This window comes from Schistocerca nitens, chromosome 5 (assembly GCF_023898315.1).
Source record: "Schistocerca nitens isolate TAMUIC-IGC-003100 chromosome 5, iqSchNite1.1, whole genome shotgun sequence".
NCBI classification, from domain to species: Eukaryota; Metazoa; Arthropoda; class Insecta; order Orthoptera; family Acrididae; genus Schistocerca; species Schistocerca nitens.
In genome coordinates this window covers 474,295,276-474,367,364 of record NC_064618.1, presented here as the reverse complement: position 1 = coordinate 474,367,364, position 72,089 = coordinate 474,295,276, and positions in this window count along the sequence as shown.

Sequence of the window (72,089 nt, the reverse complement as noted above, 5' to 3'; positions counted from 1 at the left end):
AAGATAAAAGAATTGAACTATAGTGTGTGAGGGATCGCGCTGAGAAGTCCGAGTGCGCCAGTTTTTCTTAACCCAGAACGTTACAAGCTATACTGTTAAGGTAACCTAAACCAGGACGGGCAGTCTAGGAACTAAAGCCACCTAAGTTTCCAATGGGCCATCATACCCGTTAATTCAAGGAAGGCGTGTAGTGCGGCCTCCTTTCCTCAGTCTGACACTTCCGTATGTGTAATGTTTTCGTAAGTGGTCTGCTACTGAACTATTTTAACTGTGGTGTACTGGAACAAAGATCCACGAGTGTGCTGGACTAGTGGTGGATAAGATCCTTGGTTCTTTGTTCAGTGTTATCTGTGACGCAGTCGGTCGGTAGTCAGTTGTGCAACGCTAGGTATTCTTATTAGTGGCAACAGTAGAAGGAGCTATGATATTTGTGAATCTGCGAGAACTTACCTGGAATACTTTACAATGGAGATGAAAACTTGTTTTTAAGGTTTTTTCTTGACTCTGTGGATGGAGGACATGAAGAAATATGTCAGGGTAACCAATGCACGCACAGGAAAGAAATGTTTGATTGTCAGAACTGTTAATTGAAGGAAGTCTTTGTCCCTTGCATAAATAATAATAGTCACGATTAGTTTTAACTTTGTTTTCATTATGCCACGAATAACGCAATTGGTTTAAATGTCTATAATTTTTGTAATGAGTGAATTTCGTAATTGTCAGACTCTTCTTATACTGTACAGTCTCTTTTGGCAATAATCCGTGTTAAATTTTTCAAGAATGCTTTTCTTTAAAATAAAATTCTTCTCCATCACTCTTAGTAAAGTTTTAAATATTTTGTCGTGTGTACATTTCGCCTTACGCCAAACAGAGCCACAGAAGTTTTCTGATAAGTAAAGAAGAATTTAATAGTTAGTATATTATTTTTCGTTAGCTGCTGCGTTTGCTAATTTCAATTTGCTTTCGGGAACGTCAATACACCATACACAAAAAGGTATTCTGGGCAAGAGTTAAGTTATTTTTATTAAAGAGCAAATTTCACTTTGCGTTCTTGTGGCAAACAGTACGTAGTCAGAACTTTTAGATGTTCAGCTAAGTAAGCAGATTAATTCACAGTAAACGGTGAAGGTACTTTTACGGAGTTATTTTCTTCCTAGTTGAGCGGTATTTTATTTTGTGGATGTTTTAAGTTAGACATTGCTCTTCATGTTACGTAACTTTCATAACATACTTCGGTATTGAGCTTCAGTTAAACAATTTTCACTGAGTACATAATAAATGTGTTTCGGGATTTAATTAGGTTCATTTTCGTTATTTCAAACTGAGCATTTAACTAAGATAAAAGTTTTGTTTCACGACACTGTTACAAGCGGAATACAAGGCTAACTAACAGTCAGTATTGCTCAGCAGATGAATACGATATCTTAAGGGCTCGTTACAAAAGAGAAAGTTTCTGAAAAAAAATCACTATTTCATGTATAGATGAATTATACAGAAATCTAACATATTTTTTGCTCATCTGACGGGTTCGCAACACGTATGGAACTTGAAGAAACCGTAGCACTTGACGGTGTGAAGGAGTAACTGTCTACGAGCTTCTCGTCGAGATATTGAAGGCCCAAGAAATTTCAACTGGCCGTAGCGTTATCCTCTGCCATGCTGCGTCATGCAGATGCAAGTATGGAGAAGCATGTGGTCAGCACACCGCTCTTCCAGCAGTTTTGCCGGCTTTCCAGACGGTGGAGGCCATACATCTCATTCAGGTGGCTTCTCAGTCGGCGTCACGAGGAGGAGTGCACCCTGTACAAGTTTTACCCCCAAGGAAAAACCCTTGGCAGCATCGGAAATCGAACCCGGGTCCTCCGCACCTAACCTGAGGCAGACAATAACGCTTCGGAGAAGAAAAAAATGTTCTAAGGAGAGGATAAGCTATTATTTTACGGGTGGTACACATAAAAGTTCAACTGCCACCTCAAAAAATAAATAAATAAATAAAATCAAACCGTGACCACGAAACTTCGTGAGTTTGTTAGTCCTTCTCTACACATTCAGCCTGCAATGCGGCACGTTTTTCTCATAGATGTAAATCTGCATTTGGGCTTTTTAGGACACTTTAGAACCTGAAAACCACGTCGTCATTGTGCCACACAATGGCTTATTTCAAGAAGCGAGGAAAAAGTGGAAGTGTTCCATGCCGTGAAAACACTGGAAAACGCGTTGGGGGGGGGGGGGGGGTGAGGAGAGGAGAATAAGCTTTCGCGAGGTCAAAAAAGCATTTCCCGCGGCGCTTCGTCTTGGCAGTTTCATAAACCAGTCAGCGTCACCTTGCCCCAAAGGTGACCGTGTCGCCCTTATTTCCAGTGGTTGTGAATGCACAAGCTTCCACAGCTTGCTGTGCACTTTTCTCTCGGTGTCATAATGATACAACCAGTATTTGTCAGTAGTGATTAGGCAGTAAACCCTTTCCTGAACAAATTAATTAAAATTGCATATTACTGTAAAAACTGGGTTTCTGCTTTTGGAGTGGCTGCTGAGTGAGGCCATTTTCCTAAATTTTAGTTTTTGTTTATAGTTTTAGAATTAGTTTAAGTGGGACATATACATCTCATTGGACTCCGGGAGGGATAAATGGTTCGCTAAATTTATTCCTCCTCGCGTCCAGCGACATATATGTCCCATTTAAAATAATTTATTAACTAGACAGGGATCTATGGAAAGAAGAAAGTAAATACCACAATTATGTCAAACAAATTAAAAGCCAATATGCCAGTTACAATATTACTCACCATTCGAGCATATAAGATTCGACACAAGAAGTAGAGATGGTACAATCTGAGCTATCCTGCCCTGCATGCGCAGCAGAGTCCAGGTCTGTAATGGGGCGCTGTAGACTGGTTCGATCAGCAGAGAGAAAAGATATGCTACTGGAAGTAGGTCACTCAAAAGGTAGCATCGTCTTTCTTATTTTCTTTTGGACGTTGCAATAGTAAAGAGTTTTATCACGTGGAGCTGTAATAATGAAGGGAAATGTGCAATTCCATTTTCGCCTTGCCATATAAGGCAAGTTTCACCTGGGATAAATAAAAAGATAGGTGAAGGCAAGCGTTCCTCACAAGAAACAAACAACGAGTTTGTGGAGTTTTCCGGTTGATATCAAATCAAGGGAAGTGAAATAAGATTACACCATCGAATAAAATACATAAATTAAAAAATTTACCAACAAATATGAAGAAAAGGCACAATCAGAAGTTTCGTTGCAAACACTGGCCATAAGGCAAACCACCATATTTCTAACAAACGGTGTGTAAAAAAAACAATAAACACTGTTACTGAGCTTATCGGTTGCAGACAGGAAAAGAAATTACATAAACCCACCAAAACATAGGGCACATAATGTACAACTGAAACACTTAAGCGATATCTCGCACATCAGGTCCCAAACCATCAGCTTGTTGCCTCCATTTTGATGCAATAAACGCTACATCACAACACCACAGAAGGGAAATTCAAGCCTTCATCACCAGAAAACAAACGAGTTTCTGGAGTTTCCGTTCAATATCAATTCAAGGTTCAAATGGCTCTGAGCACTATGGGACTCAACTGCTAAGGTCATTAGTCCCCTAGAACTTAGAACTAGTGAAACCTAACTAACCTAAGGGCGTCACACACATCCATGCCCGAGGCAGGATTCGAACCTGCGACCGTAGCGGTCTCGCGGTTCCAGACTGCAGCGCCAGAACCGCGCGGCCACTTCGGTCGGCCTATGAATTCAAGGGAAATACGAATACCCAACTGGTCACGTAAGGGCTAAGGAAGTCAACTCGACTGACCGAATGTTACTGCTGTCTCAGTTCAGCGGGGAAACAAAAAAGAGTGTGAACAGTCTCAAAACACAGCTACGTCAACCTTTACCGTGTCCAAATGTCGTGCAAGAACTAGGAAACTGAACCATGAGCAATTTACACTTTTTCCGCTATGGCCTCGATTGTGATCGGCGGTCTTCGAGCACAAGGGCCTCCAGTTTTGCTGCGATTCCCCGTCCTTCACACAACGATGTTCTGTCATTTCGTTCTTCGCGTTCAGAATTGTTTTGACCTTACAGGAAGGATCCTTGTTAGAGCCACAGCAGCTGTTAAATACTCCATTATTTAGTATAGCCAGTTTCGCAACCTCAAGATCCATCATCAGGCACAGAGAAACGTAGAGATTACTGGACGCCCCCATCACTCTCAATAAAGCTGTATTAAAATTTCGAAAAAACAAACGGTAGACAATATATGAGTGGGGGAATGAAGGAGACGGACATGGTGAACGTCTCAAGTTTTTATGCGCCCGACATATCACGGCGAGAATTATCGCAGGCTGGTAGTAGCTGAATGAAGGATTAATCAGCAGATTCTACGATTTCGTTTAACAAGAATGCATTCTTAAACCTGTGGCTGCCCACAATGCAAGGTGAGTCAGTTGCGCCTACCGATGTCGTTTTATGCAACCCGAAATTCTATATCTGGCCTTCAAAAACGACGTGCTACGCAGAAATTATTAGTTACAGAAAAAAATGTACCGGATCTTATTATAGAAAATTTAATGTAGTTAATTTTTTTACTGGTCTACGTTTTTGCTAGAGGCCGTAGTTTTCGACTCAGTCAAGAGAAAAATACATAAGTGACTTTCAAATGCACCCCCACCACCACGCTCATTCCTCACCGGTCAGCATTTGGTATGATGCCCGTGGCACTCCATTCCACGCTTACAAGAATACGAGACTGCAAGAATTATTTTTTACATTTGACTTTTCTTGGTCTTTATTGACTGGCCGTATAACACCACCGGCTTATTCGAGACTGACATTTGTTTGAATTTTAACCAACAATTTGTGAATTTCATTAGCATATTGTAAACAACTAATCATTGAATTCTGACTGCGAAATTATTGTGCTTGTAAGGATCAAATCTGGATCGAATTGTAAACGTAATTAGTTTTCACAAAAAGTTCACAAAAGTCGTACTTCTTACATCACCCTCATTCGCACATTTAAAGTAGTAATGTTAACGAAATAGTCGAGGAGCGGGTGTCATGAACAACGCTAGAAATCCAGCCTAGTGAGGGGAAAGTGTGCGAGTGGTGGTACGTTTGAAGATCACTCTGCCGGCCGAAGTGGCCGTGCGGTTAAAGGCGCTGCAGTCTGGAACCGCAAGACCGCTACGGTCGCAGGTTCGAATCCTGCCTCGGGCATGGATGTTTGTGATGTCCTTAGGTTAGTTAGGTTTAACTAGTTCTAAGTTCTAGGGGACTAATGACCTCAGCAGTTGAGTCCCATAGTGCTCAGAGCCATTTGAACCATTTGAAGATCACTCTTTCTTTTTAATAACTCGAAAATCGTGGCCTCCAGAGAAAACGTATCCCAGCATAAAATTTAACTACATGAAATTATCTACAAGAAGGTCTTGTTAATTTATCTGTGGAACTAATGCACTATCCTGACACAATTCATAGGATAACGATATGCGCATATACAGTTGGCAGTAGCACCGAGTACACAAGGTGTAAAAGAGGTCTGTCATTTGTAATCAGGTTATTCATGTGAAAAGGTTTCCGACGTCATTATGGCCGAACGATGGCAGTAAACAGACTTCTAAAGTCGAGTGATAGTAGGGTGTCAACAGTGTGCCGAGAATATTAAATATCAGGCCTTACCTCTAACCACTGACAACGCAATGGCTGACGGCCTTCACTTCGCGACAGAGCAGTGGCGTTTGCGTAAAGTTGTCAGTTTTAACAGATAAGCAACACTGTCTGAAATAACAGCAGAAATCAGTGTGGTACGTACGACAGTCGTATCAACAAGGGCAGTGCGGCGAAATTTGGCGTTAATGGTCTATGGTAGCAGACGATAGAAGGGAGGGCCTTTGCTAACAGCGTGATATTGCCTGCAGCGCCTCTCGTGCTCTCGTGACCATAACGGTTCGACCCTAGAAGACTGGAAAAACTGATTGTAGGGTTAGAATGTGGCTCATACCCTACGAAGCCATGAACCATATTTGTCAACAAAGCACTGTGCAAGCTGGTGGTGATGACTCTATAATGACGTGGGCTGTGTTGATATGGAGTGGACTGGGGTCTCTGGTCCAACTGAACCGATCATTGACTGGAAATGCTTATGTTCTGCACTTGGAGACCATTTGCAGCCGTTGGTGTACCTCATCTCCCAAAGGACGATGCGCTGTTTCAGTGAGCCACAGACGTTCACCATTGGTTGAAGAGCATTCTGGACTATTCGAGCGAATGTTTTGGGCCACTCAGATCTCCCGACATGAAATCCCAACGAACATTTCTGGGAACCCAGTTTGTCATCAAAGCACTGTGCAAGCTGGTGGTGATAGCTCCGTAATAGCGTGGGCTGTGTTTATATGGAGTGGACTGGGGTCTCTGGTCCAACTGAACCGATCATTGACTGGAAATGCTTATGTTCTGCACTTGGAGACCATTTTAAGCCGCTGGTGCACCTCATGTTCCGAAAAGATGATGCGCCGTTTCAGTGAGACACAACAGTTCGCGTTTGGTTGAAGAACATTCTGGACTATTTGAGCGAATGTTGGACCACTCAGATCTCCCGACATGAAATCCCAACGAACATTTCTGGGATATAATTGAGAGGTCAGTTTGTGCAGAAAATCCTGAATCGCAACTCTTCCGCAGGTATGGACGGCTATAGAGGCACCATCGTTCAATATTTCTGCAGAGAGCTTCCAAAGACTCCCAACGACTTGTTGAGTCTATGCCACGTGGAATTGCAGCACTACAACGGACAAAATGAGATCGGGCATGATGTTAGGAGGTATACTGCGACTTTTGTCACGTCAGTGTAGTTTGCGCGTGGTGAGCGAGAGAACACGAAAATCTCGCGCTTGGGTTTTTAACGCCAGCTATAGAATTGCGGGTTGCATAAAACGACATCGGTAGGGGCAGCTGAATCACACTGTGTGAAGTGTATTGCTTATAGGAAGAGTGTAGGCCACCTAACAACTATGTCAAATGATGGTGCCTTGTCTCAATCCCCTTCCACCAACTTTCTGTGCATTGTGGCGGCGTTGTTTGCTTCAGATGCGATGAAGAATTACCACATCACACTCGACCGCGTCATTTTGTTTTGACTTCTCTTGCGTCGTGCTACGGTGTTGTGGTACGGAAATATCAATGTGTACCACGGCAGCAGACGCGTAACTGCCAACAAAGGATTAATTACGTAAATTTATGTCTTTGAGGTGATAATTATAGCCATACGACTACACCTTGTTAAAGCAATCTCCGGGATCGTGGGAAAAACAGACGTAGCAAGCGCATGTTTACAAGAGGTCGGCAGGTTGCGCAGCTTCCAACTGCGCCGCGCTGCTTTCCATTACTGCTCGGCCGGTGCATACGTTAGGGCTGTCGTTTCGGTATTTATGGACGTCTCGGGACGGCAGAGGCGAGGCGAGGCGGGCCGATTCCGCGAAAGCGCCGCCGCCTCCTCCGCTCCTGTAAACGAATTTCAGCAGCGTCCACCCCCACCACGCCGGGCTCGGCAGATTTACCGCTCCCACCAGCCGCGTGACGTATGCCTCGCCCAACTCGCACTTGTCTTGTAGCTCTAGTTTCGGTGTTTACATAAGCACAAAACGCTGTGCCAATGCCTGCATCATGTATTCTCACGTCACGCAGGTTTATTCCCAGACCCTCAGCATATTCGCAGTACACAGTTGCATTTTCACTTCTAGTTTAGCTCCACTATCCATATACAACATTTCTTTACTGTTGCCAATTACTGTAAGATGCGGATTCGAGCTTTGAGTTAGTAACACAAGTTCAACAAAACAAATTAATTCACTAATTTTTGAATTTTTACAAATGTACACTGCTCTGCAAAACTTAAGGAAAAGATAGGTAAAGTAACATAACATCTTAACTATTCGCTGAAAATGAATGGAAGTGTGAGAGCATGTTGCCAGGGATCAACCAATCCTGTTGGATGCTACATGGCGCAAGGTTAGTAATGACTATAGCGCTAAATGGGACTGGCTCCGGAACATGAGGCAGTTGAGCGAATGGGAAAAGACAGTGTCCATTAATAAGCGGGGCGTTACGTTGTGCTGTGTTGGTGTTCCTCGTCTCAACATGGACCAAGACAATGTTTGAATGATTTCAGAGGGAAGAATCATCAGGAAACTGGAAGAACGAAGTGTGACGAATGTAGCCAATGAGTTTGGTATTTCTGACAGTGTTGTTTCACATGCACAGGAATCGTTCCGAATTATAGGCGTTTCTGCCTGAAGGAGATGAGGTGGTGGACCATTGACAACTTCACCAGCAGATGACCGCTACAATGTGCAAAATGGATGAACGGCCGATGTCAAACAGCAGGTGCAGTTCCAACTACATTTAACAGGGCTTCAGGGCACGCCATGTCACTTTCCACAGTGGCACGGCGTCCCCATGGAGGTGGTCTCTTTCCCTGAAGACCAGTACGTTTCGTTTTGTTGGTACCCACGCATCGACGGCACCGTTTACCACGGCGCTTAGAGCATAAGAAGAGGATCGACGAGTGGGGTCTGGAGCTGTGTCAGATGAGAGCAGGTTCAGACTGAGCTGTGACTGAGGACTTGCCCTCATATAGCGAGAGGTGCGAACACGTAATGAACCAATAAACGTTGTGGAACGACTTGTTTGGCTGGTCGATGTGTGATAGTATGGGGAGTCATAACACTTCATGGGCTTACTGACCACCAAATCTTTCAAAATAGTATACTCACCGGTCAACGCTATTGTGACACTCCACTCTTTCCTCATATGCGTCTTTTCAAGGGTGCATTCAGCCCCGCCTTCATTTTAATGAATGACAATACGCCACCGCATTGAACAAGGCGGGTGGAGAATCTGTTGCAATTAGAGCAGTGGTTGCTAACCTTTCTTAGACCATTACCCCTGAGTGCAGTCAGACATTAGGACATTAGCTAGTACCACAGCCCCCCCCCCCTTGCCATTTGTCCCCCCCCCCCCTGCTCCTGTGATCAACATCAGTAGCACAATGAAAGGCTTTGCTTGAACAACTTTATTTTTAAAATCATGAAAGATGAATGATATTTATTTTGTGTGTGTGTGTGTTAGGATGAATAACGAAGGAATTCGTGGTGAATCGCAAATGCTGCCCGGAACGCCTTCTCAGAAAAGAAAACTAACTACCCACAATAAGGGCACACACTTGTTACAAACACTTGGTTCCCATCCAATACGCCTCTCCCTTGCGGCGCTTGGTTGACCTGCAAACTGCAACCCCATTTAAAATGAAACAAGTTCAGATGTGAGAACTATATTTACTGTATATAGATCATTTCATTGCTGTACTCCTGGCAGAAACTGTGCGTTCCTGGCTGTTAATGCTTTGTTCTAATCACTGTAATAACAATAACAATAATAGTAAGTTTTTTTTTGGGTCATCAGTTTTCTGACTGGTTTGATGCGTCCCGCCACGAATTCCTCTCCCGTCTCTTCATTTCAGAGTAGCACTTGCAACCTACGTCCTCAATTATTTGCTGGATGTATTCCAAACTCTGTCTTTCTGCACAGTTTTTACTCTCTACAGCTTCCTCTGGTACCATGGAAGCCATTTCCTGATGTCTTAACAGATGTCCTATCATCCTGTCTCTTCTCATTATCAGCGTTTTCCACATATTTCTTTCCTCTCCAATTCTGCACAGAACCTCCTCATTCCTTACCTTATCAGTCCACCTAATTTTCAACATATCAAATGATTCGATTCTCTTCTTTTCCGGTTTTCCCACAGTCAATATTTCACTACCATACAGTAATAACAATAGTGATAATAAAACTGTGTACAGAGCTATAGTAACCTACATGTTGTTACCGCTGTGCCGTGCTGTCATTAATTCATTTACCTGTTTCGAAGCGAGTAATGAAGCAACTTCTGGACTCCTGCAGGTACTATCTACAAATTACACGTTTATTATCAGCTACGTACGGGCAAAGCACAACATGTGTGTGCCGTGGGTGGACTTTGTGAGGAACCTGTAACCTCCACCGCATTAATGTTACTAGCTGAGAAAAAATAATTATTGATAACTTATATAATCAATGTTAGAGTCTTACAATATTGTGATAATAGTAATGACATTTCGAAAATAATTTAGTTTCGTGGATGAAACACAATCAATCGATTGTTTAGTTTTTACCTTTCCACCCGCCCCCCTCCCCACCATAAAATTTAATTTTGCCCTTTAGGTGGTAATTACCTCCAGGCTGGGAACCACTGAGGATATTCGGTGCGGGCTTATCCGTTGCCACGATATAAATCCCATGGAGCCCTTGTGATGGGGACGCCCAGGGGAGACATGTTTCAACACGCCCACAAGCAGTAAAGACCACCCAGCAGCAGCCAACAGCGCATTTGGAGGAATAGAAGGCCTACCATAAGAACTCCCCTGCAACTTCGTGGCCAACATGGCAGCGCGTTGCAGAGCAGTCATCGCTATCCGTGGTACTCAGACACTCTTTTGGGAAAAAGTCCCACCTTTTGGAATGTGTATGGGACCATCTTAGATCGTGGTTAAGTCATAGATCGTGGTTGAAGTGCTTCCTCCCTCTGCTTTCTCTGAAACAGTAAAAGTTTTCAAAGAGGCGATTCAATTGAATTAATTAAATGAAATAACAGATATGTATAACACATGTGGACAACAAGCGTCGCGAAAAGACAGCACTTCATTTAATGATGGTAAGTAATTCTATTATCGCATCGGGTTTATGCTTCGAAAAGAAAGAAGTAATGTTCAGTATGTAGTGCTGAATGTGAATATTACACATTTTTTTCTGATGCCACCTTTTAAAATAGAACAGTGAGGCTGTGTTGGGCTGTTACTGAAGATCGACAATGTCATTGACTGGAGACAAATGAACGAATCATTCTCATCATAGATCGCACGATAAATTACTGCAAGATGTATTAAATGACTGGTGATGCATCCCAGGGTCGCTCTGTATTTTGTTCAAAGCCAAAGTAATTACTGAAGAAGGTGCATGTTCGGTCACTTCGTCTCCCAACAATTCGTTGCCGACGTCTCTGTTCCAGTCGTTGAATCTTCTGAAAAATAGCGAATAAATACACAGATATATCAAAGTTCGACGAAAGGAAATTACGCTGTAAATGTCAAGTTGACTACGTAGTTTCCTCTATTGTTAACATTTATAGCGTAATTTCCTTTTGTCTATATTTTCGAAACTGTTTCACGTAAAAATATTGTTGAGGCGTAAATGGAGGACTAAACTCACCAAGTTTCGATTTCTCACACTAAAAATATTCTGTGAATGACCCTCCGGTCACAAGACATACGTCCAAGCAGTAGTCAGTTTCGTTGCATTGATAAAGTAACGTATTCAAAATGGCTCTGAGCACTATGGGACTCAACTGCTGATGTCATTAGTCCCCTAGAACTTAGAACTAGTTAAACCTAACTAATCTAGGGACATCACAAACATCCATGCCCGAGGCAGGATTCGAACCTGCGACCGTAGCGGTCTTGCGGTTCCAGACTGCAGCGCCTTTAACCGCACGGCCAGTTCGGCCGGCAAAGTAACGTATTAACTGTGAAAAAATAAACTATTCTTTGAAGGCCACCAAGTCGGGCCTGAGTACCACTAGTTAGCCGGACTAGTGGAATAGGCTACAGCCCGTTAGCTTCCGGCTGCAAAATCCCATTGACGCAAGTGGTAGTCATTTTCGTTCCACAACTTATGCAACAACATCCTGTCAAAGCTCATCATACCAATACTAATGCATTCTCCGAACTGTCCCAGCATTTTTGGCAGTGTGGTACGTAAGCGCAGTCCTGAATGTATCCCCAAAGGCGGAAGTCCCAAGGCGTTAGGTCAAGCGACCTGTGGGGCAAAGGGAACAAAGTCACATCATCTTCACTGCTACACCCAATACAACCATGCGGGAGCTCGTCGTTTATGTAGCACAGAACATCGATGCTCCATTGAGGGGGTACCCTAACTTGCTGGAAGATGGAATTCTCCGAATCAGCGGTCAGTTTGTAACGGATTATTTCCAGACTGCGACGACCGACGAGTTCCGGTTGCTATTTTGAGTGACAATGACAGTTTTCCAATGTCCGCGGGAGTGCTGCTATTCTCCACCCGGAAGCTTAAGGACTGTGTTAGGTTCGCCGGCTAAAGTGTGTTGGCGTGGCCCAAATGAGTGATCTTCAAAGGTTAGTGTTTTTTCCACAGAATGGCTGGCGTTTACTGGTACCGCCTGGGGAACAAACATCTGAAAGTGTCAGTAGGCAGCAGGACCTTACAGGCGTACTCCGAGCTTTAGCCGGAAATGGCCAGTCGCAATGACTCCATTCTGCTCTGGAGGCTGATTGGTCGAAACCAATGTCGTGGTGCTGTGGGAGCTCACGAAATCGAGGAATCGCTCGATGACAGTGCAGAAGACGAGTTGAGCCCTCGGGGGCGAAGGTGGCATGGAGCCGTATTTAGAAAGTTCGTAGTATGGGAGCAGAAAGGGTCCGCACCTCGTGGTCGTGCGGTAGCGTTCTCGCTTCCCGCGCCCGGGTTCCCGGGTTCGATTCCCGGCGGGGTCAGGGATTTTCTCTGCCTCGTGATGACTAGGTGTTGTGTGCTGTCCTTAGGTTAGTTAGGTTTAAGTAGTTCTAAGTTCTAGGGGACTGATGATCATAGCTGTTTGAGTCCCATAGTGCTCAGAGCCATTTGAACCGTTAGTGCAGTAAGGTTGTTTCTCTAGATGTGGAAAGTTCAAGAGTGTTCGGAAGTACGTTCCCTTTCGCACGTGGCATTCGTTTTAATCTACTGCTGGTTTTAGAGGTGGGGGTTTGATGTTATGCAGCACGCACAGACCATTAACTAATAGGCGGCCTAGCAGTGTGTGGAGATGCGGGCTAGCTGGAGACATTGTCTGACGGATGAAGCGGACTTGACAAGGGATATCAGAAGAGTATAACTGTGTTTTGCTTTAGTGTCTTGCTTCAGTAGAAATTTTTGAATCCTGGTGCTTTCGTGTATGCCCCTACCCTCTTTAACTGAAGAGTTTCTTCCTGTGTTGTTTACAGATATGGTAGAAACTGGTTGGTGACGGTGACGGTGTAAGGAATCGTATCCCGCACGCAGAAGTGTTCCATGTTTTAAGAAGATTCGTGGTAAGGACAACGTAGCCGTCAGGGACCGGGGACAAGTGGCACGCCACGTCAAAAATTCAGTTTCAAACCAAACAGAACTTCTTATTGTTATTGTATGCAAGTCGACCTAAACCAGTTTTTGAGTGAACATCCCAATGGGAATTGCGACTTATCTTGTAATTGGTGACCTATCTTATATGTCTTCATGGTGAGGATGCTGTGGACACTCCCGTCTTCCAAGATGAGAACAGCCGTGTTCACTGGTCTGGTTTGATGAAAATTCAGGCTCTCCATCGCAACTCAGCAATCCCATCAAATCATCCGAACTTAAACACATATCAATTTTGTATAGTTTGTCCTTTGCTGTTCATTTATTAATTACAGGCCATAATCGTAAAAAAGTTCATGACACAGAAAATAAAGGTTTCAAACTTGATGTCGTTGAAGAATTAGATATTTTTAAACATCTTTATATCTTGATTATGTTTTCATTCTGAATGAACCATTGCAGCTGCGTAATAAAATTGTCTTTTACGGCATAAAGCACTTACTTTAAAACGCCTAAAATTTACTCCTAACATCCTCAGAGCAGAGTCTAAAATATCGTCTTCCCCTCTCATTTGCACTTAAACATTGTAATTCGTTTTCGCACAAAATGCATAGAATTTTGGCTATTGCATTGTCCTGTATAAATTCATATTTTGATTAATTGTAGCTGCTGATTTGCGAGATGAACACTTACACGCTATTTAAAATATGTTTGGTAGTGCATGCATTGTCAATAGATGGTGTGATCTGTTTCGTGACCACGTAGTGGCAGCTTCGGGCTTAGAACCGCTTAGTCTGATGCCACTTCCAGTGCCTCTTTTCTCATACAGGCCTTAGCGGCGCACGAAAATGGTTCAAATGGCTCTGAGCACTGAGGTCATCATGTCCCCTACAACTTAGAACTACTTAAACCTAAGTAACCTAAGGACATCACACACATCCATGCCCGAGGCAGGATTCGAACATGCAACCGTAGCGGTCTCACGGTTCCAGACTGATGCCCCTAGAACCGCTCGGCCACACCGGCCGGTTTTACTTCCTTCAGTATTTTTATTTCCTACCTTAATATTTGTCCTTACTTGTCAGTTCGATTCGTCTATCACCATTATTTTAGTCTTTTTTCTGTTTATTTTTAGTTTGTGGTTATCCAAGTCGTCAGAGTGATGTAAGGACTGGAATATATTCAGCAACAAATTTTACTACGAAAATAAAAGCTCGATGTTGTTAAAATATATTTTTATATGATTATATACACATAAGAGCTCTCATAATCACCAGCTTGTCTCTTAAGAAATCATGCATAAATATAAATATTAAATATAACGTTAATTACCTACATTACTGCTACTCCAGAGGTGCAACTTGGAATGGAATTGTAAACTGGTGTCTATTTTTATTTTGACGGGAAAATGTAGTTTATGATAAATTTCTGATGTATAATACTGCATCATACGAGTCTCAGGACTGAAGACCACAACAACAACAACAATTTCCATGGACATTATATGTCTGCAATTTTAGAGTGCTACATCACACTTTATTTACATATTCCATTTCACTTATGTTGTTTATTTACGTACAGATTATTCATCTGGCACCAAAATTATACGGAAATATGGTTTGAACTTGAATAATTTAATACTAATTTATCTGTGCCCAATAATTTCGTGTTACACCGATTATGTACTACATGCATCTAGTACATGCAAAAGAAAGCATGGATATATGAATGGACATAAAATGAATTGAAGTGTAAAAAACATATAGCTGTAAATAGTGATATAATTAAGTAAGTTACCGAGAAGCATTATAAATTTCTTATCAAATTTTGTATAATCAAATAATTTTCTTGAATATTGTAGATTACTAAAGAAGCATAGCATTAATAGGAGAAATATGTTTGGTTTACACAAATAAAACGTTCATTTCCAAAACATGGATTTTTTTTTCTTATCTGCATAATAAAACATAATTTGGCATGTGTACAAAAAAAATTACATAAACAAAATCGTTGTAAAACTGCTTTCATACTAAAATCATTTGAAAGTGATTGTGTAAATTTACGATTATGCATAATAATATGAAAGAATATTTATTGCTATAAAGAAATTGTACTTAGAACGAAAACTGCAAGACACTAGAACATTAGAGTCACCTTCAACCGATGAGTTAGTTGGTTCGTAGACTCAGTATGAGAAAGGTTTGTTCGTATGTACAGCATCTGATGTACAAATCTTATATCTGCACTGCCGCAGATGGCACCACTGAGCTGGGGCTAAGTACATTTTTATTTTTTAACTGGACTCTTTTATTTGATTCTGAACGATTTTACGATGATTTTCAGGGTAATACAAAAATCAAAACTAACTGCTGTGTAAATGAACTTAAAAGCAGTAGACTTCCAAAACTAATCCTCAGTTTTATACTGAAGATAATTATTGGATGTAAGGTCTGCCTGTGATGCAAAACATTACTTTTTCATATGATCCAAATATGTTTTAGCAACATATCACCCAAATATGTTTTAGCAACTTTGCACCATTTTCTTACTAAAATCTATGAATTGTGAACATATTTTAATTGATAATTTTAAGTGATAAATAATCTACGAAAATTAGGCATAAGAACTGGTGAAAGTCCAGATGTGCTGGATCATGTTTGTGTCATATGAAAAAACAGCCTTTTGCATAACAAGCTGACCCTGTAACAATTAATTTTAACTGCAAACAAGGCAAATGCAAGAGAAACGAATCCAAATGATGAATACTACTGACAATGTTTTCAGAGAGAGAAAGAATCAAGAAAATTGTTAGAAACTATATAGATCACCATCAGCGGTCTGCTTACCTATCTGATTCATATTTTTGCTTAAACTTACTGTTGCAAAGCAGTAATTCAAAGTAACATGTCATTCTTATTATTTAGGAGATACGTGTAGCTCGTGCAAAGCAGTTATCTGTATTTACCATCAGTTTGTTCGCCCTATTTTCGGGATGACACGAAGTCATACCGGCCACATTAGCTATAACATTTCCATCACCTTAACCGGTACTGCAGTCTCCTAATATTGTAACTCCTTCGCTCTAGAGCGAGCTCACAGTCTACTCAATTTACTCGAGTTTCTGCGATAGTCCTCGTAAATGTCGAGCGGGAAGTGCTCAGTTTCATACAAGAGAGGCGTGGTGCAACCTGAAGTTTGCCTAGGGCATCGTAACCGTCGTCTATAAAGTCTATACGTAGCAGTCCATGTAGCAAATGCTGTCTGAAATACACTGAGCCCCGGTTACTGCAAAAAACGCCACTCATATCTATGGGAGTGTGTTGTGGAATACCTTTCCACATAAGTTGTGAAATATTCTGAAGCGTCGATCATTCGCTCAAGAAGGAACACTGTGAAAAGTTAACCTGCAGAGCAAGTAGATATTGCAGGGGCGATATTTTCAAATGTGAGACGAATTACCCTCATAATTTTGGAAACAAAACGATAAATAACGATTTCAGTTTATTTCCATTTTGTCAACTTAATGTTTTCTCATGTGTCACAAAGCTGTAATTCAGAAATCATCTCAGGACAAAAAAATGAGAACTGAGAAAAATATCTTAGGTCTGATGTTAATCTGGATAGAAAAGAACGTAATAGTATCAGCATTTAATTCTTTGTACTTCTTTCATGACATATACACTGTTTGAAAAACTCGTGACATCAAAAAATAATGAATGTACATAATGAAATTTCGGGAATGCGTTTGTCTAGGTAATATATTTAAGTGATTAACATTGAAAGATCACCAGTAAGTGTGAGATACGTCATTTCAAATATGAAATGCTGGTACATTAATAACAGGTGTAAATGCCAGAATACTGAGCGCTAGCCTGCAAAAGAGCATGCACTGTGTTGCACATGTGCCGGATGTCAGTTTGTAGGGTGAAGTTCCATGCCTGTTTCACTTCGTCGGTCAATAAAGGGACGACTGATGCTGGTTGTGGATGATGCTGGCTTTCTCGTCCGATGATGTCCCATATATGCTCGATTGAAGGCAGATCTGGTGATCAAACAGAGAAAGGCAACATGTCTCTAGGGCGTTTTGGGTTACAACAGCTGTATGTGGGCGAGCGTTATCCAGTTGTAAAACACCTCCAGGCTGCTGTTCAAAAACGTTCAAACGTGTGTGAATTCCTAAGGGACCAAACTGCTGAGGTCATCGATCTAGACTTACACACTACTTAAACTAACTTAAACTAACTTATGCTAAGAACAACACACACACACACCCATGCCCCAGGGAGGCCTCGAACCTGCACCAGGGGGGGCAGCGCAATCCGTGACATGGCAACTCAAAATACGCAGCTACTCCGCGCTGCTGGAATGCTGTTCATGAATGCCGTTGCAACAGGTAGAATCGTCAGACTAACGTACAGATTTGCAGTCAGAGTGCGTGGAATAACCACGAGAGTGCTCCCGCTGTCATAAGAAATCGCATCCCATACCATAACTCCAGATGAAGCTTCGGTATGTCTGACACGCAAACAGGTTGGCTGCAGGCTCTCGAGTGTCCTCTTTCTAACCAACACACAGCCGTCATTGGCACCGAGACAGAACCAGCATACATAATAAAACATAACAGATCTCCACCCTGCTCTCAATGAACTCTCGTTTTACACCACTGAAGTGGCCAATGGGGGTTATTTCTGTTCAGTGTGATACACGCTCCATGGCGTCTGACTCGGAGCCATCCTTGAAGTAACTGATTTGTAAAACTACGTTTCGTGATTGTGCAGCCAGCTTCTGCTAGAATTGCTGCTGCAGATGCAGTACGATGCCCCAGACCTATACGCCGAACACGATGGTCTTCTCTCTCGGTAGAGCCACGTGTCCGTCCGCAGGCCAGTCTTCTTGAAACCGTATATTCTGGTGACCACCGCTGCCAGCAATCATGCACAGTGGTTACATTCCTGCGAATGCTTTCTGCAATATTGCAGATGGAACACCCAGCTTCCTGTACTCGTATTACACGACCTAGTTCAAACTCAGCAAGGTGTTGATAATGGCGTCTTTGTCACTTCAAAGGAATTCTTGACTAACATCAACTCACCACGTCCACTGTCAAAGGTAACTAACGCTCACGACCGTTACAGCTTACATTTAAAGCAAACCTAATTCTCATCAACAGAGTGACGCTACTAACACCACTCTCATGCGACTGGCGCGAAATTTTAGTAGACATCATCTTTCAGATGCACAAACACGCCTACCAATGTCCGTTTATGTTGCACAACTCCATCTTGCTGTTGTGATATTTTCCATCAGTGTATGTAATATTGTGTTTCTGTCCTGTGTTTCGTCTTAGTAGTGAGGCTAAAAGAACATGATCTATGTGTTGCATTGATGGACCGTACTCCCCGACTTTACAGGCTTCAAAGGAGCAAAAAGATCTCATTGACGGTCTATTTTATGCGTTTTTCGGAGCAGTGCGAAATGTACTTGTATCTTGTATCCCGACAGCGCGCAGAGATCACGAAAAATTTCGCGAGTGTACAGTGGAGGAGTGTGTGTGTGTGTGTGTGTGTGTGTGTGTGTGACAGAGAGAGAACACAGTGTGTCTGTGTGTGTGTGTGTGTGTTGTAGGGAAGCAGCCTACTCATGCCGTAGTAAATTCACATCAGTCTTTCCATTGTGTGCCAGCCAGTCCGCTGTTACTAGCTCTGACGTCATAAATGTTGCGCAATACTTTAAAAATCAAATAAATAACCTAAAATGTTTCTAGCATGTCAGGAGTAATACTAAATTAATATGTGTTGAATATCAATTTGATAACTTTAGCCATTTTCGAAATTTGGACGTTTTTCTGTAAAAATCATTGGCGCAACAGAAAAGAGCTAGAGACTTCAAAATTTATAATTAGATTCCTTTTTCATAAATATTTAATAGAAACAGTCTTCTGGATCTCACAATTTAAGATTTTAGTTGAAATTCAATATTTTCTGGTTTTTGTCTTAAAAATTAAGGAAGCAAGATAGATTAAGTAGGCTAATAAATAAGGCTAGGATGTTTATATTTAAGTAGAATGGAGATCCACTATAACCATAAGGATGTGAGAAGTTTCATTTGAATACCTATAAAACTATAGTGATAGCGTATCTCCAAATGGCCAGTTCAGAGCTCGTCTACTGCTTGCAGTGTAATTAAATTAATTCTCTCGCTCAAAATATTTAACTTAGCCACATCAAACTTTTATTATGATTACTTACCTGTGTGTTGAATGCACATTTAAATTGAGAGCTTCATCGGCCATCAGCAAAAGAAGCTATGATCTATTCAATAACTTAATGTGGTGCATTACTAGCCCAGCGGCTAGTCGGCAGAGCCGATTTGATCAGGCGTTCCCTTAGCCGTCCGCACCGCGGCTTTATATATAAGAACGCTGCGCGAGGAAGGAAGGCCCTAGTTCTCTCCAGACACTGAATAGCACGTCATCTGTGTCGGGAGTCGCATCGCGTCGGTATCATTGCTACAAACAGCCTCGGATGCCGTATTAAGTTACTCGGGATACGTGTAACCATGAATCATTTTCGAGTGAAGTGTTAATTCTGGGTTAAGTTTAATTATCGATCTTCAGTTTGCGTATTGTCGTATTTTCACGTGCCGCCGCGGGACAAACATTCTACCATTATTTAGTGTGGCGTTTGATGAACCTAATCATCAAATTATGGCGAGCATTCATTTAAACATTTAATTTGGACATTTATAGTTGCATCAGCGCATTAGACTCTGAACTGCTCTGTTAGTTAGATTGTGTGGATTCTTTTGTTTTCATCTGTGACTTTCAGAATACAGAACGTTTTTTTTTTTTCACGACCGTTTTTAATTAGAAATCCCAGACAATCTCCTAATTCCTCAGAGCTATAAGCTGTAACTATAAGTGTATTCTCAGATGAAGTGGGCACTAGGAATTCTAATTACAGGCTTCACGTTTTGCTAATCACTTTCTGGTTGCCAATATTGTAGTTAGAGAGCCAGTGTTGAGAACGGCGAAAGACAGCATAAATAACATTCTAAATAATAGGAACTGGTTTAATATTCTACAAACCTAACTTTTATATAAACGACATAAAATTGATAAAATTCTATCCACCGCCCCACATATGGTGCATCGGCCGGGAAATAAACTGAGTAAAAGTGAAAGTGATTTTTAACTATTCGGATTCGCGAGTGAAATGCGACAAGCAACTGAGCATAGAACAGTGAATGTGTTACGTGTGTATGTGGACGACACAATTGGATTAACAATGCCTCTGGATTGACGGAGCTGGCACTGAGTCTAGCGGCGCTGCCGGCATCGAGAGAAGCCAGTTTCGCCTCACCGCAGTCGTCTGCCGGAGCAGCCGGAGCCGCGCCTGCAGTTGCGGGCCACGCAAACACACAACAGCCGTCGGAGTGCCGTCTGCAATTCAGCAAGCTGCGTCGCATCAGTAATCCTGGTACGCCACGCCGGCAACGCCATACGTCGTGCAGAAGGAACTAAGTTAAGTGAAAAGCTGTTAAAAATTTTAGTAACCTGCACTAAAAGACTGTCGGCGATGGAACCGCCAAAAGAAACTGAGGTTAAACTTATATCAGAACCTATGTCTGTTGAGGGAACTGTAAACCTAGACAATGGTTCAAGTGTAAATATGCATGAAAGTAGTAATGTTAAAGTGAAATATGAAGTATCGTCTCCTGGCAGTAGTGTGCGAAGGGGCAATGATTCAATAATAGAGACCCCTGTAGTAAAGCAGAAATTAGAAATTGTAAATTTATTGGATGATAGTTTATCCGATGAGTTAAAAACGAAACAGTCATCAGAGGTAGTAGAGTTAGAAAGGATAAGTTAGATATGACTGATCAATCAGAAGTTTCATTTAGTTTTGATGATTCTGGTGTTGGAGCTAGTTTTTCGTCACCTGAGTGTGAAAAGAAACCAGCTAGTGAGCAACCCAGAGATACTGGGGCTGTTGATTTAAATGTTATATTACAAGCAATAGCTGCCAGTAATGCAAAAATGACAGCTGAATTAAAGTCTGAAATAAGTGAACAGGTCAAAAGTAGTAATGCTGAATTAAAGTCTGAAATAAGTGAACAGGTCAAAAGCAGTAATGCTGAATTAAAATCTGAAATAAGTGAACAGGTCAAAAGCAGTAATGCTGAATTAAAGTCTGAAATTGTGGCCAGCCAAACAAATTTTAATAAACGATTGGAGGTAATGGACGATACCTTCAAGGCTGGTTGCAATAAGTTGAAAGAGGATCTAGACAGTTTGAATTATAAAATTGATTACAATCATGAGGATATTAAGAAAAAGGTTGCTCAACAATTTTCTGAAATGTATAAAACAGTAAAATCCGAAGTTGCTGAGGTTCGCAAAGACTTCCAAATGGAAGATGCGAAGCTGGAGCACAAGTTAACAGAAAAGATCGAGGCGGAATCTGAACTGTGCTCAGATAGATTTAAAGATGTTAATATAAAAGTAAACATATGTCAAGCAGAAGTAGACGCAATCAAAACTGATACTACTCATATTGTGCAAAGAGTAGATAATGTTGAAATGAAAGTAGAAAATATTAGTACTAACATTGCTAACATTGAGAGTAAAGTAGCTTCAGTAACTTCTGGTAATGGTAGTATACAACAAGTTGTAGCTGCAAACGCCGCTTTTATCGGGTGTCGGCAGTTCTTGCGGTTCGATCCAGATAAAAATATCCACCCGCTAGATTTCTGGAACGATTTTGAAGATGTGATTCCCCCAACTTGGTCTGAACGAGAGAAAATTTCATTTATTAGAAGCCATTTAGCAGGTGACGCCATGCGTTGGTCAGCTGATGTTATGTTGAAGTGTAAAACATTAGCGGAATTTAAAACAGCTTTTATTAATGAGTATTGGTCTAGCAATAAGCAAAATGAAGTGTTGAGAGAATTTTGGAGTGGAAAACGCTTCAATGCAGGCAAGGAATCTATTAAAGAGTTTGCTAGGTCATGGATCTCACGTTTGTCACATTTGGGCGAAAAGCTAAAACCGGAAATGATTATACTAGGTCTTGAAGCCAAACTGCCATGGTATTGGCAAACTAGAATTATATCTGCCCCTAGAGACAATCTGTATCGTTTCATTGAGTATCTGGAACGTGTAGAACGTGTTGCTGCCAATGAGGAGCAAGCACGTAATAACAAAAATGCTAATAACAATAGTAGTAATTTTAAGAACGAGCAGAATGGCAATGTAAACATCAGAACAGTAGGTGTTCGCCATCCTAAGAGAGGTAGGAATTGGGGAATTAATTATCAGAACCAACAATGGCATCCAAATGACAGTAATGTTGTTCCAAACAAAATTATGCAGGTAAACAACAGTGCGGAAGGCAATGCTGTGCCAGTTAATTATAATGGAAATAAAGCAAACAGTAGTAGGCCGAGGCAGGAAAACTAGTTCCCGTCTATGAGGACACTGGCGCTCACCAGGCGGTTACTTTTCCTAAGCCCGTAGTTACGGGAATTGGTAAGAGAGATCAGAATACTCAAACTGAACAGATGGATGAAGTGACGGTAGCATCTAAGGATAAAACAGAAATATTAGATCACTCACAGTATCTGATAGATACCGTGTTAGAGACGCTTTCTAAGTGGGAAGAGAAAGAGAAGACGCAGCAATGTAACAGTAGGGAGGAGCTACAAAATACTGAATTGTCAGGTGAAGAAGCAGAAGAAATTCATGCTTATATTTACGATGAGGATGATGTGCTCTTATCTAAAGTGCCTGTGCAGGATGTTGATAATATACTAATAGATTTAGGACAGGAGATAAGTGAGAATGTAGAGGGTAGCCTGTTGGGGGTCGATGAACCCAGTAGCTGTGACCAGTTGTCACTTGAGAAGGAAACCGACGATAATAGTAAAAGTGGTTTAGCTGTAACTAGTGTTATGCCCGGTCTGGAGGCGCAGAATCGACCAGACTACAGTAATTTGGGTTATGTTCAGCAAACTAAATGTAATGAAGTCGTGCGGTGTTTCGATTTGAAATTAATAGCCCGACTGGAAGAGGCAGCTGAAAATGTAATTCAGGAAACCCCTACACACTGTGACCTAAATGTAATGAAGACAGATGTCGATCACTTTAGTTGGAGACAAATCAAAAAGGAGATATTGGATGAGTTTGAGGAATCACCTGTACAACCTAGAATAAGCCACCCTATAATAATAGTGAATATGTTGGGTATCAATGTACGTTGTATCTTAGACAGTGGAAGTGAAGTGAGTGCGATATCTCAGTCCTTCTTTGATGCATTACCTGGTAAAGACAAGCTTACAGTAATGAGGGTATCAGGACTAAGAATAATTGGTGCTACTGGAAAGGTGTCAAAAACGGTAAAGCAAGAAGCTTTGCTGCCCTTTAACATTAATGGTAATTTAATTGATCACCCTTGTTTAATTGTAAACAATCTCAGTATTGAGGTTTTAATTGACATAGATTTCTTGTCAAAATATCAGAGTGTTGTTGACTTAGAAAAAAGCCAGTTAAAAATGGTCTTGCCAATAACCGGAGTAATTACGGTACCTTTTATTGATAAACATGTAGTAACTAATGATGACAATTGGGAGCTGCCTATACGAGTTCTGAAAAATAGGAGGTATTGGGACGAAGGTGTTAATTTTAGTAAAAGTAAGCTAAACACAGAAGAAGAAGAAGCAATTATTTTGGACAAAATAAAAGCTAAATTGCAGGAAATCTATAAAATTTCAGCTAATCTGAAGGAAGAACTGAGACAGGTTTTTAAAAGGCATCATAAGGTATTTTCAGATCGACGTGTCGTGGTCAAAGGTTATGAATGAATGCTGTAGGGAGGAGGTTGTTCTATAACCTCTACACAGTGTGGCAGCTGTGCAGTCCCAGCTGTGTGAGATCTTCTTTCCCATTTCAGGTCTCACTCAATCTTCATCTTTCCTGTCCCCAAAAATTTCGACCTCTTCTTTCCAACAAATTAAATTTTCTGGTACGACTATCAAACGAATAATAAACTAATGAATGCTGTAAGGAGGAGGTTGTTCTGTAACCTCTACACAGTGTGGCAGCTGTGCAGTCCCAGCTGTGTGAGATCTTTCATCTTCAGATCTCACTCATTCTTCATCTTTCCTATCTGCAAAATTTTCGACCCCTTCTTTCCAATACAAAAATTTTCCGTCATGGCTATCAAGCCATGAGTTCTGGAACCATTCTATCCACCGATTAGTGAAGAAAAATACCTAATGTGACAAACATAACAGTGACATAAACAATAAAGAAGTATGACACAATTAAGATACACGTGTATTTGAGTAACAATTATGTATAGAACCCTGGTAATATTATAAGTACAAAGTTGTTGTTTTATTTGGAAATGGTCCACCAACAATATTTAAAAATTATAAATTGATAAAATTCTATCTGCCGCCCCACAGTGTGTGTGTGTGTGTGTGTGTGTGTGTGTGTGTGTGTGTGTGTGTGTGTGTGTGTATGGGACTAAGGTTAAAAACTGCCATCCTAATACCTAATACTGTACAACAGTAAAACAAAACTTACTGATACGAACAGTTCTACTGAATCTACCGTGCAGCTATAGGACACACTGTCAGTCGGAAAAGTATTATCTGAACTCCAGACCTTTTAGCTCGAAACTTCCGGTTTTCCATTTGATTTCAAATAAGATGCGTAATATCTGAGATGTCAACCGATAGGATGTATTATGGTCTGACTTTTTCATTTACCTCCAGCGCAGGGTGCTGAATACTAGGAGAGATGTTGAATTCAGAATGTCTTCACGTTACTATGAAATGTATTAGCACCAATTTTACGGCTCAGGCAAATATACAGCTGTTTTAATGGATCCTGAGATCACATTCGAAGTGTAAGGTAAGGTTTGTACAACAACTGCGGGTAATCACGTTTATCCGCCTCCCTGTTCAAAAATTCCTGCATCTCCGAATATTACAGACCAACACTCCGCCCCCCCCCCACCCCCCCACCCACACCTGATGCAAAAAATGGTTCAAATGGCTCTGAACACTATGGGACTCAACTGCTGTGGTCATCAGTCCCCTAGAACTTAGAACTACTTAAACCTAACTAACCTAAAGACATCACACACATCCATGCCCGAGGCAGGATTCGAACCTGCGACCGTAGCAGTCGCACTGTTCCGGACTGCGCGCCTAGAACCGCGAGACCACCGCGGCCGGCCACCTGATGCGTCTTTAAATTTTTTAAAATTGCTTCATGACCGTGAAGAGAAACTAAAGGATCTTCCCTGGTGCATAGAATATCCGGATTGGAACATTACTGATTCATTATAGTATCGATAATAGGGATGGAGGTTATCGCTGAAACAATCGATTTTCCATTATGCCGGATTTTTAATCTCCAGTTTTACCTAACCGCTAAAACCGCTCAAAATAAAACATTTCTGAAACAACCGACTTTCACTTTTTTATTGATATTATTTCCGGCGATAAACGTAGTCTTCGAACAAAGATTGAAACGTTCTACGATTCTCTCAGAATTTTCCACTACATGTTCCAAGGTACATAGAATCGAAGTACAAAAAACACAGGGGAATGAAAGAAAAATCCGTCCATCCACCGTCCATCCACCGTTCGCTTCCTTTCCCAAAAAGCAGTGATAAGTTTACCACTGATCCTACTTTTTTTATCTCTGCTCAAAAAGCGTACTGTAATCGATGATCATACCACTTTACGGGCTTTACGAATTGTCAATGCTGAAGAGCGAAAACTGATGTTGGAGGACTCTATTTATCGTGTTAAGTTTGCCGTCACCAAGTGTTACAAGCAGATAAAGGTATATTACGTATGTGGACATAGGCAGCTGATCAACTATTTTCTGTTTTTATAGTAAACTATGAACGAATTTCTAAGTTTTTAATTTATTTCAGTTGCCACGACTTGCTTTCTCTGTTATTATTTCATAGAGATGACAGGCAGATAAAAAGCTATTGTGTAAAACTTGTAGCGTTCTTTTTCTTTAATTATTTGGAATGAAAACTTAATTTTAGTTTGTCATTAATGTTTAAAGGGAATTTGATTACAATTGATTTTCTATTGACACAACCAAAAACGTTCTATCGAAAAATTCAGATGAACAATTTACATAGTAGATAAGATATAGCATTTACCAGGAACAATTTCATGATAATTGATAAAATTTCAATAATAAATTAATCCGTTGGCCTATATTTACGGTCCAATCTGTTCGTAAATAGTCGTTCTATAAAGTGTTGATCTGTATGTTGATTCCTTTGATTCTAAAAGACTAAAATTATTCAAAAACTAAAAATTTTAACACAACTGGTATGGCAAATAAATTTATATACATCGGTTTATATCCGGTTATTAGTAAAAAATAAAAGTAGCAGTTATGGTCGAGAGAAACAAATACCGAGAAATCCCTGTTATTGATAACTAAAATACCGGTTCTTAACATCTGAGGTCATCAGTCCCCTAGAACTTAGAACTACTTAAACCTACCTAATCAAAGGACATGACACACATCCTTGCCCGAAGCAGGATTCGAGCCTGTGACCGTAGCGGTCGCGCGGTTCCAGACTGAAGCGCCTGGAACCGCTCGGCCACACCGGCCGGCTCATATTAAGGTCTTGCGCACAAAATTCGAAAAACGTGAACCCAACGGAACACTTCTGGGACGCTGTTGGACGCCAGCTCAGTGCCCAAAGTCCACTGGCCCGTAATTTACGTAAACTGCTTGATCTGTGCGTATACACCTGGTACCACTTTCCTCTGTAAACACACTGGACTCGCATTCGGGAGGACGACGGTTCAATCCCGCGTCCGGCCATCCTGATTTAGGTTTTCCGTGATTTCCCTAACTCGCTCCAGGCAAATGCCGGGATGGTTCCTTTGAAAGGGCACGGCCGACTTCCTTCCTCGTCCTTCCCTAATCCGATGAGACCGATGACCCCGCTGTCTGGTCTCCTTCCCCAAACAACCCAACCCAACCCCTCTGTAAACCTACCAATGACTTGCCTAATCCGTGCCACGCAGAACCGCTGCTATATTGCGTTCCAGAAGTGGACCAACGCGCTTCTAAACTGATGGTCATAATATTTTGGCTCATCAATGTATGTTTAATATGCTTAAATATCCACTGTGTTCCCTGGCTCCAAATGGCTGCTCGACGATCCGCAGTGAGTTGCTCGCGGAAGCGGAGCTGCGTGTCCGGCAGCATCTCCTCTCTAATGACGTAACGAGTGGACGGTTTTTGGCACCAGTCGGGTAACAAATGGTTCAAATGGCTCTGAGCACTATGAGACTCAACTGCTGTGGTCATCAGTACCCTAGAACTTAGAACTACTTAAACCTAACTAACCTAAGGACATCACACACAGCCATGCCCGAGGCAGGATTCGAACCTGCGACCGTAGCAGTCGCACGGTTCCGGACTGCGCGCCTAGAACCGCGAGACCACCGCGGTCGGCCAGTCGGGTAACATACACTCCTGGAAATGGAAAAAAGAACACATTGACACCGGTGTTTCAGACCCACCATACTTGCTCCGGACACTGCGAGAGGGCTGTACAAGCAATGATCACACGCACGGCACAGCAGACACACCAGGAACCGCGGTGTTGGCCGTCGAATGGCGCTAGCTGCGCAGCATTTGTGCACCGCCGCCGTCAGTGTCAGCCAGTTTGCCGTGGCATACGGAGCTCCATCGCAGTCTTTAACACTGGTAGCATGCCGCGACAGCGTGGACGTGAACCGTATGTGCAGTTGACGGACTTTGAGCGAGGGCGTATAGTGGGCATGCGGGAGGCCGGGTGAACGTACCGCCGAATTGCTCAACACGTGGGGCGTGAGGTCTCCACAGTACATCGATGTTGTCGCCAGTGGTCGGCGGAAGGTGCACGTGCCCGTCGACCTGGGACCGGACCGTAGCGACGCACGGATGCACGCCAAGACCGTAGGATCCTACGCAGTGCCGTAGGGGACCGCACCGCCACTTCCCAGCAAATTAGGGACACTGTTGCTCCTGGGGTATCGGCGAGGACCATTTGCAACCGTCTCCATGAAGCTGGGCTACGGTCCCGCACACCGTTAAACCGTCTTCCGCTCACGCCCCAACATCGTGCAGCCCGCCTCCAGTGGTGTCGCGACAGGCGTGAATGGAGGGACGAATGGAGACGTGTCGTCTTCAGCGATGAGAGTCGCTTCTGCCTTGGTGCCAATGATGGTCGTATGCGTGTTTGGCGCCGTGCAGGTGAGCGCCACAATCAGGACTGCATACGACCGAGGCACACAGGGCCAACACCCGGCATCATGGTGTGGGGAGCGATCTCCTACACTGGCCGTACACCACTGGTGATCGTCGGAGGGACACTGAATAGTGCACGGTACATCCAAACCGTCATCGAACCCATCGTTCTACCATTCCTAGACCGGCAAGGGAACTTGCTGTTCCAACAGGACAATGCACGTCCGCATGTATCCCGTGCCACCCAACGTGCTCTAGAAGGTGTAAGTCAACTACCCTGGCCAGCAAGATCTCCGGATCTGTCCCCCATTGAGCATGTTTGGGACTGGATGAAGCGTCGTCTCACGCGGTCTGCACGTCCAGCACGAACGCTGGTCCAACTGAGGCGCCAGGTGGAAATGGCATGGCAAGCCGTTCCACAGGACTACATCCAGCATCTCTACGATCGTCTCCATGGGAGAATAGCAGCCTGCATTGCTGCGAAAGGTGGATATACACTGTACTAGTGCCGACATTGTGCATGCTCTGTTGCCTGTGTCTATGTGCCTGTGGTTCTGTCAGTGTGATCATGTGATGTATCTGACCCCAGGAATGTGTCAATAAAGTTTCCCCTTCCTGGGACAATGAATTCACGGTGTTCTTATTTCAATTTCCAGGAGTGTATATTGGATAAGTTCTTAGCGTTTTTCCGTAAGTATAATATAACAGATACATGTAACAGACACTTCGGTCGTGAATGATATGTTCTCCTTCACTATTTACAACAGCCGCCAATTCTGGGGTAACTTTCCATATCCACAGTTGTAGTAATCACATGCTTTTGAGGCGAAGATCTCATCGAGGCATATTGGGAGAGAATTTTCATCCGGGAAGAACACTGTTAGACAGAGAGCAGGGAGGGTGAAAATCTGAGAGCGTAGTATCAGCTGAGTAAAGTAGGTGTGGAATGACTGCCCAACCCAACCCCAGTATTGCGCTTTTTGTCAGTCTAGCTGAATAAGGGGGACATTATGGTGGAGTAGCATAACTTCACGCATTCTTCCTAGTCGTTGCTCTTGAACTGCGTCTGCAAGGTTTCTCAGGTGTTGAAAACAAATGTCAGCTGTGATGGTTACACCTCGAAAAAGCAGTTCGTAGTACATCACACCGTCGCTGTTCCACCGGATGGATAACATTTTCTGCTGTGGATGCGCGCAAGTCTTTGGATGGGGAGTTGCTGTTTTGTTTGGGCTAAACAACTCCCTTCTTGTTCAAACAAATTTCGGGCTTGCAGCCGGTCGTCGTTCAATACTTCGCACGATATTTCATCTGAGCACCTGCCAGTCATCTTCAGGTGACACGTCGCAGACTGGCGAAAACGTCCTCCGTTCCGCAATATATAGCGTACTGTAACTATTCTGCGCATGCGTCGAAAACTTGGTAGATGAACTACACTGCACGCCGGCAGCACCCTCGCTGGTGGAATAGCAGATCTCAGTCACCCTCTGCGTTGCTATTTGCCACGGCCGTCGACGCACTCTGTCGTCTTCGATTTGAGCAAATCGTGGAGATGATGTGATTCCATGCACTGGCCAGCTGGTAGCCACTGTCACGGTTTAACAGATTTTCCGCCAGTCATATTTCTACGGATTCTTGAATAATGGAGTCCCAGAAAGTCGTTGCTGTGGACAAAATCATTGTTTCCTCATACTCCATTGAATGTCCAGTAGAAATACAATGTTCAGTGCAGCGTTCTTTCCTCATCCGTCCTATCCTCTGTTATGCCAGCATTGCCTGGATCTCTGCCCCCACCCGCTTTTACAAGGCCCTCCAAATCCTTGAATGCCATGCGCTCTGCCTTGCCTTCCGTATCCGCCTTCCTTCCCCCACATGGCTCCTGTATGAACTGATCCCCTTCCCCCACCTCCTCCTGTTCCTCCAACATCTCCGCATCCTTTACATTGTCCTCCGGCTTGATCCCCCCCACCCTCTGGTTTCCTCCTTCCTCTCCACCCCCGCCTGTTGCCGCGCCTCTATCGCTGTATCCCTCCCTCTATCCACCTCCACACCCTCCTTCATCAGGGCAATTTCCAACGCCGCCCCCTCCCGGACGACGAACTTCGCCGTGACATCTACCCTTTCTTCCAACTAGAACCTGGCCTTGTTCCCCCCCCCCTGCCCAGGGCCCCCTTTTTCCTCTTCCCTCCTTCCCCCAGAGCGGATTTTCCTCCTTCCCCCACTCCCCTGAGACCCTGCGCCCCATACTTGCCTCTTTCCTTCCCACATCCCTCCCTACCTGGCCCTCTTCAGCGCGACCCCCGCTCATTTCCCCTATCCCTTCCCCTCCCTCCCTTCTTCCAGTCTCCCTCATCTCCTTGCGCCTGGCAGATCCTCTGTTTTGATCACCGTCAGTGTGCCACATCAGTGTTGTGTTTAGTGCTGTTTCTCTGTGCGACAAGAGGTGTGATTTTAATTGTGTAGTGCCTTGAGGTTCGCCATCAGTGTTTGTTATGTGCTATGCCATCCGTCGATACCTTTTATGCTCCAGTTATACTGTGGCTTGTGTTCTTTTAATTGTCGCAGTGTGTGGCTTTTTGTGTGTCCTACTTTTAAACAGTTTTTTATCTCCATTTTACAGTCACCCCGTTTTTTTTGTCTGTTGCCTTCCATGATGCTCCCCTTTTTTTATATCTATGTTCACCATATTCTCTCCTTTGTTATTTTTAAATGTCTTCTATTGTTTGTTCTATGTCTTTTCGCTGAAGAGCACCTCATATGCTACTGCCAGCCCGCCCCGATGGGGAATTGAAATACAATAAAGAAGAAAAAAAAAACGTTTTCGTCAGTCTGCGACGTCTCACTTGAAGGTGACTGGCAGGTGCCCAGTTGAAATATCGTGCGAAGTATTGAACGACGACCGGCTGCAAGCCCGAAATTTGTTTCAACAGTCAATTCGCCGGGAAAATTTTAAAATTCACATCTCGCTTCTTTTGCTTATGTTAGCGTAAAGACTCCGTTTCTCGTCACTAGTAACAATTCAGGTTAGGAAATTATCGGTGCTGTTTACGAGCCAATTGGTGATGAGCAAACAAAGATGTATACATGGCTATGGGTAATTTTTGTGATTTTGTCTTAGAGCATGCGGTACGCATGCACTTGATTTTTGAAACTTTCGTATTGCTTGCACCTCGAAGGTCTCTCTGAACGTGAGAGTCACTAACGCAAAACGATCCTTCTTAAAACGAGAAAACTATTTTCTTTCCATGTTCTGTACAATGGCATTATCCTCATACACGGCGCAAATGTTTCTGGCTGCCTCCGCTGCTGTCACCCCTCTACTAAACTTAAAAATAAAAATTTGTTGGACATGTTCCGATTTCTCCTCTTGGTACTCAATTTTCTAGCGCCCATACCCGCAAATGACAAAATGACAGCTTTAGACTCAGATAGAAACAGTGAATGACAATCGATATATAAACGAACAGCGTTTGATAACAGCACGACATCGCCTGCAGTGTCTCTCATTAGTTCGTGACCATACCGCTTGGACCTTAAACTGCTGGAACACGGTGGCCTGGTCAGTTGAATCCCGACTTCATTTGGTAAGAGCCGATGGTAAAGCTACGAACAGCCTAACAGAATCACGATCGGCAGGTTCTGGCCATGTCGCATTGCACCGCGGTTGGCGTAAACACGATATCACGTGGGTCTCCGTGACCTTTGTTGCGGCTTCGTCCCTTTGACCGCTTGACTCTGGTACTAGCTCCACGGTGGGGTCATCTTTTGCAGCGTTATAGCTTCTGGTGTCTCACAGCTACGATACAAATTCCACGTTGATATAAGTTTGTTAACAAGTTTTCATTTTTAATCAGTGATATAACCATCCTTTTTATGAACAACATTATGCGATCTAGTGTTCTAATTCTCAGTGCCGGGCCGATAAAAAGCAATTGGTTTTGGCCAAACTATCTGGAGATGGCTTTTCGGGCAACATCTACGTTTTCTACTTTTTCGCCACTTAGAAAATGTTTTAGCGAAGGGAATAAACGGAAATCCGAAGGGGTAATATCGTGCGGTATGGCGGGTGAAGCAATACCTCCCACCCAAATTCAACACTTTTTTCGGGGGTTGTGCGTTATCGTATTACAGAATAAAGCCTTTTCTGTTGACAGTCGCTGGGCGCTTTCAACGGAAGATTGATTTATTCGATCTAGTTGTTCACATTAAAGATCCACGATCCAGTTTGTCCTGCTTCCAGCTCTTCAAAATCAACGACACCGCGAATGCTCCACAAGACACAAAAAAGCGTCTTTTTGGGGTGTAAACCTGGCTTAGCTTAACTTCGTGATGATTCATACGGAGAGAGAGCCCTGCCTTTTGCGTGTCAGATTATCATTGAGGATCCGTTTGCCGCCTTCAGTGATCAACCGACGAAAAAAAGCTATACTGCGCCGCTGAAGCAATAAGCAGCACGTGGTGAATCAGTTAGCTTTGTTTGTTCTTAGCGATCTTCTGGAAATGTTCTTGAGTAGTCACCTTGGTTAGTTAGAAGTGTTTGATAGTTATTCGAACCTCTGACACGTATTTGCTTCCACTTCCGTCCTTAACATGTCACTGTACAATGTTGTTGGTCTTCCTGTTCGATACTCATCAGACGGGTTAACATTACCAAATTTGAATATAGTAAACCACCTTTGGCATTTACGAACGTTAAATGCACTTGGATAAACATCGTAAACGCTTCATTGGCTCACGGGTGTCACGTTGGATAATGTGGTGGAAGCTGCACAGTATTTCGACCAGACAGCTGCACGCTATCTTCAGGTGCGTACTGACGTGTTGCTGGAATTGGTCGCCAATATACAGGGTGATTCAAAAAGAATACCACAACTTTAAAAATGTGTATTTAATGAAAGAAACATAATATAACCTTCTGTTATACATCATTACAAAGAGTATTTAAAAAGGTTTTTTTTTCACTCAAAAACAAGTTCAGAGATGTTCAATATGGCCCCCTCCAGACACACGAGCAATATCAACCCGATACTCCAACTCGTTCCACACTCTCTGTAGCATATCAGGCGCAACAGTTTGGATAGCTGCTGTCATTTCTCGTTTCAAATCATCAATGGTGGCTGGGAGAGGTGGCCGAAACATCATATCCTTAACATACCCCCATAAGAAAAAATCGCAGGGGGTAAGATCAGGGCTTCTTGGAGGCCAGTGATGAAGTGCTCTGTCACGGGCTGCCTGGCGGCCGATCCATGGCCTCGGGTAGTTGACGTTCAGGTAGTTACGGACAGATAAGTGCCAATGTGGTGGCGCTCCATCCTGCTGAAATATGAATTGTTGTGCTTCTTGTTCGAGCTGAGGGAACAGCCAATTCTCTAACATCTCCAGATACTGTAGTCCAGTTACAGTAGCACCTTCGAAGAAAAAGGGACCAAAAACTTTATTGGCTGAAATGGCACAGAAAACGTTCACCTTAGGCGAGTCACGTTCATACTGAGTTGTTTCCCGCGGATTCTCAGTGCCCCATATACAGACATTGTGACGGTTGACTTTCCCATTAGTGTGGAAAGTTGCTTCATCACTAAACACAATCTTTGAAACGAAAGATTCATCTGTTTCCATTTGAGCAAGGATAAAATCACAGAAATCGATTCTTTTAATCTTATCAGCTGCAGACAGTGCTTGAACCAATTTCAGACGATAAGGTTTCATAACTAACCTTTTTCGTAGGACTCTCCATACAGTTGATTGTGGAATTTGCAGCTCTCTGCTAGCTCTGCGAGTCGATTTTCCTGGGCTGCGAACAAATGCTTGCTGGATGCGTGCTACATTTTCATCACTCGTTCTCGGCCGTCCAGAACTTTTCCCTTTGCACAAACACCCATTCTCTGTAAACTGTTTATACCAACGTTTAATACACCACCTATCAGGAGGTTTAACACCATACTTCGTTCGAAATGCACGCTGAACAACTGTCGTCGATTCACTTCTGCCGTACTCAATAACACAAAAAGCTTTCTGTTGAGCGGTCGCCATCTTAGCATCAACTGACGCTGACGCCTAGTCAACAGCGCCTCAAGCGAACAAATGTACAACTAAATGAAACTTTATAGCTCCCTTAATTCGCCGACAGATAGTGCTTAGCTCTGCCTTTTGTCGTTGCAGAGTTTTAAATTCCTAAAGTTGTGGTATTCTTTTTGAATCACCCTGTATACTCTGACTCGCAAGAGAAGTGCAGGCGCCAAAGGGTGGGGTTGTAACGTCATCGTAGACGAATCATAGTGCACGGCGTCATCCAGTGTCCCCTGACGGAGAAATGGGCACGCTATTCTCACGACGCGGGAAAAGCGCTGCCGTAAATAGCGGACCAGCGTGCGTTTGGGCAGAGTGGTGGCGCCCAGTTCAAGTGTGCGGACTTTTGATTCTCCGTCTATGGTGACTCGGATTCGCTCGTCTGAGACCGACGATGCCTTAGTACCGCCAATGCTGGTTCCCAAGCTTTGCTGAGTTGAAATCCCCTGTCTCTATTGATCAGGTCGTTGCTTATACGTATTTCGACTGCTTCTTTAATGATGGAGCTGCAGTTCGTGGAAGCGGATGAAAGGATCTTTCTCTCTCCGATTCGTCTTAACGTCAGTAAGCACCTGAATATGACGAGCAGGTGTCTCGTCGAAGTATTGTGCAGCTTCCACAACGCTATCCGACGCGACACCCATGAACCAATGAAGCATTTAATACGTTGGAAAAGTGTCAAACAGCACAACACCGTAAATCTTTTTCTCAGCACCTTTTACGTTAATACCTCAATGAAACTCAAAAAGCATACGATGGCGAATGTGTAACTACACTCATGGAAATGGAAAAAAGAACACATTGACACCGGTGTGCCAGACCCACCATACTTGCTCCGGACACTGCGAGAGGGCTGTACAAGCAATGATCACACGCACGGCACAGCGGACACACCAGGAACCGCGGTGTTGGCCGTCGAATGGTGCTAGCTGCGCAGCATTTGTGCACCGCCGCCGTCAGTGTCAGCCAGTTTGCCGTGGCATACGGAGCTCCATCGCAGTCTTTAACACTGGTAGCATGCTGCGACAGCGTGGACGTGAACCGTATGTGCAGTTGACGGACTTTGAGCGAGGGCTTATAGTGGGCATGCGGGAGGCCGGGTGGACGTACCGCTGAATTGCTCAACACGTGGGGCGTGAGGTCTCCACAGTACATCGATGTTGTCGCCAGTGGTCGGCGGAAGGTGCACGTGCCCGTCGACCTGGGACCGGACCGCAGCGACGCACGGATGCACGCCAAGACCGTAGGATCCTACGCAGTGCCGTAGGGGACCGCACCGCCACTTCCCAGCAAATTAGGGACACTGTTGCTCCTGGGGTATCGGCGAGGACCATTCGCAACCGTCTCCATGAAGCTGGGCTACGGTCCCGCACACCGTTAAACCGTCTTCCGCTCACGCCCCAACATCGTGCAGCCCGCCTCCAGTGGTGTCGCGACAGGCGTGAATGGAGGGACGAATGGAGACGTGTCGTCTTCAGCGATGAGAGTCGCTTCTGCCTTGGTGCCAATGATGGTCGTATGCGTGTTTGGCGCCGTGCAGGTGAGCGCCACAATCAGGACTGCATACGACCGAGGCACACAGGGCCAACACCCGGCATCATGGTGTGGGGAGCGATCTCCTACACTGGCCGTACACCACTGGTGATCGTCGGAGGGACACTGAATAGTGCACGGTACATCCAAACCGTCATCGAACCCATCGTTCTACCATTCCTAGACCGGCAAGGGAACTTGCTGTTCCAACAGGACAATGCACGTCCGCATGTATCCCGTGCCACCCAACGTGCTCTAGAAGGTGTAAGTCAACTACCCTGGCCAGCAAGATCTCCGGATCTGTCCCCCATTGAGCATGTTTGGGACTGGATGAAGCGTCGTCTCACGCGGTCTGCACGTCCAGCACGAACGCTGGTCCAACTGAGGCGCCAGGTGGAAATGGCATGGCAAGCCGTTCCACAGGACTACATCCAGCATCTCTACGATCGTCTCCATGGGAGAATAGCAGCCTGCATTGCTGCGAAAGGTGGATATACACTGTACTAGTGCCGACATTGTGCATGTTCTGTTGCCTGTGTCTATGTGCCTGTGGTTCTGTCAGTGTGATCATGTGATGTATCTGACCCCAGGAATGTGTCAATAAAGTTTCCCCTTCCTGGGACAATGAATTCACGGTGTTCTTATTTCAATTTCCAGGAGTGTATTATTGTGCTCGGTCGGCCACTTCACCAAATACACACAAATAATGAAAAATAAACGAATAAAATAAAAAAGTCGCTCTGCGTTTAAAATGTCTTTAGTGAGACTTTGAAGTACACAATGATCTGATAAATGACAAACGAATATGGATGTGAGCAGAAACGGCATTACTTTCCGGTTCCCCAAGCATTATCTACTTATAGCAGGAATAACAGAGTAATCAGTGGTCACAGCCGCTGTGTTAACAATGGAGGTAAGTGATAGTAAATGTTGAATGTGTAGAAGTTCCCCTATTACTAATACTAACTCATTTTCAAGGCGTTTATCTCGTCGCGTGGGGACAACTGCTTTCACGAATTTGACAGTCATTAATTTAACTTTAAGTTAGTGGCCATATGCAATACGTGTCGCCACAGTCCTCAGTTGTCCTTAGGAATGGAAATGGTTTGCCTCACTTCTCAGGGAATCGTGTAAACCTAATTCTCTGTATTACTGTATTTTAATTGTTTGTGTGTCGTATTTTCTGAGCCGGAGATTGGGGTCCAGCTCAATCCTTGCCTAAACGAGCGTAATGAACAGCCCATAAACTACACTTAGCTTCGATGGTGCACTAAATAAAAGTTCTTTCAAAAACCTAACGGATGCAAGTCGAATATGACCCACCGCCCTCTCCCGCAAACCAGCACTCTGCACGCTCAACTATATAAGTAGGTCTCTACTGTTAACTGAGCCAGTTTGGTAATGTCTCCAGCGAAAGAGATTGGTTGTTATGCGTTGTACGTCCGCGTAGGTGGCATTGCGGTGGTCCTATGAAGATACTAAAGTTCCGTGTGAGCGACGACGACGATCTCTTGCTGTCTCTGCCGACAATCATTAAGATGCTTAAGCTCCAGTGAGTTTAGACGGCTGTTTGAAGTGTCAGTAGTGCCGCAGTGCGGTCGCCTGTCTGAAGTTCCGCAGTGTCGATTTTGACTTGCTCAGGTTTGTCAGATGTGGTGGTCAAGTCCTGCTTGCCACTGCTTTCAGACCGTTAATTTGTTCTAACTACGGTAGAGATCCGTATGTCGGCCATCGTGTGATGATTTACGTGATGCGTCTGAAGTGTAGTGGAGCGAAGCAAATTCAGCTCGGTGCAGGGTGAACCTGATTGTGTGCAGCGATTTGACGCGATTTACAATCTGCACCATTTTACCCGTTGATGCTTGGAATAGGCTTTAGTACTACTCTAAGCTTGTTGGAGAAGTCATACGGCTGCCGTCATAAAGGTGAGCACTACGTGTGGTCAATACATTAGCGTGCTAATAGCATAACTACAAGTAAATACTTTACCTTAAAAAAATGTTTTTGCTTTTTAGAAAAAAATAAAAATTCATCACTCATATTATCATGAATCCTCTTGCAAGCTGTTATAAGGCATTACCATTTAATTTGAACAGTGTATTGCAAAGACACTAATTTCTACGTTACCTGTTGCGTTCTCTGTTACGCTACTAAAGAAAAGAAAAGATTGATAAAGCAATTCTGTACAGTGAGCCTTCAGTTAGTTTTATTAGTTTTTAATTTCAAACGCTTTTAATATTTCTGGTACATAACTAGAATGGTATCAATACTTTAATGTTGTAAGCTATTGGTTTACAGGCCTCTGCTTAGCCATCTGCTGATGAGAGAAGATACTTTAAAATGAAATCACTCTCCTGCTTGGGTTCATTACTCTGTTTTCAACTGATTTAGTGTCAAGATTATTTACCTCCTTGTTTGCTAACATTAACAAGTTGTTTCTTGTGACTGTTTTACGGTGTAATTTTTCTTTTGTTTTAGTCGTGATATCGAACTACATCTAACCATTTGAACCGTTTTGTCCGTGAGTAGGGGTGACGACTGGACTGGTTTCCGAACTGCTGATCAAAGTCTTTGATAATTGCTAAATTCAGTATTTTGAAGGAATTCAGATTAACGTCTTTTCTGTTATGTTCATTGATTTCAAACTATCTAGACAGCTTGTTTAAATGATTAAGTTTAATGGTCGTTGCTACTAACTATTACTTGTGAAGTCACCTATATTAAAAGTACAGTAAAATTTTTGAAAGTTGTTCTAAATTAATTTTCGTGGTCTGATACCTTCAGCTCACCCAAATCTTCGATTGCAGTTTCACTAATACTAACAGTAATAGTCAAACAAACCTTTATTGAAATCGTCATTATTTTCTGTTTTCCGTCTTTACTTAGTTGCTTTAAATTCGTGCCGGCCGAAGTGGCCGTGCGGTTAAAGGCGCTGCAGTCTGGAACCGCAAGACCGCTACGGTCGCAGGTTCGAATCCTGCCTCGGGCATGGATGTTTGTGATGTCCTTAGGTTAGTTAGGTTTAACTAGTTCTAAGTTCTAGGGGACTAATGACCTCAGCAGTTGAGTCCCATAGTGCTCAGAGCCATTTTTTTTAAATTCGTGGAGGTATGTTCCGTCCAAGCAACTAATTTAAGGCAATTTGTTTATTGAAATGCGCGTTTCGCTTCTTTTATTTGGGAAGCATCTTCAGTGGCTGGTAATACATGTTTGTTTTTATAAGTACAAGGAACGTATTATGTGGTAGATTCAATATGCTGCTACGTTACATTTCGTCGTTTTTTGCTCTTGATTCTTAGTTACCATATAAAAGAAGCGAAACGCGTATGGCAATAAACAAACTGCCTTCAATTAGCTGCATAGACGGAACATACCTCCACTTTATTAAAATGTTATCAAAATAAGTTGAATGCAGAGGTAGAACTAAAGTGAAAAGATACAGCGTAGCACACAGTTGTAGCTATTAAGCTGTAGTGTAAAATGAATTAGTTAAGAAAAGGCAAAATAAATTACCTCCAGTTTACACTGAGCAAATTATTTGATGTTAAGGGAACTAATCGAAGCTGTCAGGAAGAAGTTGTGATCCTTACTCTCTCGAAAGCTGCGGTCGTACCTAAGCAATCGTTTCCACATGCCATTGCCCGACCGTGTGCTTTCGAGTGAAAGAGGTATGAAAAGTCTACCGCCGTAAAGGAATACCGAGCCGGTCGTTCCGCGAAAGCATTTAGAGCGGAATTTCTGCGTGGCGTGCGAGGTGGGCCAGATGTTATAAGGAAACGCGGCCGTGTACCACATCTCTCTTTTTTTTCTTCTCCCCTCCCCTCCGCTCGTCCCTCTCACATGACGTCGAAAAAGAAGGGGAAAAAAAGAGGAGTAGGGATAGAACGTGGAGGGCCAAGGGAGTTCAAGCACAAAAGAATTGATAAAACGGGAACGAGAGGTGCACACAATGAAATCTCCCTTCCGTGGCACCCTTTACCGGCGGCTGCTCGCTGAGTGCAGGCATAAAGAAATTGTATATACGCCACAGGGCCTTGACGGGGGGGGGGGGGGGGGAAGCGGAGTGGTGGGAGGATGGGGGGGGGGCGGCCGGCTGGTAACGGCGCCGTCCGAGTTCACGACCTGGCCGCGCTGAGAAGACGATTCACAGAGGGGGCCGGTGGGGGCCGTCCTGCCGCCACTGCTGTATGCATTCGTCCGCACCTGTTCTGCTTCTGCACTCGATAGCGGGGAGTGCTCGGCGACAACGGCCCCATCTGCTTCTACGTTTACATCTGTAGATACCGTGAGAGCTACCACGCTCGTTTGTTCAGTGAAGCCACTGAAATACACAAGCATGTAACGGATACCGACAGGAGAATCACAGCAGCAGCGACGAGGGCAAGACACTTAGATATTTGTGCGGCAAGTACACACACTGAGGTGACAAAAGTCGTGGAATACTTCTTAATATGGAGTTTTGTTCGCACGGACTCAACAAGGTGTTGGAAGCCCGCTGCCTCTACAGCCGTCCATAACTGCGACAGTGTTGCAACAGCAGGATTCTATGCACGAACTGGTCGATGCTCCATCAATTTTCGATGTCGGGCGACTTGCGGGGCCAAAACATACACTCTAATGGTCCAGAATGTTCTTAAAACCAGCTGCGAACAATTATGGCGGGGTAGATGGCGCCTTTCCATCCACAAAAATTACATCATTGTTTGAAAACATGACGTTTATGAGTGGCTCCAAATGATCTCCAAGTAGCCGGGCATCCAGAAGACTCAGTCCATTCCATGTAAACACAACCCACACCATTACGGAATCACCATTAGCATGCACAGTGCCTTGTTGAAAACTTTCGTCCATGAATTCCTGGGGTATGCACCTCACTCGAACCCTACCATTAACTCTTACTAAATGAAGTCGGGACTCATCTGACCAGGCCACCGTCTTCCAGTAGTTTACGGTGCAACCGATATGGTTATGAGATAACGAGAGACGCTACAGGCGATGTCCTGCTGTTATCAAACGCACTAGGATCGGTCGTCTGCTGCCACAGCCCATTAACACCAAATTTCGCCGGATACATTATATGTACGCCCCTCATTGATTTAGACGTTTATTTCACGCAGTGTTACCTTGTTTGTGAGCACTGACAACGCCGCGCAAACGCCGCTGCTTTTGGTCGTTAAGTGAAAGCAGTCGGCCACTACGTTTCCCGAGGTGAGAGGTAATGCCTGAAATGTAGTAACTCTTCACACTGTTGACATTTCGGATCGCGGAGTACTGAATTCCCCAACGATTTCAGAAACGTAATGTCCCGTGCGTCTAGCTCCAACTACCATACCGCGTTCAGAGTCTGTTAACTCTCGTCGTGCGGCCATATCACGACGGAAACATTTTCGCGTGAATTACCTGAGTATAAATGACAGCTCCGCCGATACACTGTCCTTTTACACTTTGTGGATGGCATACTACCTCCATTTGTATATGTGCTTATGGCAGTCCCACAACTTTCCTCACCTCAGTAACACTACCGCAGCCGGCCGCGGTGGCCGAGCGGTTCTAGGTGCTTCCGTCCGGAACCGCGCGACTGCTACGGTCGCAGGTTCAAATCCTGCCTCGGGCATGGATGTGTGTGATGTCCTTAGGTTAGTTAAGTTTAAGTAGTTCTAACAAGGGAACCTCCCCATCGCACCCCCCCCCCCCCTCAGATTTAGTTATAAATTGACGCAGTGGATAGGCCTTGAAAAACTGAACACAAATCAATCGAGAAAACAGGAAGAAGTTGTGTGGAACTAAGAAAAAAATGAACAAAATATACAAACTGAGTAGTCCATGTGCAACATTTGCAATATCAAGGACAACGTGAGTTGAGGAGCGACGTGGTCCTGTGGTTAGAGTGAGCGAATGCGGAACTAGAGGTCCTTGGTTCGAGTCCTCCTTCGAGTAAAAGTTTTACTTTTTTTATTTTCGCAAAGTTACGATCTGTCCGTTCATTCATTGACGTCTCTGTTCACTGTAATAAGTTTAGTGTCTGCGTTTTGCGACCGCACCGCAATACCGCGCGATTAGTAGACGAAAGGACGTGCCTCTCCAATAGGAACCGAAAACATTTGATCGCAAGGTCATAGGTCAACCGATTCCTCCACAGGAAAACACGTCTGATATATTCTATACGACACTGATGACAGCATGTGCGCCACATGACAGGAATATGGTGTCGACCCACCTAACTTACACACTTGGCGAATGGGTAAAATTATTCTTCTACCTTGACCGATTTAGGTTTTCTTGTGGATGTGATAATCACTCCCAAAAAAGTGATGAAAACCTAAGAGTTTGTCACATAAACTGCAACAAATGAATGCAACAGTTTCACTGTCGCACAGTTTTCCCTGTGCTCTGTCAAAATATATGTTTTTTACGTTTTCAAATGTTTCCGTGTGTAAACCTCAAATCCTGCATATGTCCAAGCAAATCTAAACATGTCCTGGAATTTTGGAGAGCGAAGTTTATTATGTGCGAGTGCCTGAACTTTAATAATTGTCTGAAAATAAAAAATTAAACTTTTCACTCGAGAGAAGATTTGAACCAAAGACGTCTCGTTCCGCAGCTGCTCACGCTAACCACGGGACCACGGCGCTCGTAAGCTGACCCTCTCCTAGATGTTGCTTACCTTGCGCATGGACTACTCAGTTTGTATATTTTGCTTAGTTTTTTCATAGTTCCACACAACTTCTTCCTGTTTTCTCGATTGATCTGTGTTCAGTATTTCAAGACCTATCCCTGTGCCAACTTATAACTAAATCTGAGGTTGGTGCGATGGGGAGGTTCCCTTGTAAGTTCTAGGGGACAGATGACCTCAGATGTTAAGTCCCATAGTGCTCAGAGCCATTTGAACCATTTTTGAACACTACCGCAAAGAAACGCAACACTTTCAAGAACTGTCTTCAGGGGTGTTGTAGTGTTAATGATTCATTTCTCACGGTCATAGGCCATCAGTTGGAGGTCAGAAGGGCTGTCTGTGCTACTTCTGCTTTGATACTGCAGGCAGTATCGATACAGAGTTTAGGGGTCAACAGTGTTTGCAACATCCATTCTAGACTACACCCAAGCCCCACCAACAAGTGCGTATGCTATTGAACAGCTTCAGCGTTTGAGCAGGATCGCATTATGAGTCTGTAGGAAGTTGGACGGACGTACTGACAGACTACTCCGCATGTTGGCCACGTTGTGTCTGTGGTGTGTCGCTGCTTTCAACAGTGGTCTGTGGAAGATTCCATCTGCAGGCTAGGTTCTGCATGTCTTCTTAGTACAGATGCACATAAAGATCGACGCACTGCTCACTGAAAAACATCCAGGGATGAAATACAGGCACATGACGCACCTGTTTCGTCACCATGAACCACTGGGGACCACCTGCTTGCAGCCGGATTAGGATGATGTCTGCCTCGTGTCTGGCTACCACTAACAGCACACCACAAAAGAGTCGACTTGTGAAAGAGCAGACTGAAGAATTAAATGGCTGTATGCATGCGAGTTATGTACGTACAAATGTAAGGCGTAGATCTGGTGAGCTGCCTGTTCCACAGTTCATGGTCACATTTGTTGTTTCTTCAGGATAAAGAAACCAGTGATCACCATACTGCACAGGCTGTTATCCCACGCTACTGACGTTTCTTCGACAGGTAAGTGACGTGCTTTCTCAGCAGGATGCAACATGCTCTTCATGGCGTACAAGAACTACCGTTGCCAGCAACATCACAAAATCTCTCGGCAATTGAAAGCTTATGGAACAAAGTGAAGCGTTCTCCAGGGAATGCAAGAACCGTTGTCGAATTGCAGCAAAAGGCGCAAGTTGCTTAGGACAATCTACTATAGGATGCCATTAAGCACCTTTATGATCCTTTTCTTGTGAGAATACAGGCCTGCGTTGCCCGCAGAGGGAGTACACCCTGTACTGATACGACTGCTTGAGCACCCTTTGCTGTGGGTATGTGGACGAGGAAGGCCAATGATCTCTCCAGTGTGGATGCGCACCGGGCGCCGACTCTTACCGGTACCGGCTAAATGTCGCGAGTAACGAGGATAATGGGCAAGGGCCACTATATTCTTAGTGTGTGGAAAGGTTGAGAATTTGGGTGCTAGGGAAGTACGTACAGTTGCGAATAGCATAGTGCTCAGAGCATCTTTGTAGTAAGCAGAAGACCCTGGTTCGAATGCCAATCCGGCAAAAGTTTTCAACTTTGCCCAGTGATTTTAATCAGTGTCCACTTGCAGCCAATGTCTGTAATTCCTCTGTGTCTTGACCCTTTACTGTGTCATGTTTCATTTGGTCTGAATTTGTTATCATATAAACCTACAATGATGAACAACCTGTCTCCTCACTCGTCAATAAAATCACCTTGTCGTTGAGGGTACTGAATGTTTATTCTGGCTCGACTCCAGGCCACCATTAGAGTGGAGAGTGAATGGCTGACAATGCCAGCTGCTCTGCTTATGAAACGTGTATTATTTCTTGCTCTGGGAACCAAAAGATTTACTCCCATGCTTCAAAACGCAGTTGAGTGAAGATACAGTAGGTGACACATGATATAATAAAATGGAGTAAGGTATAAACAACAGGTGTTACTACGAGTAGATCTATCGTGAGAAACTGCGCCAAAGGAAAAGTGATTTGAAAAAAATGGAGGTATTACCCCCAGACCAAATTTCACATTTTGATTCATTAATTATTACTTAACAATAATTCAGATTTTAATCGCTTCAGCAGTGGGTTCTTGGCGAAATACTTTATAGTGCATACTGCTGCCATGTTTCGCTTAGTTTATACGATTCAGAATTTGTTTGTAATAATAGACGGAAGTCTTTCAATAGTAAGCAACTCCACATAGTAAAAAATTCATTTTAGTAATAGACTTCACGCTGAATGACTGCCCAATGAAGCTGTTCATGCTACCCGGTTCAAATTTCACCAGAGGGGCGGACAGTACAGTCGAAAGGACTTCATTGTAAAAAGCTTTTGCTGTTTTTGTGGTTTAAACCTGACTAAGGCGTGCAGTATGTCATTGATATGAGTCATGATAAAACCTTGCTGCAAGTATGCTGTCTGCTATATCTGAACAGTGCAATATCGTAACCAAAACTATTATGAAATATACAAAACAGAAACTAAGACGTAGGGGATATCGAAATAACTCTTCACTGCTCAATAAGCAAATTGTCATACTATACAAGCGAGTGCAATTCTTGTCACCTTCTCTGAACATTAAATAGCTGATCGTTATATTTGGCCACTGTGCACAACAGATACAGTCACTATGAGAACAACAACCTAAGTACGCAGCAGATTAGATTAGTTATTTCTGCGCCATCCTACCATGAGAATGTTATAGGTTGATTAAGGGATTTCGAAATCTAAGCTAAGGCTGCGTATAAGATATTTTTATTTATTCTACTGATTGTACAGGATTCACATAAAAATTAACAGAGAGGATAGTTCTATAAAAAAAATCATTAAATTACCATAGACCGAAACACCCCGAGACGAAAGCCAAAAGACAAGATGTCAAATTACTGATATTTTCTTTGTCTCTTTAAGCCAACAGCCTTGCCGCAGTGGTAACACTTGTTTCCGTAACATCACCGAAGTTAAGAGCTGTCGGGTTTGGCTTACACCTTCCGAGTCCGCCGAGCGTTATTGGCAAGCGGGAAGCATTCAGCCCCTGTGAGGCCGGCTCAGGAGCCACTTGGCTAGCAAGTAGCAGCTCTGGTCGGGAAAATCGACATAAGGGAGAGCGTGTGCTGACAACATGTCTTTCCATATCCGTATCCAGTGACGCCTGTTGGCTAAGGACGACACGGCGGTCGGTAGGTGCTCTTGATACTTCCGAGATCTGTTCGGAAGGAGAGTTTGTTTTAGTTGTCTGTAGAGAAGCCATTTACTGGCAGCAAGATGTAATCGTCCAGTTGCAAAACGTCAGTCATAATTATGTTTTTCCAATACAACTGGGATCTAGGAAGCTAGGAAACACACAAGAAACTTGTACACATCACCTGCAACTTCATCGCTGAAAACATAAACATCTCCAAAAGTTTCACTGGACGATACGGACGTTACTGGAAGTTGTCTTTACTCGTTGGCGACTGTTCCTAGAACTAGACCGGACTTTCTTCTTTTGGTCAAACCTCAGACGTTTTTCTTCGTTGTTTTTTGTTGTTGTTGTTGTTGTTGCAGTCTTCAGTCCAAAGGCTGGTCTGGTGCAACTCTTCACTTCAATCTATCCTGTGCAAACCTAGGTGCTGCAACCTGCTTAGTATATTAAAGCCTTTGTCTGCCTAAGCAGGTGCCCCATGACTTTTTTATCCCCTGTTCGATTCGACTTAGTAGCTCTTCATTAAAAAAACTAGCTCTTCATTAGCTATCGGTATTTGAGGACATTTCTTAATCTGACACTTGAGATGAAGAGTTTTGATGGTGACCAAAACGTGGAGAATGCATGTATGGTATGAACTCCATAGTATTCTAGAGAATATCCAGGGTTCAACAACAAATTATAGGTTGGGGTTTTACCAAAGGTCTGTTAGAAGTCTAACGGAGCGAAATCCAGCGCATTATCTGAGCTACCTATCTTCAACCTGTTGTGACTTAGCAAGACAGCCAAGTCACAACGAGAGGAAGCCGAAAGGCACGCGTTAAGCTCACGCAGATTGGCGTGAGGTCTGGAACAGTTAAAAGGAAATGAGAACTTAGAAAATGGGCGCAGTTGCTGTAATACTTAACTTTAATCCACATTTGTAGAACATCGCTCTTGATGATACATGCTTCAAAATATTAATTATCAAAGCTATGGCGCCTTGCTAGGTCGTAGCCAATGACTTAGCTGAAGGCTATGCTAACTATCGTCTCGGCAAATGAGAGGGTATTTGTCAGTGTGGCTTCGCTAGCAAAGTCTGCTGTACAACTGGGGCGAGTGCCAGGACGTCTCTCTAGACCTGCCGTGTGGTGGCGCTCGGTCTGCAATTACTGACAGTGGCGACACGCGGGTCCGACGTATACTAACGGACCGCGGCCGATTTAAAGGCTACCACCTAGCAAGTGTGGTGTCTGGCGGTGACACCACACAACCATAGGCATCTACGCTTCAGAAGTAGTTTCAAAATTCATTAATGTAGTTTCGTACGATGTTGTTGGCGACTAGGAGAATAAATCAGGGACCCTGATGTATGGCTATCGCAGCGACTCAGGTTATCACATGTTTCCGTGGACCAAGGATAGCTGCGGAGAAACCATAGTTAAATATGAGAAGTTCTTGCTTGGCAGGATGGGTTCTTGTCTTACTGTGGGCAAGGTAAGGTCCGTAGATGGTTTGGAAGACCGGTGGTACGGAGTTCGTAGGTTTGTGTGTGTGTGTGGGGGGGGGGGGGGGGGGGTGTAGCTGCAGAAAAACCAGCGGTGGAAGTATAAAAGCAGTCCTTTATCCAATTATTCAACTTGATTACTCCATGAACATGAACAAGTCTCTAATAATTCGATCCGGCTAGTACCGGTACAGTCCATTTCCTTCTTGAAGTAACAACCAGCGCTTAGCGGCACAGACAGGCGAGGTGCTTACACAGTGGATTATCGCCACGGTGCGTTAACACGACGATGGTGCGGACGCCGCACATGACCCGGCTGCGACGCGGAGCAGGCAGCAGATGACGTCGGCTGGCGTAGCGGAAGGTCACGGCGCTGCCAAGAATCTGACTCGGAACTGCTGGCTGGACTCTGGCAGTAGCGAGTGATCCCGAGGAGGCTGCGAATGGAGCGGTGTTGGCTGCCCAGGCTGGGCGGACGGGCAGAGGTCTCTCCTTCGCGGCACGGTGGCCGCAAAGTCCACCGCGACGGCACAGATGGACACAGACTGGGCGTCACTTACGGCTCAGCTGATCCAACACGATGACGGGCTGGCACGCCCAGATTGAATACTACTTCCATGCGCTGGCAGACGCCGAAGGTGTGACGTTAGTGTGTTACAACGAATCCTCTCGTGTGATCAATTTGGTAAGGTATTGGTATCTTTCTGAAGGCAGCGAGGCATCAATAGGTCACCTACAATAATCGTTTAGTAGTCTGATGCAACAGCTTAATCAGCAGGGCGACGGCCGGTGTAAGGTGTTCCCGTTTCCGCATCCAGTGGCTTCCTCTGTTCCACCTGCTGTTCTGAGTATTGGATTTCTACACCGGCTAATATCGTTAAATAAGTATGAAGGTACTAGTCTCTCTCCATTCTGCGTTTGTCTGACGACCACTTGTGCTTTATTCTGGTTTTCGATTCTGTGTCATTGTCTTTCATGAATCAGCACATGGCTCAAGCAGCCGCCTGTGGCGGCCGCTTGCTCTCTGGTAACTGCAGCACTCTGAAATTACCTGTTTTACGGTTTCACCGCTACTTACGGTGATCCGTCTGCTCGCAGTCACACCTATGCCGCTTCTGACAACTTCCGCGTGAAACTGTATTGCCTGATAGTCTAACTAATGCGTGTGACAAGGTTAACGCGTTGATGCTCGAACTCGTTCTGTGTGCAAGACAGATAGCAAAGTAATCCTAGAATTTTTTGAATATCATTCATCGATGCATTTACCTGTGGATAACTCTTTCGTGTTTCAGAAACAATCCATTCAACAATTTCTTCTGGTTTTGGAGATAATGGGTGCAAGACCTGGGCAGCATATGTGGAACGCTTTTACATAACACCGCCTTTGTTTAACCTTTAAATCTAAAGGGAGTGGAAAGGTTGACCCAATAAAGTGAACATATCAATTCCAATGTGCTTATTAACTACCAAAAGCAATTTCACATAAAAACTGATAGACGCCATTCAGGCAACATTATTTACGAAACACTCATTACATAAAATCATAAGCAATTTACTAAATCATTAGTCAACGATCTCCCATAATCATTAAGAAACGCCACTCAGGCAAAACATTTAAGAAACTCTCTCACTGCAAAAAATCATTAATAAACTAATGAAGCATTAGCAACGATCTTATACAAAAATGGACAGAAGCCATTAAGGCTGAATCTGCCCATAACGTTAACAAAACAACTCTAGTTAAGACACGTTACATAAAACCCTTTCATTTCCAATACATTACATGTAAAATGACAGTGGACATACGTCGTCAATTTTAACACGAATACTTAGAACATATTTTTAAAACGTAACTTGGGAATCTTGCAAATTACCAGACTAGAGAACCTTGCAGAGCGAACCACTAAATTATTCAAATGCCCATTGGCTTGTAAGATGGGCTTTGAGGGCATAGAAAGTTACAACTATGTACAATCATAAATGTGTAACAACAAAAGTAAGGCCCAAGCTTGTAAGGCCGAAGTTTAACCACGAAGGGTGGAGCCGACTGAGGGAAGTAATACTTAACTTCGAACCGAGACGTGGCTCTGTTTGCAACCTCACATCGAGTAGGACACCGAAATGTGGACCCAACAAAAGCTACCTATGAGGAACACACGAGCTCAGGCGAAATCCAGCGCCCGTAAGCCAAACGTGTAATCTAAAGGGAAACTCTGCGCTTCGGTTGCCCGCTGCCTCAGTTCACTGAAACATAGACCACACCCGACAACAGGATGCCAAAAAATTTTCTTAACTGTAACATTCAAGATTGACCAGTAACTTAACACTATAAAATCAAGGCTAAACAACAACTAATTTCACTCGCAAGTTCTTTCATTAAGTGAGACAGTACCTGATAAACAAACGCTAAGAGTGGGAAATGAACTGGCTCACGAGAACCGACACTCACTAGAACTTAATGACACACATATTGGCCTCCTTATATGGGCGTGCAAAGCTCAACACGGTAACCTTTAGGAATAAAATCTCAGATTGGCCGCAGAGGACATATTGACATGGATTAACCGAAATCGTAAGCAAATTAAATACTTGCTAATAATAGCTAATGAACTAACATTCTGCAAATACATCAATAGCATGTGGAAGCAGAGAACACGCTTAGTAAGAGGCATCAAATGAAATCGAACACACATAACATCACGCGTCCAGCAACGTCTTACTACACCAAGAGCCATCACAATCACAATCACAGTCAACTAATTAGAGTACTTAACTGGGTGTCTTGATGCTGGGGAGATTTTGCGATGATGTCAGACCATCACTTCACAAGATCATAACAGCGTGTCCCTCCAAGGAAGCGGGCACATCCACAGCTCACGAGGTTGCCGGAGAATGCACAGCGCCGGCCAACCCCCGCCGCCTCGAGTATAACCACGTGGCAACCGCCGCCTGGCCCCAGGCACGCCGTCTTCGCTTCTGCCCGCCAGCCAATCGCCGACTCGCGCACCGCCGCCTTCCGTTCTCAAAGCGTTTTTGCCTTACTCGCGGTCGGGAGTCGTTTATATCCCGAGCCGGCCCAAGCCCCAAGACAAACCTCTGTACCAGGAAATCGATCGTACTCATGTCAGAGATACTACTGGCGCCGGTCCCGACACTGCCCAATAAATAATGGAATTTGTTGCTTTCCGTTTCAGTTTTACGATGTACTACACTTTTTGTTTATCGTGCATTGATTTATGTAATTGTACTCCACTGAAGTACACGTGATGTACCCCACGAGCTTCTTGCATTGACATGCAAAAGAATTTCCTAAACAATACTGAAATGCTATTGAAATCGTATATGTTTTCGGATCAGTTATTTGCTGGAAATACCTATGGTCCCAGATGAAACGAATAAAATAACGTGTAAAGCGACTGTCTGAATAGAACTGCGGTGTTTACAGTGCTATAGCTATGGTCCTGACGGTATAGATTTTGTCTCTTGTAAATAATAAGATGGAAATTACTCTCACTTCTTCATATAATATGAAAATTAGTAAACGCAAAACAAAAATCTTAGTATTCTATAGACAAAACACCGTTCCCAATGCTCACTTAACAAGGAGCGACTGGAGACCATCGAATCCTTTGTCTACCCAGAGCGTAAAATTATATCAGACAGAAGATCAAGAAAGTATACTGCAAAAAGAATCCACCAGGCAAAAGTTGGTTTTAAGAAGAGAAGAAAACTTTCTCACATATGTCATCATAGACAAACATCTCGGGAAAAACTTCGTAGAGATGTTTGTTTGGAGTGTGCTGCTGTATGGAAGTGACACATGAACACCGAGAGAGGCAGATAAACTCAAATTAACAGCCTTAGAGATGGGGTTTTACCGAAGAATGGAAATGATTCCAAAGATATCAAACGAAGAGGGTTCCGCAGTGTGGAGGAAGACACGTCTTGTCTCCTGAAAGTAGCTGAACACAGAAGAGACACGTAAGTCGGCCAGCTGCTGAGACATGATGGTGTTATGACAAGCATCGTTGAAGTATCAGTAGAAGGCAAGATCGCAAGAGGCAAATCGAGACCAGAACATATCATCCATAGCATTGGGGGATACAAGATGTACCATCTATACTTGTTTCAATACGAAGCGCAAAGCCAAAAATGCACGGCGAGCTACTGCTAATCAACATGGTTATCGATGATGATGACAATGATGGTGTTTGGTTTGTGGGGCTCTCAACTGCGGGGTCATCAGCATCCGCACACATTCCCAATCTATATTGAGTCCAATCTAGCCACTTTCATGAATGATGATAGAATGATTAGAACAACACAAACACCCAGTCCCCGGAGCTGTCGAAGACCGGAGAAAGAAAGAAATAATAAACCGGAGCTGTCGAAGACTGGAGAAAGAAAGAAATAATAAACCGGAGCTGTCGAAGACTGGAGAAAGAAAGAAATAATAAAAGATTTTGTGTTGCACAGATGTATTGCTCCCCGCAGTAGTTTCATCAGCATACGATATCGGACAGTGTTGTGTGCATAGCCTAGACTTAGACTGCTCTGGCTGTTCTTATCCCGCTATAATATTACTGTCTCTGCTCAGATCTGTGGCTGCGATTGAAACATTCCCAGCAACACTGAATTCCATATTCAACGAATCAGATTAGTGTTTGTTCATTCTGAATGTAATTCTTCCTTCTTTCCTCTAACGTTGATCCCGTCTGGTATGGGATCATAATTTTTAGGATTTACGTTTTTGGGTTAATCAAGGTAACCTGATGGAGGGAGAGACGTGGGTACTTACTGGAAAACATGGAAGGGAGGACCCACCAATATAACTTCCTTTTCACACAACCTGTTTATTTAACGATATATAAACATAAAGTTTTTGTCTTTTTACAAAATGAACAAATTTACAAAATTCTATTGACTTTAATCTTAAGATGAATAAGCTTTTGCAAAAGAAATCAAAACAGCAAACAATATGATAATAATTTCAAGACGGCCGGAGCAGCAGCCCGCCCGTTATCGGGTGAAACAGCGGTGTTCACCACCGCGCTGGACACAGTCTCTCTTATTAAATGCCCTTCTGCAACACATGAAACGTGTATAAGCACCATTGATGATAAGAGTGATTCAGTTACTCAAAATAGATGACGCAACGTTTAATTTCAAAGCTGTATGTTGAAAATTTCGGGATTAAGATGCGCACCTGTGCTGAAAGGTTAAACGGACTAGGGAACAATATGACAATGATAAGGCTTACTTAAAAGCCACTACCCTCTTAATTTCAATCGGCAACCAACGTGCAACTGGATCCCAAACCGTCCCTTTTGACAATCGTATTTTGACTAAAGCCCTGGTGACACTTGGCTTTTAATACTTTCAAAGTTAAACTGATTGTCAGTTATTAATACCGCTCTGAAGGAACTTCTTAAAACTTCATTTGTGAACACTTATTACGAGAGAACTCACTCGGCGGAATCAGAAGATCCAGCTAAAATACATCAATAATGACCCGGTCTTTCAAACACAGCAACGCACAGCTTCGTACAACACATTGTTCAGATTACAATTACAATCCCATAGGCGTGTCGTTTCGAATACGTCTACCATACTTTTGTATAAAGGGGAAAAAATCATCTCATAGTTCTTCAGGATTAATTTCTTCTCATTCGATACTGATTTTCGAACACCATTTGTTTCTTTGCCGATTACTCTTTAATCATCACATTTGAGCCCCCTCGTCCCCCCTTCCATGCCCCAACGATTTACGCGAGAAATTCACATTCATATATCAACGTCTACATCCACAACATACTCCGTCAGCCATCTAAGGGTTTGTGGTGGAGGTAGATACTTCCTCCAGAAGTTTGTCATTAATAATGTACTTGTACCAACTGATGCCTCTACTCTGTTTCACTAGCGAATGGTGCGCGGGAAGAATGATTGACGGTAACCGTCAGTATTAGCTCTAATTTCTCGATTTTTAAAATCTCGAGATGTATGTGGGAAGAAGTAATATATCGTCCGACTCTTCCTGGAACTTTCTCTGACGAAATTTCAATAGTAAATCTCACCGTGATTCACAACGCCTCTCTTGCAACATCTGCAACTGGAGTTTATTGAGTATCTCTATACCGCTCCCGTGCCGACCAAACGATCGTGTGACGAAACTCGCAGCTCTTCGTTGGATCTTCTCTATCTCTTATACCAGTCCTATCAGGTAAGGATCCTATATTGATGTACAGCAATCAAAAACAGTAGACCAAGCGCATTATAAGCCACTTCATTCGTGGATACTTAAATTTCTCTAAGATTTTTCCTGTGAATCTTAGACTGGCATCTGATTTTCCTACTATTTGTTCTATTTATCATTTCACTTAAGCTCGTTCTGGATTGTTATACCTAGATATTTGACGGTAGATACTGCCTCCATAAGTTTGTCATTAATAGTGTACTTGTACAGTAGTGTATTTCTTTCCCTATATACGCGCAGTATGTTACGTTTATTTACGAACAGCGTCAACTGCCTGAGGCTGCCTGCACCATTCATCAATCCTCTTGCTGGTCATTCTGAAATGGGTACTGTCTTCCGGCCTTGGTACTTTCTTACAGACAGCTGCATCTCCTGCGAACAGTCTTAAAGAGCTTCTGATGCTTTCTGCTAGATCGTTTACACGCACTGTAAACATTATCTGTCCTATCACACTTCCTTGGCATTCTCCGTAAGTTACATTTACATCTGTCGACTTTGTTCCGATGAGACCGACGTGTTGAGTTTTGTCTGCAAAGAAGTCTTAAATCCTATCGCAAATCTGGTCCGGTACATGGTAAGCTCGTATTTTGTTTCTCTAAACGGCAATGACGGTCTCAGTCGTCTTCCTGAAGTCCAGGAACACAGTATCAAGCTGGGCCCCGTTGTCTACAGCGCTGTGTATCTCATTTGAGAAACACAATGAGATGAGTTCCGCAAGATCTCTGTTCTAGGAATCAATGCCGATTTTTATAGAGTAAATTTTCACTCTCCAAAAACGTCGTAGTTCTTGAGTATAAAACATGTTCCTTAGTCTTGCAACAGACTGACGTCACCTATATAGGCCTTGTCCTACGGTCCTTGCTGAAAATAAGAATGACCTTCGCTTTCCTCCAGTCACTAGGTACCCTTCGTTGCTCCAGCGATCTAAGATAAATTGCTGCTTGAAGGGAACAAGCTCTTTGCATAATCTTTATAAAATCTTACAGGTATCTTATCTGATCCTGATACCTTTCCACAACTAAGCGATTATTGCTGCTTTTCTATCCCGCGATCGGTTACGCCAGTGTCTGTCATTTCGACGAATGTTAGATATTTGAAAGGAGGGACCGTTTTACGATTTTCCGAGTCGTAACAGTTTCAGAAGAATAAATTCAGTATTTCGGCCTTCTCTCTGTTATCTTCGTTTCGGTACCAGTATGTGAATGAATAGAGAATTTCGAACCGCTTACTGACTTTACATAACAGGCAAAACCTCTAGTAGTTGTTATTCAGATCGGTTGACAAAATTTTACTTTCAGAGTCATTGAATGTAAACTCATTGCTCTCATTACGCTCGTTTTCGCTTCTTTCGGTTTTTACTTATCAGATACATTTAGATTTTTCTTGAATGGGTTATAAGGTGCCGGCTGTGATTTTGAGTTTGGTAGTATGGAGTGATCAGATGGTACACTGAAGGTCTTAATCTGTGATTTTGGTTGAAAAGTAGATAAAAATGTGACAGTTACACACTTAATCACTAATTCCTATTGTCCTTTTTAACACATGCAATGATAAAGCTGTCGTCAGGGGTGGCAAAGATTTCGGCTCGCAGACCGCGCCCAGGCCAGAGTGCCAAAGTGCTCAGCCTGGCTGGCACGTTTCCCCCACCGCCACGCCGCGCTGTTTGAGCTGGAGGAGGAGGAACAAGGGAAAACTGCAAACACGCCACACTGAAATGGCAGTGCAGTCGCACTCCACACAGCTTTGTTTTAGATTTCACATTTATCAACAACATATATCGCAAACAAAACATATTTATACTATTATTTAACTAATTTTGGCTCGCTGAAGGTATATGTGCAAAGTTTCGCGCTCAAGTTGCTACGTAATCGCCAATTATTTAGTTTCATAATCGAAAAAAGGTCTTTCACATATGCATGTCGATCTAAATATTGTAGAAATTTTGCAACCTCATTAAGAAGACTCTACCTGAGGAAAGCAATGTAGACATCCTGGACAGTTTTTAATATGAAAAAATCTGTCATTAAAACTGGAATTACCTTGCGGGTCAGTCAGTTACAGTAACACGTGCACAGGGGTGCTTTCAACTGAAACGCCAAAAGTCTCGAAAACAGGTTGAAAACAGGTGGAAGATTGACAGTCTCTCCAGAAACTGTATGAAACTATCCTTGAAATTCTTTCAAAGCCACAAAGAATTCTTAAGATCTCGCGTTTTCTTTGACGATAATGAGCTTAAGGAATTGGGGAGTGTCTTTCTCAGAATCTATCCCTTGTAACACGCGATCTTCTTTTTAAATGCATACCCATCAAATCAGAAAGAAGTTACCTTGTAATTTCTTAATGTGGACAGTGTGCAGTCAAGTCCATTTACAATGCGAAGTCTGTAATCTGGATGTTCTAATTTTCGTTCCTGCACTCCTTTTTCCTTCATAACTTCAACAATAAACCAACATACTTAGCAGTAATGTATGAAGTCTCCATACTCCTCGTTCAGTTCCATTGAAAACTGTTGAAAATGGCGATGACACAATACGTACAACTTCAGAAATTTTACTACTAGTAGCGCCAATTTCTTCATGTGTTACATGCCTGCAAATTCAGCGCAAAGTGCTTCTTGATGTACAGAACAATGAATCCCGCCTGCCGATCGTTGTAAGTTTTTGCTCTTTCATTGTCAACTAAACCTTTAAATTCTTTCTGGATGGTATTGTAATGTCGCTTCATAGCATACATGCAATACCCGTCCCTTATGCGAATTGAGAAATCTCATCATTCTCTTCTGACATTTCCATTCGTTTTAAAGGATTGTGACGGTGGGTCACTAGACTGCCTCTTTTTGTTCAAACAGCCACTGGAGCTATGAACGTTCTTCATACTACGAACTAATAGCGAGGGGTGAACAGTGATGACACCACGGTTTTGCCGAACTCAGAGCTGTGCCGACTAAAACATGCAGCACCGCAATGCTAAATGAGATGTCACACTGCTCCAGGTACTTCCGAGAAAGGCCGAGCAAAGGCGAATGACAGGCCGGGGCTTGGCCTGCACTGCCACTTCACACGCTGCACCTGTGAAGTTTTGTACGCCGTGGCAGGCCCTGCCGTAAGTGCTACGACCAACCTGTGATTAATTAAAGCAGGATGAATTTACGCCCTGAAAACAAGTAAAACAATTTCTTTAATCTAACGCAACGGACACAAGCAGCGCAATATGGCCTTATGCAGAGCAAACAGTGTTTATCCATACCTGATATTGTTCTTAATTTATTGTCTGATGCATCTGAAAATGACCTGGGATGTTTGAAGTAAAAGGCTGACTTGGAACCTTTGGATTTATTAAAAGTTATTTTTACTTGAAAGGAATTTGAATTGCGTATTAAACAATGTTCTTAAATGCTACTGTCTCTTACGAAATGGAGACCTGAAAATAACTTAGCAGACAAAGTGATCAGCATGGGGTGTGCCTCTATGGAAACAATACAGTCTTGTGCGTGATCGACCATGCTGCAAAAGAGCTCAGCAATGCTGAGAGCAAAGAAACAGAGATAAATTTGTTACTACTCATTCACAGAAATTCGGGATGCTGGTCAACTTAAAACATAGTTTACCGATTTATACGGGACAAGAGCAGGACGAGAGAAAAATTGATGCCAATTACAGTAACTGGAACGAGAGAACGAGTACTATTCAACCTAAAACGGGGATGGGGAACTATGAGGGTTGGAACATTAATAGTGGCAACTATTTATTTACAGCTCGTACAAAATGGATACGTGTTTCAAAGTTTTACTGACCTTCAAAGTGGTCACCAGCATAGTGTATAACCCTTTTCCGGCGATGTGGAAGTCGTAGGATAATCTTAGCAGTGCCCGTTGCGTTGTCAGTTCGAGACAGGCGCTCTATTGCCCGACGAATTTGTAGCAGTTCTGAAGCGAATGCCGAGTGTTTCCTTCAGTTTAGAAATCGAGTGGAACTCACGAGGGCTTAAGTCAGGGGAGTGCAGTAGGTGGTATAGCCCTTAGCAGCCCCATCAGCCAAAAAATCATTAACAGCTTGCACTGTAAGTGTTTCAGCATTGTTCTGCAAAATAATGGTCATGTCCTGCAGAAAGTGTCATAGCTTCTGTCTCTAAGCTGGTTGTAGGTTGTGTTCCAAAAATGAACAGCATAGAGACAGAAGTGATGACACTTTCTGCAGGACATGACCATCATTTTGCAGAACAATGCTGAAGCACGTACAATGGAAGTTGTTACTGATTTGTTTGACTGATAGGGCTGCTAAGTGCTATACCACCTACTGCACTTCCCTGACTTAAGTCCTCGTGAGTTCAACTCGATTTCTAAACTTCACGGCATTCGCTTCAGAACTGCTACAAATTCGTCGGGCAATAGACCGCCCGTCTCGAACTGACAAGTGGCACTGCTAAGAGTTTCCTACGACTTCCATATCGCTGACAACGGGTTATACACTATGCTGGTGACCACTTTGAAGGTCAGTAAAACTTTGAAACACGTATCCATTTTGTATGAGCTGTAAATAAATAGTTGCCACTATTAAAGTTACAACCGTCGTACTTAGCTTACGACACACGTGGCAAAGATGGTAGCAATACGCAAATGGTTTGGTGCACAGAATTGTGACTACCAACAAGCTCGAATCGTGTACGCTAGCAAGCAGTTGCATTGCATCTCACCGGCATTGCCCCGTGGTACAGCTGCATAGGGCGTCCCTACCGGCCAACAGCATCTCCAACGCATCAAGACTGCAGCCCGTCCCGTCATCAACAACCCTCCGGTCGTCTCTCAACACCTCCGAGAGGACGCACTTTTTGGAGCACATTCCGGCCAGTCACAGGCCTAGCTACCAAGCACAACGATCCAATCGGCTTTGGTCACAAGCACGCCCTGTGGATCCCTCGCTCGCCCGTTTTCGCTGACAGATTCTCTAGAAAGATCTCGAAGCTTCTTCGGCCAACCAATGGAAACAATCGCTGAAGAACTATGTGTGAAAGATCGTTCCATCGACGGCCTCCAAGTCACGTACGGCAAGACAGGCTGGGGTCGTCTTCCACCATTAGGCCACTCTGTCCTTTGATCCTCTACCCTGCTGTTGTCCTGTGGATTCCAACGCGCCAGCCCTCCGTTTCTAAGTTCGCAGACAGCGGAATATTCGCCTACAGTGAAACCAGCATAATGTATTTCATGCACGACAGGGAGTGTTCACGAAATAGGACTGCTGATCGTAATGGAAAAGTTAGGATAAAATAAAACACATACCCTACAGATCACTTCCTACAGGCATTGATCCGAGTGGAATATGATGAAGATGTACCTGTTTGATAGGATATACTCTAATGAAAGATGTGCTCAAATAGACGTACGTTTTTCACTGTGATGAAGCTCTCCTTGTTTACACCCAGTATATGTGGGACCTTTTTCGTTTTCGTTATTTTTTGTCTAAGTTCTACAGACGAATTATTTCAATCGACGCCATATTGTAAACTATCACTACTAGAAATTCTGATCGCGCAAGTAAAAGCAGTTTCTGGCCTTCGGAGACGATCGTGAGGGGATGCATGTGTTGTCTGTGGAAATCTAGCTTCATAATTTTCCCGCGACACTGGCATACTCGTCCGTTACGACAGCTGTAGCAAGGCCTGGCCGAGCAGTCACTGTCGCTCCTAGCAGCTTTTGAAATAGCGGGCCGGCTAGGAACGACGGGAAGCCGCCAGTGACCGCATTTGCACCCGTGACTTTATCTTCTTCCTCGTGGACCTAAGGAGCTTACGGGCTTCCGCCCGTCAGCCGGGATGCCGGCAGCCGGCCGCCGCCTTCCGCACACGTCAAACTCCATCTCGTACGGAGCGTCCACACGATGCACCTTTCTCGTGCGCCGGGATGCACGTGCCTCGGATTTGGCCAAAACTGGTAGTCTGTGATTAAATTCACCTTACAACAACTTTTTATGGTTCCCTGATGAATACTTCCAATGTGTATGGATTATTCCTCCGCTACATATTCTGCAAGTACGTTTGTATAATTCTACACTTTCCAGACTACCTTGCCGGGTGGCGGAGGGTACTTTATATACTAGAATCACTTCCCCCTTTTCGTATTCCAGACTCGAATGGTTAGCGGAAAGAAAGATTGCTTGTGAGTCTCCGTGTGAGCTCGAACATCTCTAATTCTGTCTTCATGGTATCTTCGCGATATTTTCGTAGGAGGAAACAGTATATTGTCTGGCTCTCGTTTGAACGTAAGTTTTCGGAACTTTTAACAATAAAGCACACCAGGACCCTGAACGCCTGTCTTGCAGCGTCTGTCATTGAAATTGGATGAGAATATTCGCCATCCTATCGCGCTTGCTACTCTTTTCTCGTACTTCTCTATTTGCTTTGGATCCCACACTGAAGAATGTTGTTCAAGTACTGGTCGAACGTCAATTTTGTAGGATATCTCCTTTGTGAGTGAACTATATTTCCTGAGGATTCTTCCAATGAATCTCATTTTGGCCCCTGTCTTACCTGCGGTAAGTCTTATGTATGTTTAAACAATCTTGGCAGCGTGTGAGAGACAAGGGACTACTCGCCACTTCTTTTTAACAGAAATTTGTCTTTTGATCCGTCCACTAACGATTCTTTCTACGTTTTTTGGCGTCCCTAAGAAAGGCAAAGTTTTGAAATAAACCGTCTGTCATCCTAGTTAATTTCTTATATAATTTAAAGTGGGGTGATAACTGTACAGAAGCACATAGTGCTCCTCAGGAACACACTGCTAGGCTAATCCTTTTAACTGTCACAAACTTAACTTATAAACTAATATGTATTCGTCCTCTACATTTCTCACAAGCGAAGGGCGTGACATCGAACGTTCAGAACCACACGAAAACGTCCTTAGAATATACTCGTAAATCATTCAACTCAGAACAATGGTGTGAGTCATTCTCATGGAAAACTGTGTTTCTCACAACGAAAGACACTTGAACGATTACTTGTTCTAGGTCTAAGAGAGCAAATTTGGTAATATGAAGAAACTAAATATCTTTATAATAAGATCAAAAACACACCGAAGAAAACCAAATATTGGTAACCTCTTGATATGTATTTATTTATACAATACGATCTCATAACTAACTTTGTGCACCGGAGTACAATCCTATATTACAGTATGCGTGGGAAAATGTAGGTTATTATATTGGCATAGCAATATTTTCATTTGAAAATTTGTTTAGCGTGGCGTATGATATCTGGTTTTCTGGATGCAGAAATGATGCCGAATGTGAAAAAATACGTTTAGTCGGCTGTGTATATTGTTCCGCGCACGCGATTTCGTGTTGGTGTTCCTTAATGGCAGGTCTGTTTAGATGTGATGGTTGGAATTAAAACGGAATGGTTCCCGATTCACCACGCTCGAGTTCCGCTGAACGCTGCTGCAAACAAGCTTTGACCACCATGTCCGATTCTTCATGAAGTAATACGATTTCCAGTTACCAGTTCCCTTAACCAATATTTCCTTATACACAAGCGTTAGGCAAACGTAAGTCCCATTCACTACTCGCTTGTCGATGCTTTTTCTGAAAATTGATCCAAATGTTCAGCGTACGTGCTTATTCGTCCATACTTACGCACTATTTCTTATTGGTATCCACAGCAACATTTAAAAATTCATCTTAATTCCTAAATAACCTATGTCGAGACGATATGTAGTACCTGACATGCGTTTTTCAATCCTTTCATAAACTATAACTAAACTTAACTCCTTCCGAACAGGCCCCACGGTGCCGACCGACCGCCGTGTCATGTGCCGACCGACCGCCGTGTCATCCTCACCTCACAGACGTCACCGGATACGGATATGTAGGGCCATGTGGTCGGCGCATCGCTCTACCGGCCGTTGTCAGTGTTCGTGACCGGAGCCGCTACTTCCCAGTCAAGTAGCTGAGAGTACCCTCCTTGCCAACAGCGCTCGGCAGACTCGGACGGTTACCCATCCAAGCCAAGTCCAACAGCTCCTAACTTCGGTCATCTTACTGGAACCGATATTACCTCTGCGGCAAGGCCGTTCGTCCTTTCGTAAATTAGGCAGAAATAAAACAATTGCATTCAAAGGAACAGAAGGTTAGGTGGCATTACTTGAGCGTAAAGCTGTGCTTTCACATCAATATTTAATACATATGTAATGTCGGTTTTGCAAAAGCATCTAATTTATTAGGAGCCAACAACATGGTCACCTGCTGATTCGTATGAGAAGTCTATATTTTCCATTATCAACTTCTGCACCAATCTGATAACCCCTCTTTCTTTGGCATTAAAATCGGTCCAAGAAGGATCAAGCCAGCTCTCTCACTATCGCGTCAGAGGAAACTACGAAAGCTGAAACTGCAGCCCCACAGCTTGAAGTCTTCGGACTGTGCCATGCCACACATTGTCCGACTGGTGCTTGTGTCACGGTTTTCTGTCTTTGAATATTCACTCTGGAAAACAGAACGGTTTTGACGAAACTCAGCAATAACAGAAAACAAAATTTTCAGGAAACGCATTTTATTGAATTACCTGAACAGTATACGTTGCTAATGTTTAAGAAAATTATATTTCGTAAATAAACTCTTTATACATAAGCAAACAATGGCAAAAACTTTTCTGTCAGCTTTCAAATGCAAATAAAACATATGCAAAAGTCATGAATTTCTTCTAAAAGTGAAGATCTATAGGTTAATTATTTTACAGTAGTAATGTTCTAGTTTTTTTAACCTAGTGAACAAATATTAATTTAATACATTGACTGTTAAAGTTTCATTGTTATTTTCATCGCAACACTCTCGCGTCTTATCATTGAATTCTTCAGCTTCTGACGATGTATCAAAAAATCACTGTAGTTTCTGTACTTTGTCAGCTTTTTCGTCACTCGCATGATTTGTATGTTTTATTACAGCTGTTAGATCAATGTTCTTGAAAATATCTACGTTACTTTTCTTCACAACAACCATGTTCGGAGTGGAAAAGTATACTGTGTCGACTTTGCAGACGGAAGTCCGTTGTTTTAAATAAGTACTCTGGATTCATACATTTTGAATGGAAGATAATTTTTCATTAATATTTTAGAAGTGGTGTTGAGACTACTAAGTACACATGGCAGTCCTTGCCTAGAACCATTCAGGTACTATGGTTTCTCAGAACCTCAGTGTGACGGTAAGGTTATGATTTCATGCTTTCTCAATTCCTTGCCTGTGGTACCAAATTCTGTAATGTGCATGTAACTGTGGCTCCCGACTGTCGAAAACTACGAATAAATGACTGCCACAAGCAATAGATGTTCACATTTGGCGAAACTCGTTTTTTGTAAATATTGAATTTAGAAAAACTTCAAACTTGTGTCTGCAAGATTAAACAGGTAAATAGTAAGCTTTGATGAAATCCGTGTGCTGCAATAGATTCGTGTTATTTACAAGCACATAAACACATATACACTAATTTTTGCAAATTTTGTAGTTTTTGAGTTTTGTCTGAACGGCCCTCGACTAGTCTTTTACGCATACGACGATATTAATGTGTTTTTACTGTAGCTTATGTTTTTAGCCAACCGTTCGCTACGTGAGCTTAGTCATTACCGAACACTGCAATGTATGTTTTGTTCTACCTGGGACCTCGTCTCTGTGTGCGTAGTGATGCTGAGCTTCTGCTACCTACGCTGCGTAGGATAATAAACATAGTCACATACGCTGCTTCTTTCAATTGTCAAATGTTGCATCCCCCACTTTCCCCGTATTCTCCTGAAATGGAACCCAGTAACGTCTTCCTCTTTTCTCGGGCGAAGAAACCATTGCCTGGCAGACATTTCCATAGTGACAGAGACGTGATTTATAAGGCGAAGCTGGACTTAATCCGAAAGCTTAATTGTGATAACTGAAATTGAATGCTGTCTGTCTGACTCTCTGTCTGTCGTGTTGATGTTTCAATCAGGTTCGGGAACGAACTCAATTTATAGTGATTCACCTTAATTTTAAAAACTGTTGGTCGGCATTCTACCACTGTGAAAACCTACCTGCATACCTTCTTACGGGAAAACTATCACCCGCTCTTTGCTTGACACAGTTGCATTACGTCGAAATGCTAAAAACAGTTTTGGCCTCCTATGTGTACTAACAACAATTGTATCAAGTATGGCTTAATTTATTAAGCAAAATTGTTGGTCTGTAACATTCCTGCTTTAAAAACGGTGTTACCACTCCAACATAGCATGTGTCAGGCTAGACAGCGTGAAGAGCTAACTTGGAAAACCATAATATCGGAACTCGGCTTCCTGCGGGTTCAACCCTAAAAGATGGAATCCATGCAGATTTAATCTGTACAAGAAAGGAGAGCTTATCCGCATTTGTAGCAGTGACATACTAGAAAGAAATTTTCTCTGCTACTATTTTGAGAGGTAGTACGAGGGCTGTTCGGCAAATAAGGTACCGAAATGAAAACCACAGTGAAAATCAAAATATTTTTATTCCCAATAGTTAGCCAGCTTGCTCTCTAAATAGTGGTTGCTCTGACTTAGACATCTGTCGTGGCGTTGTACAATGTTCCCAGTACCCTCGTCACAGAAAACAGCCGCCTGTGCTTTCCGCCAGTTCTCTACGCTGGTCTGCCTTTCGTTGTTTGCGTCAAAGTCGTTGTCTTCGTAGCCAGCGGTTCATAAACAGCGGAGGGAGCAAATTAAGGGCTGTATTGTGGGTGATCAAAACCTTGCCATTGCAAACGCTGCAGGAGCGTCTTCATTGCCCTGGCAGAATGCAGCTGAAAATTGTCTTGAAGAAAGAAATGCATGACATTTATGTTATGTGGGCTGCATACCTTCAGGCAAAATCTCTCACCATCCACATACTCGGTGGGAGACACCGTTGTTTTAGACATATCTGCGTTATCACTTTGCGTTCTAAACTGAAGAGAGCCACGTGAAGCACACTAAAGACACTGCCCAAGACATCTGTGCAAAGTTCCATCGGATTTTCACAGTGGTTTCCATTTCGCGCCTAATCGGAGCTTCCTCTCCGAATACGCCTCGTAATTTGAACATTGCACTTACCAGTGAAGAGTTCTCTGTGCAGCATGTTGTAATATTACGCGTTCACAGGGCACACCGAATCGACCGACCGCCAAATCAGCCTCCGCAAATGGAATAATAGAATATGGCATGCAGTGGCGTGGGTTCCGCATACGCCTTTCTCGGCCGCCGTCAGTTCTCGTGGCTATTCGCTCAAGTCAAGGATGAGCGCAACCCGTTCCAGTTCTCCCACACCAGGGAGAAGTCCGTGAGAGCACTCGGAGTTGATCCCAGGTCCTCCGCATGGCAATCAGATACGCTGATCACTCAGAAGGGGACATACCACAGGGTGCTCTGTGCCTCGCGCATTAGGTCATCGACGAGAAAAGATGCACTTACACTGAGAAACGAAACGTCGCAAACCAAAGTCGCACTTACTTGGTCAGAAGGAGGGCGAAGTCTTCAGTGCGCAGTTCCATTTCTAACAACATTGTTCACTGTTAACAAATATATCTTAAACAAACTTAATCTTAAAGCTAACGGTTATCCATCCTCTGAATTTCGACAATTACAGGGGCACTCTTCACACTCTCCATATCTGTGCAGCCTCTTGGTCTGTCTCGCCAAGCGGCGGGTTCTCGCTCCGAGAGGGTTAGCACACTCTTTATGCCACCTTCGGCCACCCACTGTTACGTCTTTCATCATTCCGCATCATCTATCCTGACACAGATTTAGATGTTTCTAACACCTCCCTCATATGTCAAACGTCCATATGAACTTATCACAGTGCTTATTCTGATTATAGCTATCGCTATATTTTTTCCTCTATCCCCTCCCCTCGCAAAGAAAAACATTAGATGGAAGACTCGATTTACTTGACTGAGTGATGTATTCGCTGGATTATGGCGTCTTAACACTTCTGTAGACCAGCAGTCCACCTACGCGGAATGTTCTGAAAGCTTTTCGAACGTCTTATAGGCGTTACACGTGGGTGCCATCCTGTCATGCGGTGATTATGTGTGTATTCCTCCTCCTTGGGTGCGCCTCTTGGGTCCGACTCTTACCGCTGTCGCAGGGTTAAAGATGTATACAGAAATGACTCCCTGTGCGCTTTCTTGCGTTATCTCATCTTGTGCTTTTATTTAAAATTAATTCTCAAACAACTCATGTCATCATGTGTAAAATCATTTCATAAATCGATTCATAAAAGTGTTTTCTTTCATACACAAGCATAAGAAGCGTTATATCTATTACAACCACAATAAGATATGCAGCAACAGCGAAACACGCAGTGCGCTAGTCTTCAAGACCGATAGGTGAGCCAGACGTGGATCGAATCCACCAGGCGGATCAACGTCTTTAGGTGACTTTCCACTCTTCCTAGGCAAATATTGGCCTGGTTCCCACATTCCGCCTCAGAGAATACGCTGCACAAACAGCTGGAATTCGGTAAGATACAGAAGAAAGTTTACGTGATTCACAGAAGACGGCTCAAACGACATCCCTACCTTAGAACGTCTATATAGACTAAGTGTTGCCAGTCCTCTAGCGCCGCCATGTTTTTTCCTGACTGCGCGCGGGGTGTACAGCTACGTAGCGTCGCCTGTCGGCTAGGTTGAATACTTTTGGATAAATGTAGATACAACGAATTGTCATTGGTTACACCTTCCCAATGGAACATCACAGCACACAATACGTGGTGAATATGAGGAGAAACCTTCAAAAAATTGTCATTTTTCTAAACAGTGTAACTCAAAGAATAAGATTTGTAACCCCATATAATGCTTATCGTCTTTTAAGGTATCTTTTGAGAACATTTTTATGTATGAACCACAGCTTTAGCTCTCACACTTTTATTACTTGTATTTTTTTGTTGCAAGTGAGATAAACCATGCTAATTATTTATGCACACATTACTGAAAAGACGAAGTAGAAGGTTTATATTTTCCTGTAAGTTATTTACGCTGTTATCTTTAAAGCAGACTATTGAAAAATGTTGCCGTCATAAACTGTGGTATAAAAAAATTTAAGTATGATTATCAACAATTTGGAAAAGGAATTCAGGGTTTTTCTTCAAAAAAGCACTTTCTTTCCAAAGTTAAGTCACAAGAATAGTCTACGTTTTAGTTAAGCATGTTTTAGCACAGTATACAAAATTTCAGCTCTCTATCTTTCATAGTTCTAGACAAAGTTACTATAACATGAAATAATTTAACTTTCGGGAAATTCAAGTTAAATTTAAAACGCTTTTTCTATTAAACGTGCATCGCACTAATGCATCCCAGGTCCATATTTATTTTGTTTCCTGTGCTGTTCTTCCTACCTTCTCTTTTTCACAATTATTCTACTTATTCTTGCTTCTTTGGTGGCTTCCAACACTGATTTTTCTAGTTCGAAGAGTCTCCTTCGGTCAGTGGCTATTAGAGCTCTATGCATATGTAGTTCACCACGCACTCCCATCAGTTCCATAATATTAAGCCTCGCAACTGCATCGTCATTGAAACATAGATTAGCTACTAACACATCCCTTTTCATGGTACTTCGTCCTAGTAGATCAGTTGCTGGCATCCGTTTCCATATACAATCGTTGAAACTTTCATTTGGATTTTGAGTCCTAACATATAAACATTTCTCTAATAATATTGTGTCCTAAGATTCCTGTATATAGGTTTTACGGCTTTCGTTATAGTAAATGACCAAGAATGTTTATGGTTGTAGGTCACACCTTGAGTAACAGCCCTCTGGTAGCCACACGATGAATCACTGCCAGGTGGGCAGAATGCGTGACATGGTTTGTCATCTTGGAAGATTTATGAAAGAAGGTAGCCTATAATGACTTTTTCATTCCCTCAAGGTCATTTTTATTTTGTGTTACGGCTTCTCCATAATAATGCTGCTACCTGTCTATTTCTTCGTCTGTAAGCCGAGCACGTTCACTAATGCATTTACCATGAGATAATTTCTTTCCCTTCAAATTCCTTTTCAAGTTCCTTAATCCTGTACTTAACCTTTTCTGGACGCGTTCAACACATCCCATTTTTCCAACTTTTGTGTCAGCAAAATGTTTAGATTCACAAACTTTTTGGCACCCTTCTCAGTCTCCATCTCCTAGGTAATATGTATACGTAACACCATATTTCTCCACTGACCTGTGAAATATCTTTACATCACCTTCAGTTTCCATCCCTCCACTATAACCACTAAAATTAATCAAACATTTATGATTTTCAGTTCCAGTAGCACAGCCGTGACAGTACTTGGTAATACATTCCGCATCAGTGACTTTCCAATTGACCAAGGAGGTAGCTGTCACTACACCATTTAGGGAACTTATGGCCAATTTGTTGCCAGGATTCATCCAAGGCTGCCGACATAGATGTATTGCTGTCATTCATGTCTACACTTTCTGAACAGCATTTTTCATACTGTGATTTGCTACTTGTTCTAAAGTCTGTAGAATAATTTTATTGTACCTGTCAACCCATGTAGGCGGAAGTAAGTCCGTAAGAGCACAGAACACTTGTGCACATCTGTACCCTTTGCCTATACACCTCATAGCATACGCAAGTTTTTTTTACACACTCTCCGTTTAATTACGCCACAAGTATGACCACATTCGCTTAAATCAGAAAAATTACAAACAATTCTTAATTTTGATGCACAACCTCTTCTATCACTTATCTCCTTAACTACCTGCGCACCACTATTGCCACATTCCTTACACTGCTAAGCTTTATTTATTAGTTCAGATAGAGCAGAGAGTTCAACAATAACACAACCTGAATCAATAGTTGGCATCTCTGTATTTACAGCATTAATACTGTCAGGCCCATTGTCCAAAGATTTCAGTTTTGGCTTCGAAGCACTTGGAGTAGTTGAAGCTGATTCAAGTGTTGTATCTCGTTGTATTTCAATATTTACGTCGTTCAACATCGGACTTCTTAATTCTTTCAATTGCTTTCAAGTCGATTAAGAAACTGACGCACACAATAAGAAACTCACACACACAATTACTTAGCTGTAAACAAAATATTTGCGCCAAACCAACAGCAAACGATGAACAAACTCTCTGTATAAACAAAAGATAAGCAACTGTAAGACTTTCGCAAGTTAGACAACTTAATGAACTAAAAAGTCATAAAAACGAAACAAATGAGAGCAAAACTTCATTTTTAACAGAGCTGACTGTGTGCCAAGGAGACGTCGTGGTGGGTGCAGACACTTCTAATTTCCTTTAATTTTGGTACTTTATATGGTCCGTTTTCCTGGAATAAACTTTTTCTCGTTCAGAAAACTACAGAGAATTTTTTTAAAAAAATGATTTTTTGACAGTTATTCACGTACCTTTAAACAGAGAAGTAGAATTTGTCGGTTTCTACAAACCACCTTAACGATTCTAGTCATCCGGGATAATTTTAACTGCGTTAACTGCGCACCATTTGCGTCTTTCTTCATTTATCGGAAATGAAAATTTCATACTTCTACAATCAATAACGAAATAACATGGGTTTGGTCTTTATGGCCCTTATAAATTACGTGAGCCGTATTCGTTATATTGAATTAGGCCCCTATCAATCAAAGTTTGGGCTACAAAAATTCTCGCGAAAATATAACGCGCCAATCAGCGCCAGAGCTTCGACTTGATTCTTTTATCGATAATAAATTACGTACAATCATCCAAAAAAGTACATGCATAATTATACCAAAACCTGTTTTATTCTAACTGGAAATAATAGTCACGTAATAGGTACTGGGAACGTTAAATGGGTTTATATCAATAGCGGGCACAGAATAAACATCAAACAGGTAAAAATGTGGCGTTCTGAGCATTCAGCCAAACAGCATCGATATCATCATTTACGAGTCTCTCTCTCTGTGTAGGCTACCGCCTCTCCATTAGGTACCTTGACTGCCCAAAAAGTTAAATCATGGCAAAAAATTCCAAATACTACAAAATATGATCCCATACCAGATGGGAAAAATGTTATAGGAAAGAAGGAAGAATTACATGCAGAATGAATTAACAGTAATTTGAATCGTTGATTACAGAATTTAGTGTGAACACTAAGTTTATGTGAAAGGTCAAATTATGAAAGCAAACAAGTTGCGACATTTCAGACCGTTTCCTGGACAGTGGAAATACTGATTTCCACAATTCAAGGCCACAGTCAGTTCGTTCATTGTTCCAAAGATGTGTCATTTAGTTGGGTGAATATGTGTAAAAAACGTGATCTGTCCTGTGGAAGACATGGAACACAGCCATACACAGGAGAGTGCAGAACTGCCTAGTACACTGGTACTACTGAGTTGAGGCCAGCCTCCAACAGAGGGCGCACTAGGCAAGGCTATATGGAACACCACAACTGAAGGCTCACGTTTTTGAAACCGCGTAGTTGTCTCCCATTGCGACGTAAAGGTTTGAAGTTTCATTCAAAAATGCCTCCATCAGAGGGCGCACTATGTAAGAACTATACTGAGCACCACAATTAAAGGGGTCACATCTTCGACACCTCGTAATTGTCTCCCACTGCGACGCAAACGTTTGAAGTTTCATTCAGAAGTGCGTTAACCTTCCTCTATAACCCTCCTCTATAACGTCGCTGTCGGTCTCGGCGACGCTTCGCAGTATGTCGACAGACGCGAAAGAAAACGCCGGAACTCTGAAGTTCAAGTGGAACCGGGTGTTGCTGAAGTAGGGGGTTTCACAGAGGCCCTTTCGAGTTTCATTCTCGCATGTGTCAATGTCGCACCCCTTCCCCCCCTCCACCCTCTCCCCCCCCCTTGATTATGCAATAGAAGGACGCGAAACAGGAAAGCTGAAAAAGCATTAACAGCCTTTTCTGCTTCGGGTCACATATAATGATGTCACACTGAGGCCACAGTTCACTGAAATTTGAGCCAACGCCACTGTGGTCGTGTTCCATGATGGGAATGGCGTTGCATTGCTACTTACCCACATTTCTCCTCTTATCATGGTGCCTGTGTGATAGAGATCACAACCGCGACGCCCAGCGTCGAAAACCGGGGTTTTCTTACTGGTGACTGTGAAAAAATATTTCAGACACACCGCCACTCAGATCGACAAGAAAAGACTTCGGGGAGTGGCATGAAGGATGTCAATGAAACCACTTTTTTCCGTGGGCGGTTGATTCTCACATATTTCTCGGTCGAAAACGACAGTTCCCACTGCAATGAGCCACCGGATGACGTTCTTGACAACCTGTGGCATTGGTGATAAACTCTGGACGATGCAACCCATTTCTAAGACATCCCACTGAATGTGGTCGCACCCATTTGGAACATTTAACGAGTACACTGTACCAGTGAAGGTCCCCGTTTCCACTGGGCTTTGATTCCCACACATTTAGGGGTCGGAAACGTCATTTCTCGAAATGAGCAACAGTACGCAGTTCTTCACAAGCTCTGACATTGCTCATACCACCTAGACGATTCAGTCCGTCTTCAAGGATATTATGGGCCTGGCCTGAGAACCCACTGGTCGCACCACTCTGGAGTATAGCGTGCTCGCAGTTTTTGCTCTGGTGTACATTATGGGACCATTAGGGACGGTTTAAAACCATTCGACGAAATTTATACGTGATCCGAAGCAGTAAAGGGTGTTAATGCTTTCTCACCCTTCCTGTTTGGTGCGACATTGATACATGCCTGAATAAAACTGAAAAACGTCCCGCTAAGACTCCCCCATTTCGGCAACAAACTAGGTAACTTACATGCTCCTTTCGCGCCTTTGAAATGCTCTTTAAAGTGTTCGTGTGCAGAGACAGCCATTCATTGATTGCCAGGTGCCTGAGTGACAGGAATCCCTTTCCATAGCCCTTACATTCCGCATGTGACCAGCAGGCGCTAGTTCAGCGACGTCATGGTACTCAGATGAGGTGTGTCAGAATGGCTGCCTATTTCACTAACTCTTAGGAATCAGTGGATGGCTGTTGCTGTACAGGGACATTTTCAAAGTGCTCAATAAAGGTGAGCGGGTGGCACCGGATGTTGCTGAACTAGGAGGTTTCAGAGAAGCCCTTTCCAGTTTTATTCACGCATGTGTAAATGTAACACCCCTCTTGACCTCCCCCCCCCCCTGCCCCCCCCTCCCCCCTTGATATCGCAACGAAGGGCGCGAAACAGAAGGGATGAGGAAACATTAACAGACTTCTCCTTCGGGTCACGTATAAATTTCGTTATTGGTTTTAAGCCGTCCCTAATGGTCCCACCCTGTACAGCAGAGCAAAAACTGGGAGCTCGCTGCACTCCAAACTGGAGCGATCAGTGGGTTTGCAGGCCCACAATGTCGTTGAAGAAGGAATGAATCGTCTAGGGG